Here is a 72,089-nt window from a genome sequence, read left to right as displayed (position 1 = left end):
CTTAATAAGTGAGGCCCAACACATGAAATATTTAATTGAAATAGGAGGTGAATTATGTAGACATGATTTGAACTCATGACTTCTATTCTGATACCATGTTAAACCACCACTTATTTCAAAAACTTAAATTAATAGAAACAGATGAATTTAATTATTTAATTCATATTTTTGCAGCAAGAGACATGCATGCATTCCTAACGACAATAGTCATTTATGAAACAGCTACTTGTTAATTAGGTCAACAAGATAATGAAGTTCAGGCCATATAATATAAGGAGCTAGCTAGCTAGAGTCATGAAAATAAAAACATGTTGAGGAAAATGGTATAGATTAATTCTAATGATATATGATCATCTAGTCTTGATCGATGCTAATTCTTGTCTTAGTACTAAATCATGCCAAAGAAGCTAGTGGGCATTAATTTATTCAGCAGAAGTGGTGGCAGGGTGGTGATCAGCAGGTACCGGATGAGTGCTTGTGAGCTCCTTAAGTTGTGAATGCATGTTATTGATGAACGCCATGGATTTTTGTTGAGGTTCCTCCATTGCTTCTTTCAGCTTGCGTAATGCTAAGCAATATGCTTCCTTCTCGATCATTTTAGTCCAAACCACAAGTTAATTATCAGTAAATTAACCCACGTATATATGTATATATGACAAAAAGAAAGTGAAAAGTACTGCATGCATGCAATTAATAGAGATCGAGAAGTCATCACTGGGGTAGAGTGTAAGTCCTAAACCTAAAATCATGTTTTTGTGGATTTATTACCACGCAACACAATATATTATACAATGATTATTCATTAAAATACACCAGATGATTCGATAGTTTCATGTTAGTGTAGAGAGAAAGCTTCATAAGAAATTCGGTAAAAGGTGTCGGTCTCTTCGTTTCCGGCCATCTCCCGACCCTCCTCTGCATCCTTGATAGTCATCGTCCAAACAAGTTAAAATTAATGACATAAATTTTTTACAAACTCAGTTGTAGGAAAATTTCTCAAATTCAGTCTCTTAAGTGCCATGTGTCTTTTAACATATAATAAGCATATTTTCTTTTAAAAAAAAATAACATGTACTTCTAATATGCTCAAGAGATTCATGCCATTTTTAGAGACTAGGTTGGATGAATTAATCCTACCACCCAATTTATAAGAAATTTATATATATATATATAAGCGGCTCAATGAAAATTGAGATCTAAATCAAAATGTAAAGATGGGGCATTTTATTTTTTCATTTTAAAATATTATTATAATAAATTCTTATACTAAATATTAAAAATATTAATTTTAAATTATTCTTCTAGATTTTTGAGATATAAAATTACTAATCAAATTTTCATTTCAAGTTTTGTTAATATATTATTTTCAATAGGTAATATGACCAGTCCATTTTATCTTTCTTGTAAGATAGTTAGATTGTAACTAGAATTTAATTAGTTGTGCACTAAAACCAACAACATGGTGATGATAAGCAATCGGAACACGTAACAACGACCAAAAAATCAATGGCGTATGATATGTAGTAAGTATAAAATATCAAATATCAAATATCAAAGAAATAAAAGAGATAACTAATAAGCAAGGGGACAAAGAAATACAAAAGCAAAGTGGGTCATGCTTTATTTTGGAATGTTTTAAGAAGTTAAACATGCTCCAACAACAACTACTACTACTTCTATATATATATATATATAATATAATATAATATAAAAAGCCTTTTATAAATTAGGGAGCCTTAGGTGCAGAAAGATTAGGAAAATATTTAATATCAAACATTTTTTATTTATTTATTTATTTTAACTTAGTTCCTTTGGTATTTCTTTTGTGGATCTTGTACTTTGTTATGAATAAGCAATAATGGTATTAGTCAATGACGTACCCAATTATTGAGGGCCCAACTACCAAAGTCAGTCGAACCCCAAGTAAAAAATACAATGCCTTGAATTAATGTTCCTAAGGCCAGCATATATTAGGGTTTATGTCCCAAAGTTCAATTATTTTGGTAGTGATTTAGTTTTATTAAATAAAATTGTTTATTTGCTGATTTATTTAGTGAACATTGGGCATATTACTGTTTACAAGCTTGCACTAATTTTTTTTTTTTTTTTTTTTTTTTTTTTTTTTTTTATTTTTTATCGATGCATGTAATTAAGTCCATAGTTATATTGAATTTGACTTAATTAGGTGTGAATAATGAGATTATGACATATAAAATCTAAGTCATAAACCTTATAACTTATAAACTGTTGTTCGTAGTCAGCAAAAGAATTACATATTCCATTTGATAAGACTATAACACATTAATCATGATGATCTATCTTGATTATGTGAAGTAAAGACTTCTGATTGATGTGTTGGTGCAGATATAATGCATTGAACGGTCCATGCGAGTTGTTATTATTTTATAACACTATCAAAAGAATAACTTGAACTCACAACTACTTATAACATTAGCTTTCAATCCTGAGAAGATTGTGAACTCAAATGTAAAGTGGATGTCACTTTGATACATTTAAGAGAGATCTTTAATTGTAAAAAACTCAGTGTGTTGCATGTATCATTGTGGGAATACCACTCTTTAAGATGGAATCCATAATCTTTTGATTTAATCAAAGCGACATGAAATATTCCTTTGAGATATATTTAATGGAAATGATTATTCTTAAGAAAGTGAAATGAGATTTCACAATTACGAAAATAATCATGAGATTAAATTGGGTACTCAAGAAGGATCACAAGGTAGTGAATTAAAATGACATTTAGTATGACTTGAATTCACCATAGATTTTTTCGTGGAGAGGTCAAATGTAAGATATGAAGTGTCATTGGGAGTATTTGAATAATCAAAAATAAAATACTAGAATGTAATTACAATTTTTTAATTGAATAAATTTTAATTAATAGTAACATAGGACAAATCATGAGATGACTAGTATTCTAAGCCTATTGGAGCTAGTTTTTATTTTCCCTCCAGGTCCCTTTCCAAACTGATTACCCATAATGGGTTTTGACCTAATGCACATGCATCCTTAACCTGGCCGTGTATTTGGTGTAGGTTTAGTAATTTCCTAACGATTTCTAATAGGTTGCAAGAGCCTATAAATAAGGAGCTTGTTTAGGCATTAGATGCACACAACTTGAGAGCCTATACTCTTGATCTCTAATTAGATATTGGAGAGAAAGTTTGGAGGTCTCAAAATTCCAACTCTAGTCGTGAATAATGAGAAAAAGAAGAAGAAATCAAATCAGCCTCCTAATCCTAGTTGTGGCTGAATTGCAATGTCAGCTTCTTCATGGCTTTATTTTTATTTATTTATTTTTCGTTTTACATGATCTTAGCCATGTTCTCTTGATGCTATCCTTGGGTTTCTTCCGCTATAAATTTATGTTATAACGCCTAAAATTGATATCAGAGTGAGACTTCATAGAAAACATGGCTTAGATCGAAGTTTGTTAAACTTCAGGCATGTTCTTCTTTTATCCGTTCTATGCGTAGTTGCTGAAGTTTCCAGTCTTGGATGCCTCTCAAGAGGAAAAGCAGAGATATGATCGATGGTAAAAGTCCAATAATATGATTAAGTGCTACATCTTGGCCTTTGTGTCAAATGTAATCCAACATCAAATGCAGGATCTTTCACTCACTTCAGACATAATGACTAGTCTAAAGATGTTTGGTAAGTAAAGTCATGCTGCTAGGTCAGACATGATGAGAGCTTTGCTTAAAGTAAAGATGGCTAAAGGAAGTGAATCTTAGGTGGGCAAAAAAGGACTATAGTTTGTCTGAACTAATGAATGAACTCATCACAGCGGAAGCCATCCTAAAAGCCAAGACTTCTGTGAATATGGCATAGGTTTCTTCTTCCAAGCTAAAAGGCTGGAAAAAGAAGTGCGCCAAGCAAACTGGCAACGGAGTTGCCGAGGGAGTGAATAAAGCTGGGAAGAGATCAAAGGTCAAGCCAAGCGGAAAGTGTTTCCATTGTAGTGAAGCAGGGCACTGGAAAAGAAAGTGCTCCAAGTTTCTAGCATTCAAACGTCCGGGTATAACATCTACCTTCTTAGTTGAATCATGTTTGGTAGTGAATCCCACGGGTTCCCGGTGTGTGCATGGATTCAAGGTCCACTAATCATGTCTTTTTGGGTATCAACTTGTTTTGCCCTTGAGAGGATGTTATGGAAGGGATTGATGGGGAATTTGAAGGATCAAGGCATGGACCATCAGAATTCGAGAACGAATTCTTTCCAACTTGGGGAGTATGATGCACTTATTCATCAGACCAGTCTTGGTAAAAATGTCATATCTCGTGATTTTGACATCTTATGGTGGTGTACGTTGGAAAGCTGACTCAAATGCCTACAAAGTTATGTTTCATGAAGGTTTGCTAATTTCAATGTTTACCAAGTGAATACAGGCTATAAAAAGAAGATAGAAAAGCTGAACATAATAGCTCATTTTAAGTTTAAGTTCAAACGAGATTTAGAATGACTTGGTAGAATATCTCGTTCCAAAGCTCTTCCTAACTCAGTTCAAACGCACCGCTTAGAAAAACTATGAAACACCTTAAAAAGATGTGAAACCCTAGTTAAGTTCGAATGAGAGTAAGTGACCCGTTCGAACGAGAAACTCATTGTTAAGTTTATTTCATTTCTTCACGATCCCGTTCGAACGAGTAGTATTCCCATTTGAACTAGCTAGTAGTATAATGTTTTGCGACCCCCTATGCCACACTGCATTGTGTTTTTTTGTGTGCCTCTTTTGGTAGTGGTTATTGGGTGTTGTGCTTTTACATGATTTTTTCTTCTCCTAACAGGAAATTGTTTTTAACTGAATGGCTTCTACCTAGCCGACTTAAAAGGCCTATATAGAAATATATAATATTCGGCCAAAATCCATATATGAGTATTTCAAGAGCAGCCGCCCAAAATACACATCAAGAGAGACTTTTTTGGCAGCTACCCCATATATAACTTAGGTTTGCAGCAATTTTGTAACAAAGTCATCGCACAAAAGAGTTGGACAAAAAAGATATTGCTACGCATATTATAATCCCTTGGTCTTGTTCTTTTCAAAAAGATATTGCTTTCATCAACCTTAGATCATGTGAACAAAGCAAATGGTGAAATGTAATCTTATTAACCATGAAAACTCTACTCCCGATCTTCGTATGTCAAGGTATCTAGTGTGTGTGTGCGAGAGAGAGAGAGAGAGAGAGAGAGAGAGAGAGAGAGAGAGAGAGAGAGAGAGAGAGAGAGAGAGAGAGAGAGAGAGAGATTGTGGCTAAGCAATTAATGGGAGTAATTGGGACATACCATGAACTGATCTAGCTCAGATCGACTAGCCATGCCTACGCTGGGACTGTTTTCTTGTTGCTTCTGATCTCTAGTGTGATAACTCTCCAATATTTCCCCATTCTCACCAACCTGAAGAAAAAAAGTACATAAATAATGACAAAGAAAAAAGGGTTATTTATGCATCACCATGCATGCTTCAAATGAATCCCTTCAAGGATAGCACGTTAATGCATAACATGAGCCAAGGAATTCATGCAAACCCTCAAAAGAGAATTGTTTGTGTCAACGAAAAAAAAAAAAACATTGATCTCATAGCCTGATGCTAATACCCCAATATTTCTTCAAAAAAGTAATTCAAAGAAAAAAGTAGTAAATATTGAGAGATCCCGAAGTTTAAGGAGTTTTCACATTCAGAGATTTTCATTTTAAAAGAAAGAGAGACAGAGAGAAGACCTTCAAACAGCCCAAGTGAGCCTCAACCAACAAGCCGTAGGAAGGATGGGTGGAGATTCTTCTCTTGAGGATCTCATCCTCGCCTACTTCTTCTTCTTCTTCTTCTTCTTCTGCTTCCTTCTCTTCTTCTTCTTCTTCTTCTTCTTCTTTCTCCTTACAGTTCCTCAATACCTCCATTATTAATTTCCGAATTAACCTCTGGTGTAACACGTCGCTCATACCAAATTTGCTCCCCAAAATAAAGTGCGGAAATTAAATTAATTTAGTACAGCAGTGGGAAAGACAGACGCTCCCATTTTTGGAAGTGACCATTGGATTGACCCATGCATGCAAGACATAGTTGAGTGAATGGTATCAGTCAAAACACTAATGGAGGTGGGATGGACTTTTTACTTGCACTCTTTTTTTCTGTCTTTTTACATGCCCGAAAGCAACGGTTCGAGGGGTTTCTCGATCGACGGGAAGCTTTGTTAGTACAACACCCTCCATTTATTCAGTCCCCTTCCTGTCTTTATCTTTCCCATTTTACTAGTCATTCTCTCACTTTTTTCAGGCACAAGATCCAAATTCGAAACTGTTCATAATGGGTAAATATTATTCTATACCTGGGTTTTTTCACATGGTGGGACAGAATGTTTCTATAACTGTTCATTCTTATTAATATGACACTTCTACGCAATATATGGGATTGTGTTTACGTGGTTACATCTGATCGATGCTCTGTTTGATGATCGAGTAGCAAAGCTAGCTAGCGTGGAACTTTGTGAAATGAGTAAGTACTGTACTCGTACTTCAACTCTTCAAAGAGTTAGCATTATTGGACTTGAAGAAGTTACTGCAAACCCAAACTAATAAAATCATTACAATTATCCGCATTTTGCCATTTTGAATAGAAAAAAAAGAAAAAAAAAAAAGGGGATAAGTTAACTTAAAAGTACTGAAATTTCACTATTTTTAAAAGATGGAAGATATCTGAATTTTAAAATGTCATAATTAGGGGTCAACTGTTAGGATTTTTAGTTAAATCCTATCAAAATTCTTAAAATGCTTATGTGTTTATTTATTTTTAAAAAAATTTATCAAAATTTTCAAATATTCAGGCATGGTTATTTTTGCAAATCCCGTTAAATTTTAACCAACACTTAAATCCTAACAATTTTTATTTTTATTTTTCTTAAAAAAAGGGAAGGGTATTTTGCGAATTTTGATAGGATTGATTTAACGGAAAACCCTAAGGAGCATCTCTAATTGAGACTTTCCAAAAAATAGATATCCTAAATTGAGACGTTTTGAAGTTCATGTATTTTTTTTCAAAAAGGGTGAAAATTCGGTATCCTTAAGAGAAGTTCTAAAAAAAAGAAAAAAAAAAAGCTTTTATTTGCTAAATTTCATGCTTTTATTTTACCCAAAAGAACATAAAAATAGAAAAGAAAAAGAAAAGAAGGTAGGTTTAATTTTGACATGGGTAATCGATCGGACCAATCCCAATGAGCTCTTTATATTTGGTTTTTCTTTAAATTTTTAACAAATCTACAAAAGCTACAATTTAACAAGCTCTTTATCAAATATTAATTTTAACATTTGTCAATAACACTCTTTATCTTTAAAGAGCAATAAAAGTGAATGTTATAATTTTTTAATATTATTTTTTGCATGAATTGAATGCTTGAAAACGTTTGGCTTGATTTGAATTCAACGCATTGAATGTTTTTGATGGTTAATTACTTTATCAATAAGAAAATAGTATTTATTTAAAATAGAGAAACATTAAGAGATCGAGTTTGTTATTTAATAGCTTTAAAAAGTGATTAGCTAATTAAATCAATATAATTTTATAGATAAATTCAGAGAAATTTTAAAGAGTTGCTCCATCTTGTGAATGCTTAAGGGGCTATCAATTAATTGCTTGTAAAAAAACTAGCTAGCTTAGCTAGGAAAATAAAAATTTATTTAGTATTCGATGGAAGAATCTAGCCCTTAAACAGTAGCATACAATCAAAACCCTTTTTATAAAAAAAAATGCGTTTAAAGCTTCAATTACGATAAAAATGTTAGTCAATATTATCTAATATATATCTCTAATTATCGAGCCGACCCTGATCTTCAATGATCCTAGCTTCATATTCACTGCACGTAACATTTTCTTTAATACGAAGAATGAACCAAAGTCGGTTGTAAGGTAAATTTAAGATAGATTTTTTTTTTTTTTTTTTAATAATTTCTTTAAAAAAGATTTTAAAGCATAGGCATGGATGTTCTAACAAGTGTAATTAATAATTTTCAAAAAATTCTCTCCAATATAAATAAAGAGTAATGTTACTCTTTATATTTATTTATTGTACTTAGTTATTTTTTATCAATTAACGTGATTTGTTCTAAGTAATTTTTTTTTTTAAAATAGTTGACATGAAAATTCACTTAAAACATACTACTTTAAAACATTATAAGTATGATTAAAAATAAATATAAAAAATAGCATCACTTACAAATAAAAAGTAATGGAATCGTCCTCAAGGGATAGCTCAATCGACTGGAGACTACGCTTCATGAAGTGGAGGTCACTAGTTTGAATTATCCTTCTCCTCTTTGTGTAAATATGATAAAATAATAAAAAAAAAACAGAAAAAAGAAAAAGAAAAAGAAAAAAGTAACGGAATCTAATAGTGTATAAGAGCTTTCAGTACGTACGTAGTTAATTATTAAATTTCGTGAATGACGACATATAATAAATAAATTTTACCTGCAGATCTTTGTGGGCCATGCATGACGTCAACTGAAGAACTTGTCGTTCTTATGTTATGAAAAAGCTACAACCCTTCCAAACTGAACCTACTACCTAGGAGCTAGACCAGCTAGGAGCCTAGGACGTAAATTGGGATGTTTTTCCCAAAATTTGTTGATTACGAGGAGTAGGATATATAAAGAGTCATTTGCAATTTTTTTTTTCCCTAATCGATAGAGGAAAAATGTTAAAAGGAAATTAAAAATAAGAGGAGTGAACTCTCTAACAAATAAAGTTTAAATAAAAAAAATATAGTACTAATATAAAATACAAACAAATAATTAGAAATGGACAAAATTTTGGCCTGGGCCATCAGTTCATGGATACAAATCAAAGAGAAAGGCGGTCGTGAGTATTAAATTATCACTTTTTTTAAAAGTTTAAGCTGATAAGAAAAGATAAATTTAATTACTTAATTAATATTTCAATACTCTCCCTAACGTGTGGGTTCAAAATACCTTTTAATAGGTGACGCTCAACATGTGAAATATAATTGAAATGAAGTACTGAATGACAGAGTCAATGTTCGAACTCAGGACCTTTGGCTCTGATATCATGTTAAACTACCATTTAATCCAAAAGCTTAAATTGATAGGAATAGGTAAATTTAATCAGTTAATCAATACTTTAACACTTCTCCTCACGTGTAGGCTCAAACTATTTTTTAATAGGTAACGTTTAACACATGGAATATTTAATTAAAATTGGAGATAAACGAATAAGACAAGGTTTGAACTCAGAACTTTTGGCTCTTATACTATGTTAAACCACCACTTATCCCAAAAGTTTAAGCTGATAGAAAGATGTAAATTTAATCAATGTTTTAACAATGAGAGGCGGTTGTTAAGACATACCAAGAGCAAGTTTGCTTGCTATTGCAATGAAAACAATGTGACTTGGAGACCGCAGCAGGATGAAGAGTACCGTATAAACTAGGTTTGGAGCCGTTGAAGAAGGCCTTCAACCTGATATTCCACTGAAGGGGTGCCTAGCAGATGAAGCTCAAGGGACATCATTTATTTTTGTTTCTACAGCAAAACAAAGGGCTTGAATAACAAGGGAGACCATCGTAAAAGATAGAAATAACCACAACTACTATAAATCTATAACTTAGATGATGAGGGGAGTTGGTAGGGAGGCGTGTGACACCCATGCTTGATGCTTGGGGGAGAAGGAGTGATAGAGGTGGAAGGGAGGCCAAGGAAGACATTTGGGGGGGCTCCCGCGTGGGGGGGGGGGGGGGGTCGGAGAAAGAGGTAAAGGGTGGGTAGTATATTTGGGTTGAGAAAACCAAATCTGACAACCCAAAAGAGCGTGTGAGTTTCAATATTTGTAGAAGAGAAAAAGAGGAATGAGGAGAAGGCCGATTGGGGGGGGGGGGGGGGGGGTATCGGAGATAGAGGTAGAGGGTGGGTAGCATATTTGGGTTGAGAAACCAGATTTGACAACCCAAAAGACTATGTGGGTTTCAATCTTTGTAGAAGAGAAACAAAGGAGTGAGAAGAAGGCCAATGGCGGAGGTGGTGATTGAGGAAGGTTGTGGTGGAGAGTGGAGAATCACAGATCCATCTTGATAACCAACAAGAAAACAAAGAGAAAGTAGAAAAAAGGAAAAGCAGATGAAGGAAAGGGGGATGGGAGGAGGAAGAAGGCAAGGTCCATTCCTCTTCCTTTGGCGCTCACTAAGGAGGCAAAGGAAGGTATCGTAGGGAGAATGAGTGATGAGCATTGAATTAATATTGCATATTCAAGCCCCTTAACTTGCTTATGTTAGGCCTTTAGTTTAGTTATGATATGATGTTTTACATTGTTTTTATGTTAAAGGAAAAACACAAGTACTTATTTGGTTTTTAAGTTTCAAAAGCAGCAAAAACAAAATTCAGCATTCTGCAAGGCAAAGGACTCGAGTGCAGCTTACCTAGGCTCGAGCACATCCCTCAGCTTATATAATGAGCTCGCGCCCTCAATTTACAATGAGCTTGAGTGCATTACTCAAAACATCATATGCTCGAGCGCACTTCAGGGGATTGGCTCGAGCACAACGTGAGCTCGAGTGCAGTTCTAAATGGGATTGAACGCAGTCACGCGTCAAACGCTGACAACAAGGCAAAATCAGAAAAGAAAAGAGTTTTTCCTTCTCCTACTTGGACTAGAAGTCATAGAAGACCACAAAGTAGACTAGGATTACTCTTGTACTCTATAAAAATAGACCTATAATTCATCATTTAAGGATATGCTACAATAAAGAATATGAATCAATAGAATTAGTGGCTAGTTTTAGGGAGAAGAGTGCTTTAAAGTTTCAGCAGCTTCGTGGAATGGATTTCTCTTTGACAAAGACGATTTCCAGCAACTCCATGAGCGGCTAATTCATCTGTAGGGTATTGATGTAGTCATTTCCAAGTAATTATGGTGTAATTGTGTTTTTCTTTAGAAATTCTATGAACATGAATGATGGTTGTTTAATCTTGACATTATGCTTTAATGTTTATATTAATTTTGATAAACATCTTATCTTGTCTTAGAAAATTGTTTAAATAAATTGAACTCAACCTTCGTATTTTCTGTGATTATATGAATGATGGTTTTACAACGGATTTAATAGACACAAAATTAAGAGAGTTTGATAGGTCATGCTTAGGAAGAATGAATTGCTTTACGCCTAAGTTAATTTAATTTAGGTACAACAATTCATGTGTTGCTGAAAGATGAGTTATGCTTATTCCTTGATTACATGTATGCTAATTAAGAGATGTGATAGTTCATTCATAGGGAAGACGGATCGTACCGTATCTTAGTGGTTAGGTTGACGATCCATGCCAACCGAAGATGTGTTATTATTATTTCTTAATAAAAGAAATTTCTTGACGACATTGTTGGGTGCTTGACAAATACACACGAGTCATATCATTCATGTAAGTGAAATTTCCGTGTTAAATGCAATTTATCATTATTATGAGGTTAGTGATGAAATCAATCTCCAATAACTTCTCCATACTATCTTACTTTTATGTTTTTATTTAGTTTCAATTAAAAAACCAAAACCAAATATCTTTTCTGAATTAGATTAAAGTTAATTTCAATAACTTAACAACCCACAGTTTTTGAGGTTCGACACTCTCACATAGACCATATCCTACAAAAATTTGTTCTATTGCGAGTGATTTATTTTATTATTGATACGCTAACAATCACATCAGTGAGAAAACTAATTTATGAGGAAAGCATTGAAAGCTACTCTCGATGTGGATTCAAATGAGTCATTTGCATCTAATTAGTAAGCACTTATGATAGTTACACAATAGGATTCAAATTAGTCATTTGGATCTAATTAGTAAGCACTTATGATAGTTATACAATAGGAATTTTGATTCTGGTTGGGGTGGGGGTGATCGGCCACCATGGTAATAGTATTTTTTTTTTTTTTTTTAAAGAAATAATAATAAAAACATAATCGGTTTTTTGGAAAAAAAATTCAGGTCTATTCCTCAAAACGTTGAATAGCCATTCCTGTAGAATGGTTATTCTCAGGAACAATAAGCATACCAAATGACGAAATAGTTATTAATTCCATTCATAGACCCATTTCTATGTATCAAATGTGACCTTAGTAGAGGTTTTTTTTTTTTTTTTTTTTTTTTTTTTTTTTTTTACAAAGACAAATGTTAATAGCTAAACTAGTTGACATTCACCCAATATCCACTTCTACCTTGGATTGTAGGAGTGTACAAGTGGCTGTGGGATAGTTATTAACCGCTAACTACATTACCGCAAATAACTACAACTGAATAATTAGATAACATCCTAGGCTGGTTACGGTTAGGTTACTGATTATAGGGATTGACAAAAGCGGTTAATAACCGGGTAATCGGTTTATAATATATATATATATATATATATATATATATATATATATATATATATATATATGTGTGTGTGTGTGTGTGCGCGCGCGGGCGCGCGTACAAAATAATAAGAAAAATGTTAAATTTACAACACCAACACAATAACCACACAACAACCCCTCACATGAGGGTAGACCCCACACACTGGGGCCCACCCTCATGTAAGGGGTTGTTGTGATGGTGTTGTGTATGAATCAAATCCCAAATAATAATACTTAAAACCTAAAGGCTAAAACCATGCGGTGTGCGTAGATTTCTTTTCTTCTTTTTTGAACTCCTTAAGTTCACGCCGCATTTGCCTCTCTTTCTATCTTCTCACTTATTTATTTATTTTTATTATTACTATTACCTTTTCCTTTGTTAAAGAAGATAAAATATGCACTATTACAATTATTTGCTCATTTTTTTACTCATTTGTTTTGTTGTTTCTCTTAGATGTTTCTTTTGGAAACTTGGCAAGACCTCAATTAATCATATTAATGATAGCTGCAGTAGCTTCTTAGGCATTGGGTAAAAAGATTTAGGCAAGCTTTGGTGGGGGGCATAACAGACTGGTATTTGGTTTTTGTATTGCGGTAGAATGTGTTGAGTCTTAGGAAGGGTCTTAGGCATTAGGTCCCAACGGTGAGGTTCAAGAACATTTAAAATGGGCATTAGGTCATAGCCTGCAATTCATTAAATTAAGTTAATTAAAAAAATAACTGAAATAGTGAAACAATTTATGGCTAAAAGAAAGGTGTTTTGAATTTTTATGAAAAACGGTTACTAGTTAATAATCGGCCTTCATTAACCGCAGGTTGCGGTTAACCGTTAACCAGCTCAGCGGTTGCAGTTATTTAAAAATGAATAATTGCATAAACCGATTGCGATTGTTGTTGAGGGAATAATTGTAACCGCAATCACTTGTACAATCCTATTGGATTGGTCTGAATCTAACATAATATTAATGTTTAGGTTAGATTTGAAGTAGTTAAATTTCCAAATTATATTTCTCATATACAAAGACATTTCTCTTTTTTCTTTTTTAGGGATGAACACAAATCACCTAACAAAACCAAACAATACAAAGGTAGAGCTGTTCGTGAAGGACCAACAAAGTGTTCTTGTATGGAAGGATTTTTCCTGTTATATACAGTGGAAGCCTGGAAGGATTTTGTATGGGAGGGTGTTAAGGTGATAAAGAAAAGACTCAGTCAATCCCATGATTCAAGCTGTTTATTTGCAGAGAACTCACGCTTAACTACGGACTAGCTATAATCCGAGTAATGTTATAAGTCCATTTAAATGGTGATTTTAAAAATCACATCATTTTTAGAAGAATACAAAAGTGATATGAAATTTTTTTTAGAATTACGCGCTACGACCCTTATCTCATTGTAACCCACCTTGATCTGTCCATGTTTTTTGTGACAACCGAATCTCCTTGTGACGAAAGCATAGATACAAGTATTTTCTCATTTCCATTTTTAGTTTCCTTGTTGTATATTACGTACGTATCTAAATCACCCTGGTTCTTCGGATATAAATAAGAACTACTTCACCTATATTTTGGTGATGCAACCAATTAAATCAGAGCTTCTTCAAACTTTAATTAGTAGAAACTTTACTAATCAATAACAGCTAGTCTATTAAATGAGTTTGAGCATTACATTGTTATAATCTAAAAGTAAAGAAAATTTCAGAAAACCAAGGAATAAGTGAAAATTTTAAAAGTTACTTTTATGTCCCTAAAAAATTGACGTGACTTTTAAAATATTATAATTTAATCAAAATTCAATAGTGATCAGTTACAAGCTCAATAGTGATTTTAAAAGTCACATCATTATTAGATAGACACAAAAATGATAGCATTTTTTTAATCTCTTTATTATTTTCATAGTTTACAATTATTTTACAACTTACTAATACTAATAAGTAATAACACTTATATCAGTATAGATAATAAGGGTAGCTCAGCCGGCCCTAGAGAAAAAAACTCTTAGAAAATAGATCTGAAAGGAAGAGGTAGCAGATCTGCTCCCTCTTCCTCTTCCTTTCCATTTCTACTCCCCGCTCTTACCATCTCCATTCCATTTTTGGTTTTTTTTGTTTGTTTGTTTGTAGGCGTTCTCCAACCAGATCAGCAATTTTGGCCTCTCCGCTATGCATTCGTCCATCAACCTCCGTATTGTGCTGTTCATATCCTCTATGTCAGCTGTTGCTGTTTGCTGATTGAGTTTTTACTTTGAATAAGAGTTTTTTTTTTCTATAGATCTACCCTTATGAATGATCTATAGGATGAAAGTTAGTCAGATGTGATGGGTTATCTCTCACATCCTGAATAGCTCGACATGAGAGATTATCTCTTCCAGCCGATTTAAATAATTTTTTTTAAAATATTTAGGCTATTATTATCTTAGATCTAATTTACTCAAAGTAAATGTACTCTTTAATTATTTGTAGATATCAATTAATAAAAGATAAATATCACTATACTTTTCTTATAAAAACCCGGCCACTATGAAAATGAAAACGTGGTGTCAAAGCATGTTCAGAGGGGCAGTGCTACGCAGTAGCAAAATTTCCGGAATTCTTCCGGAAATTTTGCTTGTGGATGGCATTTTTGTAATTATTCATAATTACAAGAAATGCCATCCACAAGCAAAATTTCCGGAAAAATTCCGGACATTTTGCTACTGCCAAACATTACCCTGTTCAGAGTTATCGTAACACCGCATCGATGCACTAAAACTGCTGCTACCCACCGAGACTGACAACTGCCATTGCTTTTAGGGGATTTGAGATCCTATTGCACAGGCGTACAAAATCCTTTATTTGGACAGTTTATTTTAAGTGAAAGGTTCAAATAATTAATGATAGCAACTTTTATTTTACCTTTTTTTTTTTTTTTTTTTTTTTAAAAAAAGGGTGACCTGCGGTGCAATGGATGATTAGCTGTTGGGGGTAGCCCAACAATTTCTGGGACTAAAAACCACTTTTAAATCGATTATATATTGGGTTGGATTGAACCATCTTTTCGGTCGCCCTCTTCGAAACTATTCCTTGGTCAAAAGGGGCGTCCAAGCCACCTTCAAAATGTTATTAGGTGTGCCAAACCATTCAAGTGGCTAAAGGGTTGATTTGGCCGCTCTTCAACTAATCCCTGGAGACCCCAATAGCTAATCACCCCAAAATTGATCATTCAATGTGGCCAAACCAATCCTGGGGCTAAGATGTTGGTTTGGCCACCCCTAAACCACCCATTGGAGACTCCAATAACCACCCTTGTAAGGCTACTCACCCATTTTTGTCATCTATGCCATTGATTTAAAATAAGAGGTATTCCACCCGATGCAATCTCATGAACCCGCTTTTAATTAAGCTATCTTGAACGGAGAGTGATTTTCTATAATTAGCTGTCCGAATTGCATTATGCACGGCTTTGTGCTCTTCTTTCTTCTGAAATCCAATTCCAATTGCTTGTACACATGACTTTAGTGATTGAGATTCCTCCTCGATCCTGTAAAACTTTATAACTAAAATTTTTAATAGACTTTCAGGATTCACTTCGTTTAAATGGTTTCTCGATCTTCCTCAAAATCTTGATTTACAATTCTAGTGGTCCATTTTATTATGCGCCTTTATCTTGCCCTTATTTTGTGGAACATGGATTCTGTGGAGCAAACTTCTCTTATCCAATTAGTATGGGCCAGTTATAGAGTTGCTTTTTGAACTTTCTGCCTACTTCCTAGGCATCCAAATCATGTCTCGGGCATGTACGCAGAAGGGCAACAAATACATGTGGGTTGGTACCATCGAAAGACCTCCTATGTTGGGATTTTTAGGAAGCATTGCCCCAGGAGGATTAATTCTCTTCTAAAGTAGGCTACCTTTTCCTTTCCTTGGATCAAACTCACTCACTAGTCACTACTCATCAAGAAAAAGGGAAAAAAAAGCGGAAACAATCACATCCATATGATAACACGTAAGAAAACAATTTTTGTCAGTGCCAGATGTATGCAATTGGCGTACTGCTGCTGCATGCGTCAATTGGATTCATATTGAAATATATTTTTCTTTCAAATGTTCTTTATTTTATGGTCGATTATCATATTTGTATTCCCTCACTTGTTATCGTAATTTTTTATTTATGTGCATATCTGAGATCCCTTGATGTGCACAGACCCTTCCCAGCAGCTGTTAATAATGTCTTACTATACACAGGGGCGGAGCCAGCTTTTAGGCTTTGAGGGGGCCAAATTGAAAAAAAATAATTTGGGGGGCTAAAACTACAAATTTTTTAAAGAATAGAGGTAAAAATTATATATTTTCTTTTTTTTTTTGGGGAGCCCTTTGGCTTGGGGGGCCCAAGCCCCCCTAAGCCATAGTGTGGTTCCGCCCCCGATTATACACCTTATACTAAAACAAATTTAGAAATTTTTTACTAATGAGCCTCTGAAAAATTAAAACCCTAATCGAAATCCACCATATTCACTCAATTATTTTTTTTTCTTATCCATATCTTATATTCACATAGAAGTGGAAGCGATATGCCTGCATGTCCTTCCACTTACTAATTAGTAAGTTACCATACAGTTGACATGATGGTCATGAGCTTCTTACTGGAAGCAGTAGGAAAAGGTTTGCATGGACGTGGAGTACCCTCGTACTGGGTACGGCCTCCCTTGTGATAGATGAATTAACGTGCCACACAAATTAATAGTTTAACCTTTTTTTAACATCCAGAAAAATCATATAATAGTTTAATTTATGTTCACAATATTTGAGATAGCACGCAGTTCTATAATCATTGATGAGGTTCTATTGCACCAACCATGCTGTCTATGTATAATGGGACAAAATTGAATATATATAAAAGGTGAGTAGCAAGTGATTTGATGGCTCACTGTAAACCCTCAACCTCCATTGGTCCCGAATGTTTGTACGAATTTGGAAGCACTTTGATTTGATGGCTCGTTATATATTATTTGCATCTTCCATTGATCCCAAATGTTTTGTATTCACACTTTTTATGGAGCTATATGCATGCAGATGCGACTGGCTACAACAAGCACGTATTTGTTACAGTACAAGCTAGTACGACCTATTTCCAAATTTTTGTAGAACCGAAAAGAAACAGGCTGATTATGGCCCCGTTTGGAAAACCAGGCCTATAATTCCCAACCCCTATTTTCCCTAGATATCTGCAGGACAGCTAGCTAGCTATAAGTTTGATGGAGCACCACGTGCCTTGAGATCACGTTTTATATATGCACGGAAAATATATATAAAAGTGAAAGAGAGTGAGTGGAAGGAGAGAGAAGAGAATGGTGATCAAGAGTGCTAGCTAGGGTTGAGATCACGTTTTATCCATGGAAAAATATATAAAAGGGAAAGAGAGTGAGTGGAAGGAGAGAGAACAGAATGGTGATCAAGAGTGCTAGGTTTACATCTTGATTATATTGAATTATATGAAATTTTTTTAAGAATGAGAGCCATTTTTAGAGGAATTAGAAATGGTGAATAAGAAAATCCTAGACTAAATAAAGAAAGAGAATAGACCTACAACAAAATAGAATAAATGCCTAATATAAACAAAGGGATTTGGTGTGGCAAGTAACAAAAACTGACTGTGAGCTTGCATGACCACTGTAAGTCTGTAACCATTGGATGAAGCTGATGAGATCCTGTGTAGCAGACGTTGAAAATATAATGTGAGCTAAGATGGACAATATTCATGTGCACCACGAAGAGAATATGATTGTGGGCTTGGGTGGAAGGCTACCGGCCAATGAACAGCGGCATAAGGCTGCTGGTAGAGGTGGTCGGAGGAAGTCTGCGGAGGTGGTGGCCGGATGACTGATCTCGGTGAGAGGCAGCAGCTGACATTGTTTACGATTTCATTTCTATCAAATTGTGTCTACTTTTTATTTATTAATTATATTGTGAATAACTACATTTGACAAATTAAAAAGAATCGCATTGGCAGCCTTGTCATCTATTTCTTCTCACTCATCATTATCCATCTTTTGAGGTTTCTTTGATTTTTTCAATAACACTTTTCTAGACTCCTTGCAAAATCAAAAGATCTTTAATTATTCTTTTTGAAAGAGAGAAATTGTTCTTGCTATTAAAAATTTTCCACTTCATATTTGGTGATTGTCATATTTACCTTATTCGTTAATCTGAATACCAAACCTTAGTTACGATACCACTTATTGTGCAAAAGAACACAATTACGCAAATAAAAAAACAACGATCACAAACAGGAACACCAAGATTTATGTGGTTTCTCCAATGTGAGGTGCGTTCACAAGAGGTGGAAATCTCGAAAAAATTTACGCTCTAATATGCCTAAATCTCACTTTTACACAAATAGATTCTTCCCCAAAAGAAAAAAGAAAAGAAAAGACAAGAATATAAACTTCTCTTTTGTTGGGACAAACGACATGTTTCTTTTTTCTCCATCACCATCGTACGAATGCTTCAACTCTTCCTCTTTTTTCTCTTCTTTTATTTTTTTAAAAAAATTAGTGAGTGGACAATGCTACTGGAGGACGATTTTAAGCTCTTTCAGCAAATAGCATCACCACTTGATTTTTGTTCTTTTCTACATGGAACTTCACAAAATGATCACTCGAGCTTTATTTCTTTCATCTTCTAAGTCTAAAATTAATCCAATTCAAAGTTATTTTGAATAATTTTTTATTTTTTGGACGAATGAAATTTTTTACTCTGTAATTTGATCAACTGGATCAAAAGTTGCAACAACAGCTTACAAACCCGACCACATCTACTCAAAAAAAGACCGTTCAAACACATCCTCTGTTCTCTCTTATACATCAACATCAAAAAACTACTCCTATGTACAAACCAAGAATACAAACCAGACAACATTTGCTGCATAATTCGATATTCTCCTTCGTGTTCTAACCTTCCACTTGATATGCTGAAGTTTTTTCTCTTATGATTTAATCTGTTTTCCATGTTTAATGCCATTCCTCTGTTTCCAAATATTATAAACTGCCGCACTCTAGCTCAATTTACACAATGCTGCTTTCAATTTCTTGCTTTTCAAAACTCTTAAACCCCAGCTCATAATGTCCTCCCAAGACGTATGCTGATCAACTACTAAACAATTACTCAAAAATCTCCTTCCATATCCTTTTGCTAAATTCACATTGGAAGTACAAGAGGTATCTCCTGGCTTCTATGCTACTTCTGCAAATGACACACATTACATCCCCTTTATTTCCACATTTTAACATCCTTTCCCCCCGTTGACAAGCTATCTCTATCTGCCAAGCATAGAACAAATGCTTGCCTAGGGATAGCCATAGAAAACCTGCAGATAATATTCCACCAATTGACTTGTGGGAGCAATTCATCCGAATAGTATTCCAAGTTTCTGAACAGGTTGATCCAAATCACCAATATTTACCATAGATAGTTTACTTTGAATACTGACAAGATCATCTGACCACTCTCGTTGCCAACACCAAGTTTTCTCTTTTAAAACACTCGAGACAGTTTAGCATCTACCTTGTTGCCAGCATCATATACTAGTTTGTGGCCATATTTTTCATACAAAACACCATTTGGATGCCACCAGTTAAGGCACACATGAAGACCATTTCCATTCCCTACTTTGAATTGAATAAAGTTCCTAGCTTAGCTATATCCCATAGCTTCAAAATTTTCCTCCAACTCCATGAACAAATCTGAGGAATTTTCACTTGCCAAAAGCTCCTTCATTTCAACAAATATTCCTTCACCCAAGCCACCCATAATGAACTAGCCTTTGTAAATAAATGTCAAATATGCCTCATAATAGCATCCTTATTCCATTCCTCCAATCTTTTAAGCCCTAATCAACCTTCCTTCTCAGGTACACAAATCAATTTTCAAGCTACTTTAGCTCTAGTGATCTTGACCGAATTTGTTCGAGACCATAAGTATTTTGACTCATTTTGAAATCACAAATGCCGGTGCTATTGTTTAATTATGAGGTAAAGCAGAGTTTGAGTTGAGAGATTGCTAAGTTATGGTATATATTTTCCTGTAGTTTTCGAGGAGCTTGACCCTTCTTCACTCCCTTTGCATGGGACGCAAGGGTCATGATAGTTGTGATTCCAACATATTCCACAATGCAAAAAATTTCTTGAGCATTTTCAAAAGTATTATAAAGGCTTCCTAGAAATATTACAAACATGTTTCTCCAATTTTTCATGGAGAAAACATTTTAGGGAGAGAAGCTCTCCTCTCTCCCCCTACATGTGTGAGAGCACCCTATCACCTTCGCCGGCCTCTCCTCCACCATGCGTGCACCTTACGCACCACCCTGACACTCGTGGGCTACACACACCACTGCTGATTTTGGTTTTACATAGCAGAGACCTGTTCTCCCACATGGCTAGGATCGAGTATCTCTACACTAGGACATGGATTGATTAGCCTTCAACAACCATATAGCAGTCACAAAATTTCCTGACCTTGGATATGTGCCTGCTATATAAGGGCCTTGTACGTACAACGTCTGTTACGTACCCCACATGTCCAAGCACCAATCCATCTAACTATCTATATAAGATAATAAGATGATGAGGCTGGAGACGTGGAGAAACACTTAACCAACAAAATTTCCCCTTGAGCTTTCTTTGAATAGACGTGATGGCTTTGGTTCCATACAACCACAAGCATGTTGCTCTGGTAGCATTTCTGCTGTTCTCCATTATCTTATTCACCATGGGGGGTAAACAATTATATATCTCTCCAATTTTTTTTGTCATACGTTTCTTGAGTTTGATGAATTTGTTCTTCATAAATCAAAAGAAAATATCCACCTGATTTCTTTTGTTCTCATCACAAGTACTTTTTGTTTCACTTCTTCTCATGGCAGCTCGGTTTACAAAGCCCAGCAACGAATTCGAACGAGCTGGTGTTCCTCCTAATGATCATATTGCCGGAAATTTGTTTAAAACAAATAAAGAGTATCTGATGGGAGCAGACTTACTTGTCATGGACTACACCCCAGCAAGAAAGAAGACACCGATTCATAACTAATACGGCTTAATTACATTAATATTTAAGAAGTATATCTATCTATCTATATATATATATATATATATATATATATCTTTGTTTCATGTGTATGGTCGAACCTATTCTATACAGTGGTAATTAGTATGTGAAAGTCGATCAGTTTGCTTCCAGTTTATGAATTCGATCGGCAAGTGGGAATAAACTTCAATACTTTTGGAATGGATTAGTAATAGAGGAATGTCTTGAACAAGGACATGTATGCATGTCAGAAGTGTTAGTGAAAAACTCCTTCAGACAGCAGGTCCACATCATCATCAGCTACTAAGGACTCCACCTCTGCATCCATGATCCAAGTCTTCATCGAGCACGACTCTCCAAGATAACCATCTCCTTAGCTGCATATACCGGCCAGAAGACTTGTGCCTATCAGATAATGCAGATGATTCAAATTCAAGATTAGAGAAAGGTAGTAGACGTCTCATAGGTGGGAATTTCGAATTTTTACAACCCTTTATCATATGTTTACATTACTACCTTACATGGCAAGTGCCGAATGGGTTTTAAGCGCATGGGCTTTTAACAGGGAGGTTATGAATTAATTATAATTACATTGGGCTGAATTGTCATTCAAGTGGGCTAACTGTTTGGACTAAATTATCATGCAAATGAACTATCGAATAAAAGGCCAACTTCTTTGTATTTTCATTCATTCAGAACTTGTGGTATAAAATGTTAGCTTGATAGTTTTGTTCATACTTCATATTTCTTGATTAGCTTAGAATCTTTAGTCTTGTGAGAAGGAGATTGATCGTCTCGAATTGACCCATCATCTGTAATTCATTTCATTTCAAGACAATAATTCATTCTATTCCATAACCATCATTTACATATATACACCAAATCCAACAAAATACATCTCAAAATAGTAACATCACTTCGAGTGTGTTTTGGATCCCATTAAATTGTTAAATCTTAGCCATGCTTTACATCTAACGGTTCACAATGTGCCAATTGTTCACATGAAATAAATGATATCAACAAAAAGTGATATCAATAAATGCTTTACCATTTATTTCATGTGCATTAATTTCATGTGGATAGTTGGTACATTGTGAACCGTTAAATGTAAAGCATATACTAGAATTTAACAATTTGAAAATCTCAAATATTTAAAAAATTTGAGGGGATCCTGATCCATTTTCAACTACTTGATGGGCACATAACTGTGTAGTAAATGTCTAATAAGTGGAAATTTCAATTTTTTACGACACTTTAATCGATTGGGCTCTTGGTATTTTATGCTATGTTTTCTTTGTCTGCCAAAAAGAAATAATATATTTTCTTAATTAATTTCAGCATCCATATCCATTGGTAAAACCGTAAGCACAAGAGAATGCTTTCCCTGGTCTTGAATGCATCAGATCGAGTTAGACCAGGAAATAAGACAACACATATTTGTCCGAGATGACATCAAACGTACTCGATTTCCATATATTCAAATTGTGGTGATCATTTTCGTAACTAAACAGACACAATGAAAATTTGTACCGATAACAATTCCTATCGGTTCATTTTTTCTTTCTTTTTTATTTTTATTTTTTTACATATAGATGACCAAGAAAAGAATACAAACAATCATCACAGATACAAAACAGAAAATTATAAAATCCAAAATTTAAAATTTAAAATACAAGGACCAAAAAGAAAATCTAATCTTGATAGCATAGTACCTCGATCATTGATTTTTTTGGAGAATCCGGTAAGTCCCATAAAAATGTTGGGTGAGCTTCATTGAATGGTACGACTTAAGACGAAGGAAAACAAAATCTCCTTCCTCAAACTCCCGTTCTGTTTGGTGTTGGTCTACTTGTTGCTTCATGCAGTGTTGCGCCTTGGTGAGGCGCGGTTTGAGATGGCTGAGGGTGAGATCTCATGCATCTAGGGCCACTTGTTCCACCGTGGTAGCCCAAGTGTTAAAGAATATATTCTCAATATATTAGGAGATTTGATTTTAGAGATTTATTGTAATTATTTGATGGTAGTCAAATCAATCAAATCACATTGATTGATTGATTGATTATCATTGATTGATATATTTGTAATAAGATTTGATGGTAATCAAATCAATTAAATCACATTGATTGATTACCATACTTATTTACCCAAACTCTCTTATAAATAGGAGTCTAATGCATTGAGAAAAGATCAAGCATTGAGAAAAGATCAAGCAATAAGAGTAAAATGTAGCCTTAGGGCTTTATCCTGTAGATGTAGGTCATAGACCGAACCATGTAAAATTTATTGTCTCCAGTTTATTATTTTTATTTTTCTATGTGTTTATCTTTTTTTTTTTTTTTCATGGTATCAAAGCAATAGGCTAACGCCAGTGTTCGATCGAATGGTCATGTGAATTTTTCGTTTTCTTTCTTTTATCTCTATGTTTTTGATCCAAGATTGTCCTGTGTAATTTTCTTTTTATTTTTGATATATTATTTTCCCCACCTTTTCATACTTTTGTCATCTCTATCCTAGACCCTTCGTTCTTTTGTTTTTCACCAACACTGTTTTCTTTATTTCCTTATGCTTCTCTTTTTCTCCCATGGTTTTGCCTATGATTTTCCCATTGTACCATACGTCAAGGGAATATGCTTTATTTTCTACCACTTTATCTTTTCCTTCATGGTTTTGTCTATGATTTTACCCATTATATCATACGGCAAGACAATAAGAAAGAGTCCATTATTTTCTTTGACAATATTGTAAGAGCCTATTGTTGTGGGAAAACATATTATTTTGATAGATTGTAGGCTTTATTGTATCTAGTTGCGATTTGCAATTGTAAATCGTTTGTCAAAGGTGCTTAACAAAAAAAATAAAAAATAAAAAAGAAAAGAAAAGAAGGAGATATATCTATAGTTCTTTGTGATGGGTATAATGGTTCAGAAACTTCTTTTTGTTTTGTTGTTTTGTTTACCGTGTATAATCAAATGATGCTTGACAAGAAAGAAAAAAAAATCAACAGAGGCCAAGTTGCCCACAAATCCGTCCATCTTCATCAAGCTACCGTCCCGGTCGTGTACAGGGTCTGACGCTCCATCGCAAATTCGTCCACAGCACAACTCCGAGTTCTGCCTTTCCTAGTCGCCTTCTGGCTGTTTTTAGGTCCTTCTTTGATCCTGCAACTCCTTGTTTTTTCTTTGTCGACTTCGTTATAGCACAAGAAGAAGAAGACTCTTCTTTGTCTTTGGGTTAGATCTGGCCTAGTCGTATTTGTTTATATTCTTGGATATGAGTTAGACCCAACCCAGCAGCAAAAAAATAAATAAATAAATTGAAGAAGAAGAAGGGAAGAGGAAGAAAAAGAACGAAAGAAAAAGATAAAAGAGGAAGAAGAAGAAGAAGAAGAATAAAATAAAATAAAATAAAATAAAATAAAAGAGGCCAAGTTGCCCACTTTTTGGCATTTGAGGTATTACGTAAAACCAATGCCTATTTCAGTTCATTGTTGGCTCTTTTTTTTCTTGGCCCATAGATGACCCATTATGTATTTGGCCTTTGAGGTATTACCTTAAACCTCGCTACCTAGGCTCATTTAGCCCACAGTTGAGTCTTCTTTTTTTCTTGGTCCATAAATGACCCATTATGTGTTTGACCTTTAAGGTACTATCTAAAATCTCGCTACCCAGGCCCATTTAGTTTACAATTGACTCTCTTTGTGGCCCATCATTAGCCATATTTTGAAGATTCTTGGCCTATTGTTGTTAAAGGCCTAACTCCAGTCATCACTACTGCCATCTACAGTAAGTTTCCATTCTTCACTGCTGCTCGCTATCTTCAAAGAAAGAAGAAAATTCAAACTCAAGATTTCATATTCTTCTACCTTGAGTTTGCGGGAGAATGTTAGAGAATATATTCTCCATATATTAGGGAATTTGATTTTAGAGATTTATTGTAATTATTTAATGGTAATCAAATCAATCAAATCACATTGATTAATTACCATTGATTGATTTGTTTGTAATCAGATTTGATGGTAATCAAATCAATCAAAATCATATTAATTGATTACCATACTTATCTACCCAAATTCTCCTATAAATAAGAGTCTAATGTATTGAGAAAAGATTAAGCAATAAGAATATAATGTAGCCTTAAGGTTTTATCCTGTGGATATAGGTCATAGTTTGAACCACGTAAAATCTCTTCTCTCCAATTTATTATTTTCGCTGTTATCTTTATTTTCTTGTGTGTTTATCTTTTCTTTCATGTTAGAGAATATATTCTCTAACACTAAGTTCATAGTGGATCAGCTGGGGGGGGGGACCATAAACTGCCTCAAATGGCATCATTTTGGTAGATGTGTGGTATGTAGTATTGTACCAATATTCTAGCCATCGTGTAGCCACTTGACCTAGTGTTCAAGGAGGCCATTGGTGAAGTAGCACAACCAGGTTTTCAAAAAGCAGTTAACCAATTCCGTTTGGTCGTATGTTTAGGGATGATCTGGAACTCAAACTTAGCTTCTTACTATGTAAGCGGAATAATTCCAGCAAAAAGTTTCTACTGAAGGCTCGATCGCAATCGAAAAGGATTGATTTTGGCATCTCATGTAGTTTCACCATATCAAGCATTAAGCATACACTACAAAAATCAGTTCAATTTGCCACGTGCAGTTTGACACGTGTACAGTGTCGTACACGTGTCAAACAGTTTGACACGTTTATTTGACATGCGTGAGACGCGTGTCAAATGTGCAAGTCATTAACTGCACATTTTGACACGTGTATTGGAATACACGTGTCAAATTTGACACGTGTATTGAAATACACGTGTCAAATCGATTTTTTTTTTTCAATTTAATTTTGTTATTGTTTTTTAAAATTTATTTGGGTTAATTAATTTTTGTTTTTTTTTTTTTTTCAAGTTTTATTATTTCCGACCACAAATAACGCAATATTTATTTTACCCAAAAACAGCACAAAATCATATTACACAAACCAATAGTTAATAACATATTCGTTAACTACGCAAATATTTACGAACAAAAAATAATTACACAAAATATCTACAAATTTGAAGGGCGTCCCTACGAATCACGAGGTACCGTCCCAGGCGTGTTCTCGTCAATCAGCGATTGCTGCGCAAGGAATGGTGTAGTGGGTGAAGGTGTAGCGACAGTGGAGTGCTGGCTCAGCTGTCGTCCAACAGGCGACAACATACCAACCGTTGTCGAATTACCTACAAATAATATAGACAATTAAAGTATATAATATTACTTGCAAAATTAAAGGGGTAATGAAAACAAATTGAAATTAATTTTGTCCTATACACAATATAAATCATACCTGCAGATGCACTATTAACAGACGACGTACTACCTACGTGTGTAGGTGAAGACTGAGTACCAAGACATGGTGCTGATATTCCCATGGAGGACATGAAGACCTCAAACTGTTGCATGCGCTGCTCCATGGCGTTGAAATGTTGCACGCGCTGCTCCATGGCGTCGAACTGTTGCACGCGCTGCTCCAATCGGTCATTCCTCACTCGCTTAGCCTGTAGCTCCGCTTGGATCTCTTCCATCTTCCGAGCGTGTTCGGCCCAATCCCAAGACGTGCCCTGAGATGGTCCCCCTGTGACCGAGGCTTATATGAGAAACATGTCCCCCGAACAGGTGTGACGTTGGGCCCAACCTGCCGAACCCTCCCTGCATACTCAGGCCTCCCAACCGCCTGTTCGTAAGCGTCGTTCGGTGCCCAACGCACCATGTCTGCGGAGACGCTTTGCGTGGAGGCTAGATCAATGGATAAACTCTGCGTCATCCTCTCCTGTACTTCGTCAACATGAAAAACTCATATATTGAATAATGACATATCACACATAATTTAAAAATATTAGTAAATTAAATCAGTAGCATACGCATAGGACACGTGTACGTTCGTTCACGTAAGTGCCGTCCTTCCTTGTGTGGGTCTTCACGAACGACGCGGCGCGAGTGGGGGGCGTGCCAGATGTATATGTCTGTCGTCATGCAGTTGACATATATAACAAACAGATAGCGATAAAAATAGTATAAAGAAAAAGAAAAACAATTAGCAACAAATATTAAAAACATAAACATATATTTTTTCATACCTCCTCGTGATTAAATCTGGCATAACTTTTAGATCCCGTACAATGGGGAAGGTCATTCTGCTCCCACAGCCTCTTCATCCGTTCAGAGGTTGCCTACGCATTGAACATGAAAATAAAAATGTAAGCATTGACACACTTAAATTAAAACTAAAATTAAATGAACTGTTATTAAAAAACCACAACATTTTTTTGGCCTACATACCCTTTTATGCTCAGTGCAACAATCTCTCAGCAGGAACTCTACATCTGTTGCGTCATACTGTGCAAAAATATTGTCCGGCATTCTCGCACGGATACTCTCGGGCGTGTCACCGTCTCCAATACATAGTTTGGTTTTGAACCTCGACTTCCACGAGCGGTGCTTACAGCCAATATCATTCCACGCCTCCTGTTGTGCCCTGCGCGCGTCTACTGATACAGGTAGATAGAACTCCTCCTACACATTCAATCAAAGCATTATAGGTTTAAAAATTTCAAGAAAAACATTAATCTCAAGTTTAATTCAAATAAATAATTAAATTATATTCATAAACATACCATCAACGCGTCCCACATTGCCTGCTTAATCTGCTTATTTACCCTCGCTCATTCGTCCCGCATGTGTATGTAGGACCCACTCCTGATCAGCTTGCCCTTAGCCCGCCGAAAACGATTGCAGGCTCGTCCTACAAGTTGTATAGCAGCATTGTACTGCAATACAACCTTCTTCCCCCTTGGGAGCACCTAGTTTCTCTCTGGGTCCTTAATCACCTCATAATATATGGTTCCGTCTGGGTTGTACCCTAATGAAAAAAATATTCAACATTTAATTGGTTAACACTAAAAAACATATATATATATAAACAAATTGTAATCAAATAGTTATTTTTTTTCCAAACAAAAAAAAAAAATTTTGGTAACATAATATGAGTTTTAAGGATGTCTAAATATGTACTTACCCATCAACCGAATCTGCTCAATCTCTATGTGCTGGGTCGCCTGCAACCTTCTCGCCAACCCCTCCGGCTGGTGGAGGCTGCTGATCATCATCTGAATCCATATCCTGGGGGCTATCGGGGGCCAACTGATTGGTACCCAACATCGCAATGTCCTCCTCATGGGTACTCTGGCTCCCCCCCACATCTGGCATCTGACTCTCACCAGAAAGTGGCACCTGGCTCTCACCAGATAAAGGCATCTGGCTCTCTACATGCCCCGGGCCCTGACTCGCCCCCGATGCTGGCATCTGTCTCGCCCCCAAAATCTGGCCTTGCATCGCCGCTTGTGCCGGTATCTGTCCCAACCCCACAGCCGGCATTTGCATCTCCCCGGTCTGTGACAGTGGAAATCTACCATCCTGCATCTCACTATCAGGGTTACACGTCGACGCTACACTATACGTATACGGAAAGTACGGCGCATAACCCTGTGGCCCCATCCCCTCTCGCACCCACCATCGATAGGCGTTACCCGGTTGGGTGAACCCTATCTGAGATAATGTCGGCAGCTCTGACAATGGAGAGCTGCAAGGTCCAGCTGTGCTGGTCTGCCCGTGATCTGACGTGGGCAAGGCCACTGTACCCGGCAACAATGGTCTATAAGCCCCGTCTGGGTGGTGTGGCCACGCCGCAGTATATAATGCCGTCGAATCAGTGTGCGTGGTCATGGGGGGCATGGGTGGGCGAGGTGCCCGATATGCATAAGGAGGGGGTCTCTGGTCCATCAATACCTGCGAATAAATGTAGACAAATTAATTAGAATTTGTATTTTATATATTTTTAATGAATATGCAAATTATACAACGAAATTTATGCAAATAATACAAATTTGTATTGAGTTCAAGCGAATTGTACAAACAATATATATATCAGTCAAGTGTATTGAGTTCAAGCTAATTATACTCACAACAAATACATCAATCATTGTATCACGAGAGCTTCAATCGGATCAATGTCGGGCCTGTCGTACTCGAATTCATCATTCGTATCGGGTAGGTCATCAGTGGCTAGTACGAGCGGTACACACTCATGGTAGGTTGTACCATCCTCATTACTCCCATCCCCCTAGCCAACGTCGTACACGTTGCGTGGTTTGGTCTTAACCGCACAAACCCAATTTGGGTTCCTTCCATCTTCGACGTAGGGTTTAGGGTTAGGGTTTGTTAGGGTTTAGGGTTAGGTTTTTTTTTTTTTTGAAAGTGTAGGATTTTTTTTTTTTTTTTTTTTTTCTTAAGGGTTTAGGGTTAGGGTTTATGGTTTTATTTTATTTTTTTTATAAGGGTTTATGGTTTAGGGTTTGTTAGGGTTTAGAGTTAGGGTTTTTTTTAAAGAGAGTGTATGACTTTTTTTTTTTTTTTTTGGTAAAGTGTTTAGGATTAGGGTTTAGGGTTTTAGTTTTTTTTTAGAAAGTGTAAGAATTTTTCATTTTTTTTTTAAAGGGTTTAGGGTTAGGGTTTGTGAGGGTTTAGGGTTTAGGGTTAGGTTTTTTTTTTTTTTTTGAAAGTGTAGGATTTTTTTTTTTTTTTTTTTCTTAAGGGTTTAGGGTTAGGGTTTATGGTTTTATTTTATTTTATTTTTGTAAGGGTTTATGGTTTAGGGTTTGTTAGGGTTTTTTTTTAAAGAGAGTGTAGGACTTTTTTTTTTTTTTTTTTTGGTAAAGTGTTTAGGGTTAGGGTTTAAGGTTTTAGTTTTTTTTTAGAAAGTGTAAGAATTTTTTTTTTTTTTTTTTTTTTTTTTTTTTTTTTTTTTTTTTTTTTTTTTTTTTTTTTTTTTAAAGGGTTTAGGGTTAGGGTTTGTTAGGGTTTAGGGTATTTTTTTTAGAAAGTGTAGGATTTTTTTTTTTTTTCTTAAGTGTTTAGGATTAGGGTTTAGGGTTTAAGGTTGGGGTTTAGGGTTTAGGGTTGGAGTTTTAGTTTTTAGTGTTAGGGTATTTTTTTTTTTAGAAAGTGTAGGATATTTTTTTTTTAAGGGTTTAGGGTTTAGGGTTTGTTAGGGTTTAGGGTTTAAGGTTTAGGGTTAGGGTTTTTATTTTTGAAAGTGTAGGATTTTTTTTTTAGGGTTTAGGGTTTAGGGTAAGGGTTTTTTTTTAGAACGTGTAGGATTCAGAGTTTATTTAAGGATTTATTATTGTGTTGGTTTTATGGTTATGATTTTAGGATATAAAGTTTAGGGTTGGAGTTTATGTATTTCTTAAAAAGGAGACGGTCAATTTTAATTTTTTTTTTTTTTATTCAAACCCATTTTTTTTTTTTTTTTATTATTTTCAAAAGTGTCATCGTTGGTTTATAACACAAAACTAATATCGGACATTGTTTGATTTTGTTTCACTAACAAAAAAACTCTGTAATCCATAATAAAACATTCAAATATATATATATATATAACTTCTCAAATAAAAAATTAGGACAGAAAAAATTAAAAACAATAAAAACACAACATGGTAAAAAAGAACATGGCTTCCAAAAAAAATAAAAATACATATAACCCTAAATGACACAAAAATACAAACGCCTACACAAAAAAATTATCAAATGTGTGCTAACACAAAAATACATGCAGCATTGTTAAAAGCAAAAACACAAACTATAGCAAAAATGAAATACCTAGTCCATAAAAACCCCAAAAAAAAGAGAAAAGAATTATAAGCATACAAATTACACTAATTCAGCAACATTGCAATAAAAAAATAGAACACAGTCCAAAAATTATTACAATTATCAATCAAGAACAAATAAAAATTATTACAATATATATATAGTTAGTACAAATTTACATGTGGAAGAAAAAATGAAATACAACAAATAAGGGGCAAAATACTCACTGCCAAGCTGCCGGTTTGTGGATTTAGGGTTCCTTATATATATACCTGCATATTCAGACCAATTTGTGAAGAAACAATATATAAGTTAGCAAATGTATATATATATATATATGTTATCAACCGGCCATTGAACAGAGAGAGAGAGAGATAAACACTGACCGGAGCAAATCAAGCTGACGGCCATGCCAAGCTGCCGGAGAGACGTCCCAGTAGAGAGAGAAAGAGAGAGAGAGAGAGAGAGGGAGCCGGTACCGGAATGGGCTGTGAGAGAGGGAGAGCGAGAGAGAGGGAGGGTCGGTGAGAGGGAGACAGTCGGTGAGAGGGAGAGGTCACCATGCTGGAGACACGGCAGAGAGGCACCGGAACGGGCTGTCGCCGGCCGGCTGAGCTCGACGGAGAGAGAGAGAGAGAGAGAGAGCGTACAAAAATGGGTAGCTTCCATTTCTTTTATATAAATATATATATATATATATATATAATTTAAACAATATATAATTTAATATCTTTGATTTAAAAATTATTATATTTTTTTAAAAAAATCGTCCTCCGTTTGGCCAGGTGGCGTGCGGGAGAACTCCCGCGCAGCACCTGGCCAAACAATTGGACACGTGTACGTAGTACACGTGCCCAATTGGAGACGTGTATGTAAATACTCGTCTCCAAATGTTATTTTTTTAATATTATAATTATATATAAAATATATTTTATATATATATATATATATATATATATATATATATATATATATATATATATATATATATATATATATATATATATATATATATATATATATATATCTGCATGTACACATTGCTAAACCCTAAGTCCTAAAACTAAAACATAAACTATAAATTAAAACTAAATATAAACCCTTTATATAAACCCATGCAACCCTAAGTGTATGCACTGCATGTACACATTGCTAAACCCTAAGCCCTAAGACTAAAACATAAACTATAAATTAAAACTAAATATAAACCCTAAATTTAAACCATGACACTAAGTATAAGTATATATACTATACTACCCCTAACCCTATGTGTATATACTATATATAGCCATAAACCCTAATCTTAAGTGTATGTTATATATATATATATATAGCTAAAAACCCTAATCCTAAATGTATATACTATATATATATATATATAAACCCTAATCCCCTTTATTATATATAGATATAAACCCTAATTCTACGTGTATATATTATATATTATGTATAGCCATAAACCATAACTCTACGTGTATATGGCTATATATAGTTATAAACCATAACTCTATGTGTATATATTATATACTATGTATAGCCATAAACCCTAACTCTACGTATATATACTATATATAGCTATAAACTCTAACTTAAACTCATGTTGCAATTTTTTTTTTTTTTGGGTCAACATATATATAGCAGAAATTTGGTTTAATTATGCATATAGTACAATATGTCAATTTAGTTAGGGTTTACGTACTTATGAGTATACCATATATATATATATATAACTCATCATATAAACCCTAATCATAAGTGTATGTATTTTATATAGCAAAAAACCATAACCCTAAGTGTATGTACTATATATAACAAAAAACCCTAACTCTAAGTGTATATACTATATATAGCAATAAACCCTAACCCTAACCCTAACCCTAAGTATATGTACTATATATTATTTTGAATTTTAAAATGGTGGCGCGCGGGAGACGTGTAATTAAAATACACGTCCCCCATTGCAGCAAATTGTATTTAATTAAAAATAATAATTATATATATATATATATATATATATATATTTATATAATTTAACAACGTAAAAAAAAAATACAAACCCATGCAGCCCTAAATGTATGTACCATACATATAACTAAACCCTAAGCGCTAAAACTAAACCGTAAACTATAAATTAAAACTAAACCCTAACCCTAAAATTAAACTCTAATACTGAGTATATATACTATATTAAACCCTAAATAAAAATTAAAACATAACCAAAAAATTAAACTCTAACCCTAAGTGCATATACTATATATAGCTATAAACTATAACCTTAAGGGTACGTACTATATATAGTCATAAACCCTAACCCTAACCCTAAAAGTATATATATATATATATATATATATATATATATATGTACATAAACCTTATACCTAAGTGTATGTACTATATATAGTTATAAACCCTAACCGTAAGTGTATGTATTATATATAACTATAAACTCTAACCGTAAGTGTATGTACTATATATGTACATAAACCTTAACCCTACATATATTTAATATATATGTACATAAACCCTAAGCCTAAGTGTATGTACTATATATAACTATAAACCCTAACCCTAAGTGTATGTACTAAATATAGTTATAAACCCTAACCCAAAGTGTATGTACTATATATATCCTAAGTATATGTACTATATATATCGGAACAATCTAATTTTGAACTGCTCATGATTTAATATATATATTTAAAAGTGTACAATAATGACACGTGAAAAATATATTGACAGTATTATGTAAAATCAATTAAATTATAACCCATAGCTTTAAGTGTATCTATTATATATACCTATAAACCCTAAAACCCTAATCCTAAGTGTATATACTATTTATAGCGATAAACCCTAACCCTAAGTATATATACTATATATAGCTATAAATCCTAAGTTTAAGTGTATATACTATATATATCGGAACAATCTAATTTTGAACTACTCATGATTTAATATATATATATATATATATTTAAAAGTATACAATAATGACACGTGAAAAATATATTGACATTATTATTCATGAAATGTAAAATCAATTAAATTAGAACCCATAGCCCTAAGTGTATATATTATATATACCTATAAACCCTAAAACCCTAACCCTAAGTATATATACTATATATATCGATAAACCATAATCCTAAGTATATATACTATATATAGGTATAAACCCTAGCCCTAAGTGTATATACTATATATAGCTATAAACCCTAACCCTAAGTATATGTACTATATATAGCCATAAACCCTAAATGTAAGTACTATATAAGGGACTAAACTATAAGTATTTAATTCCAATTATAGAATTTACATATAGCATATAGCTTTCAAACATAATTTTATGTGTGTAAGTTATGTGCACTGTATTTTCACAGATTTGTATGGTTAATAAGATAAGGAGTTTTTTTTTTTTTTTTTCAAAAAATTAACACAACACAATTTTTTTTTTTTAATATATAATTGGCAAAAAATAACAGTTTGACACGTGTAATAATACACGTGTCAAATTGGACACGCGTATTTAATACACGTGTCCAATTGGACGCGTATTAAATACTCGTGTCCAAATGGACACGTGTATTAATACACGTGTCCAATTGGACACGCGTATTAAATTGGACGAGTGTAAAAATACACGTGTCCATTTGGACACGAGTATGTAATACACGTGTCCAATTGGACACGTGTATTAAATACGCGTGTCCAATTTGACACGTGTATTAAATACACGTGTCAATTTGTGACTACGGTACAATTAGACACGTGTCTCATAAGACACGTGTCTACAGTAACCGGTATTGTAGACACGCGTCTAATTATAGAGATTTTTGTAGTGATACATGAAGAGCCAAAGGTGAAAAGCGATTGATCCTATCAAAGCATCAAATATCATGCAAGAGGAAAATATCCAGATCAACAAGATAAATGTGTGTGAAGTTACTGAACTAAGATTGAAGTTAGTTTGTTAGTTTTGTATAGTTGGCTATCAGTATGTATACTTCGAATAGATTGGAACATAATTAGTTTCAATTCTGTTAAAGTTCTCTCTAGTTATATATATACTTTGTAATTGTATTATTGAAGGCTAGTGGGTAGGCTTCTTTATCTTACAATCACACATCCTGACATATCTTTTTCAGTCCAAGTACTCAGTCAATTAATGAACAAGCCACGTACTAGTCACTTGGAAGCCCCTAGTCGAGTACTTCGTTACATAAAAGCATCTTTAGGTCAAGGATTGTTCTTCTCTGTAACTTCCTCCCTGCAGTTGAAAGCCTTTTATGACTTGGATTGGGTTGGTTGTGCTGACACGAGACGATCCGCCATAATTGGCTTTTGTATCTTCCTTGATAATTCCTTGATATCCTGGAAATCCAAGAAGCAAACGACAGTCTCTAGATCTTCTGTCGAGACCGAATATAGAGCTATGGCTTCTACATGTTGTGAGATAGTATGGCTACGGACTTTACTTAAGGATCTTCATGGTTCACCTCAGGTAGCTTTACTCTACTGTGATAGTCAAGTTGCTTTACATATAGCAGCAAACCCTGTATTCCATTAGTGTACAAAACACATTGACATTGACTGTCATGTAGTCCGAGAAAATCTCCAGTTGGGTATCATTCTCACTTTTCATGTCTCTTATGAACATCAATTAGCTGATCTGTTTACTAAGGCTCTTATGACTACTTTGTTGTTCATCCTTTGATGTCCAAGAGGAGTCTCCATAATATTTAGTCCTCATCTTGAGGGGGAGTATCAGGCATCAAGCATACATGAAGAGCCAAAAGTGAAAAGTGATCGATCCTATCAAAGCATTAGACATCACGGACGAGGAAAATATCCAGATCAGCAAGATAAACATGTGTGGAGTTACTGAACTAAGATTGAAGTTAGTTACTTTTGTATAGCTGGCAATTAGTTTGTATACTTCGAATAGATTAGAACAGAATTAGTTTCAATTTTGTTAAAGCTCTCTCTAGTTATATATACACTTTGCAATTGCATTATTCAGTAATAAAATGAGAATAACTCTTCTTTCCCAAACTTCAATTTCCAATATGGTATCAAAGCTTTTTCTCCAAATTTCTGCATCACTTTCTTCTTCCTTCATATCTTTTCAGGCTTTTCTTAAAGCATTTATCAATGGTGACTTCTAGCCAAACTGAAAAGCCTCCTATTGTATCATAAATGGATTATTCAAATCCATTTTTTCTTCATCACAGAGATAGTCCTGGGGCTATACTCGTATCACAATAATTCACCGGTGACAATTACAGTTCATGGAAGAGAGCAATGGTGATGGCCTTGACAACAAGGAACAAGATAGGTTTCGTCAATGGCACTCTTCCTAAGCGGTCATACGTATCTGATTTTGATCCTCTGAGTTTTTCATGGTGCCGCTGCAAAGTACTATCCTAGTTGCTAAACTCTGTCTTGAAAGAGATAGCAGCTAGCATCATTTACATAGACTCTGTAGCAGACATGTGGATGGATCTTCAAGATTGTTTCTCCCACCTCAATAGTCCAAGAGTCTTCCAATTTCAGCAAACTATGTCTTCTCTTTCTCAGGAGACTGCATCTTTTTTTCAAAATCGCATCAACAACAAGGCGTATCAAAATCGCAAGGATTGTCCTACTTGTTCCCATTGTGGAATTACTGGACATACCATGGAGAAGTGTTATAAACTCCATGGATTTCCACTTGGATACAAATTTACCAAGGGCAAGAATGACTCTCCTGTAGCAAATCAAGTTTCCTATGAAAATGATAATCCTTAATTGCCAATTACCTATGAGCACTAAAAAAAACATATCTTTTTGAGCCGTTTTTGTCGAAACGACTCCGAGTGGAGCCGGTTTATCGAAAACAACTCTAATTGGAGCCGTTTTTGTTAAAACGCCTCCAATTTAAGAGCTTAAGTCTGTCTTTTTTGACAGAAATAGACCCACATACGACGCACGTGGGTTTTTAAGAGATATTCTTCCAAAAATACCCTTAAAATAATCAAAAACAAAAAATTTTAAAAAAATAAAACAAATAAAAAAATAAAAATTGGGGGTGGCTTTTGTACCATTTGGGGGTGGCCAGCTACCCTCATTTTGGCCACATGAAGGTGGCCGAACCACCCCTATAGGCCATGGGGTTGGTTCACCACTCCCAGGTTAGCTGAATCGGGGTGGCTTTGGCCACCCCCTAAGGGTTTGGGGTGGCTAAGCCACTCCCATTTGGCCACATGGGGGTGGCCGAACCAATCCCATGGGCTATGGGGGTGGTTCGTTACCCTCAGGGCGGCCGAATGGGGGAGGCTGAGCCACCCCTAGGCCAAATGGGGGTGGCCAAAGTGATCCCCTAAGAGTTTGAGATGGACAAATTATTCGACTACCGCCTACTGACTTATTTCGCTTTAGTAGTGGGTATACATTTTTATTTCGAAAGTAGGTTCGGTCCGGTAGTCAGTATAGGTGATTTTTTTTTTTTTTTTTTTTTTTTGGTTAATCGAACCGAACTGACTTTTAACCGACTAAACCAAACTTACACTTTGGATAGAAACGACGTCATTTCATTTGATCGTTTTGTCTTTTTTTTTTTTAAGTCAAAACGTCGCCGTTTCATTAACCGATTTTAATTGATTTTAACCAACTTAAACGACTGTCTTTTAACTGACTTAACCGATCGCCTTTTAATCGACTTTACCACTTTAATAAAAAAATTTGAAATTATAAATTGGCAAAATAAAATCGATGAATTAACTAACTATGTCGATTAATCGAACCGAACTGAACTGATACCCACCACTACCAAAGCCACCCCATAAGAGTTTGGAGTGGTCAAAGCCACTCCCTTTAGCCACATGGGGGTGGCCGAACCACCCTCATGGGCCATGGGGGTGGTTCGCCACCAACATGCCAGCCGAATGAGGGGTGGTCAGAATGTTACCCAATTTTTATTTTTTATTTTTTATTTTTTATTTTTTATTTTTTTTTGTTTTTATTCTTTTGTTTGTTTGTGTTTTTTTTTTTAATTTTTTTTTTTTAATTTTTTTTTAAAAAAATGATTTTTTATGGGTATTTCAATAAGAATAGCTCTTAAAAATCCACATGAGTCGCCGGTGGGTCTATTTATGTAAAAAAAGGATGGACTTAAGTAACAGAATGGCTACATTGCAAAATTTGGAATCTTGGTAAACCCACGTGCATTGCAATTTTTTTCACTTTGAAAGCAGAATTAAAAAAGTGGTGAAACATTGGGCGTAAAGTGTAGTTTTCCCTATATATATATATATGGGATAATTGCACCGTTGGTCCCTGTGGTATGCCATAATTATTTTTCACTCCCTATGGTTTAAAAAGTGCATGGAAGGTCCCTGTGACATGCAATAGTTACAAATCGATCCCTACAGTCAAATTCTGTTAAAAATTTTAACAGATTCTGTTAAATGCCACGTCAGCGCCACGTGTCGCCATCTTATTGGCAACACGTGGCGTTGACATGTCCATTTTAATAAAATAATATAAATTTATTAAAAAATAAATAAAAATACTTATTTTTTTTAAAAAAAAATTTAAATTAAAATTCAAAAAAAAAAAAAAACAAAAACAAAAAAGGAAAAAGGTGGCAAGGGGGTGGCTGGGCCACCCCTTGTAGATCTAGGGGTGGCCCAGCCACCCCTTGCCTGCCAGTTTTCTTTTTGCTTTTTTTTTTTTTTTTTTTTTTTTTTTTTTTTTTTAATTTTTTTTTTTAAAAAATAGATTTATTTATTAATAAATTTATATTTTTTTTTTATGAAGATGAACACGTGTCGCCATCTTATTAGCGATACGTGGCGCTGACGTGTAGGGCTAACAAATTCCGTCAAAATGGTGGACGAAAAATCGACCAAGGGAGTAAAACGTAATTATTGCATATCACAGGGACCTCCCATGCACTTTTAAACCATAGGGGGTAAAAAATAATTATGGTATACCACAGGGATCAACGGTGCAATTATCCTATATATATATATATATATATATATATATAAGAGAAAAAAATTGTAATAAAAAGATTTTAGTTGGCAGTGCCACAATGCGGATGCGGTTGCCAAACCATTAAAAAAAAAAAAAAAAAAAAAAAAAAAAAAAAAAAACCTTATTTGCAACGACGTGTTGTCACTTGTTGTTGCCCGCCAATAAATATATATATATTTTTAATTGTTTTGCAACAATGGAAGGTTGTTGCTAATAGTTCATTGGCATGTAATTTTTATTGACAAAAGCTAATATATATATATATATATATATATATATATATATATGGCATTGTCGTACGTTAAAAGACATTTAATTAATTAATTTTGTTGTAGTTCTACGGTACTATGAAAAGTTTGTTAACCTTTGAAGGAGACAACTATATATCAATGGGAAATTTAGATAAGTTCTCTAACTGTAGACAATTTTATTTAAAAATAACATCTACATTAGAATAAAAAAAAAAAATAATATTACACACATATTTTAAAATGTAATCACATATCTAATTGAAACATTCACAGATATTAGAAAGTCAAGGAACATCAATGCCTCCACATGTTGCACTGTCATCACCTTAGCATCTCTTCCTTAAATCTTAACATTGGTTGAGAAAAATTTATTTGTAAAAATAAATCAATTATGAACCTACCCAATAGGCATTTTATCTTACCAAAACTCATATATATATATATATACGTCTATTAAAGAATTATAACTTTATCTATAAGCCACTACAAAGGCCATCATAGTTCACCAAATTCCTAGTTAAGCAACTCTTCAATTAACAAAAAAAAAGGCATTCATTTCAGTAAAATATTATTTGTATCAATAAATAATCTATTTTCAAATCAAAGTATTCTTAATTCACGATCCATATATATATAGGTCTTAGTTAATGGATTTGTACTCAAAATTTCAACTCCCAATTAATATACAAGAAAGCTTTCTAGAGATCAAGGGGATCACTATGGAGAAAATTGGTTCAAGAAAATTTATGTCGATGACAACATTGGAGATGATGCTGATAATGCTTGTGTTAGGTGTAGCGTGTGCTGGTGACTCTCTGGCGCCTTTCCACCGTCAACATTTCCTTCTATCTGTCCCAAGCTCTCCGCTTCCACTTTCCCTTCTTCCTCTTGCTCCTTCTCCTCCGCGCCGCCTTTTCTCAATCCCTGCACGTAACGATATGGTCATGACAGCCGATACGGTTCGTAAAAAGCCTAAACATGTCAAAATCTCTAAAGTTAATCCTGAAACCTTTGGAATTCGAAAAAGGGTAGCACGTAACGATATCATACCAGCCGGTGTGATTCGTAAGCTGCCTAAATTTTTTAAAATCCCTCGAGTTAATCATGGATTCTATAGAATTCGAAAACGGGTAACTAACCTCCCTGTATTTCCTAAACTCGCTAGAACTACGGGAAAATTGTTTAATGGGATGATGATGTGTGAAATGGTTTGTCCGGATCCAAGTGACCAAGTAGCTCTAGATGATGGATTGTGTTCTGTTATTTGTCACCCATTTGCGACGCTTGAAGGAAAAAAACCCGGGGCTGAGAATTACCTTGATCCGACGGATCCAGCTGAGAAAAATATTCCGAGAGGAGAAGGAAAACCCGGGTCTGGGAAAAGTGGACCATGAGCACCAAATTTGAATCTAGTAAGCTCTCTTTCTCTCTTCATACCATACGTTTACATATGCATGCATGCTTAATTGGTAAAATATAAATGTACTTGCTCACAAGTCTCTTTTTAATTTTCTTAATTTTCTTTTTCCTCTTCTTTTTTTTTTTTTTTTTTTTTTTTTAAAAAAAAAAAAAATTATAATGGGGTAGTCATAAAAGCCTCTTATTTAGGTTTGCTAGAATTGATTACTAATTCCTGATTAAGAGTTATATTAATTTCCTGCCATGGCACCAGAAATGCTGCTCTTATTAGTCTTATATATAATTTTCCATAGGGTGATTTAATTTATTTGATAATTAAGAGAGGTGTGCGAGTCCTATCACTTTTCTTTTTTTCAATTTTGAAAATAAATGCATTTCTCTTCACTATTTATGTTCATAGTGCATGACTGCGTGAGGTAGTGATAGAATTAGGTTTGCTCTCATTTTGTTGCGATTTGGGTCTGTTAAAATTTAATACTAATTCCTCAAGAGTCTTCATTTTTTGTATTATTTATTTATTTAACTATTAAAAGGTTAAAGGATACATACTCTAGATTTGAGGGCCGGAACGCTATACTGTAAATTTATTTAAATCTGACTTATTTATCACATGTGATGTGTTGAGGTTTAGATGTTGAAATATTCTTCTTCTTCTTCTTCTTTTTCATTTTTTTTTTTAATTCATTGCATATAAAATAAAAAAATCCTAAGGTCACATAGTCTGAATTGTTTAATCAAAAAAATAATAGTTAAAATTTAAGACACTATCAGATTATGATCCTAAATGTTGAGTTGTAACTAAAACTAGTGATCTAAGATGAATTACATAATTTCATAAAATTTACTTAATTTCCACATTTTCCTCATCAAATAATCATGATTCCTACCATTTTCATATTGCAAATTTTGCATGCTAAATATTTACATTGAATAAACAAAACCAATAATGATAAATATAGTTATATATAAATAGTATATATATAAAAGGCTGAGTTCAAACTACGTACCCACCACGTAGCTTTGTTTTAATGTTAAAACAACCAGTAACTTTAAAATCTGTTATATAAATCACATTTATATCTTTTGTACAAATTTTGAATAGCATACAAATTTTGTATGGGGAATATGAGCAGTGGGGGAGCCAAAAAAATCATTATTGTGGCGGATGAACTAAAAATATGACCAAAACAATTTAAAACATAAATGAAATAATTTATCATACAATATGTATATCACAAAAAATATGTCTATAAAAGTTCATAAATATGTGCAAAAAGTCGTATCATGTCGGCACTAATATTAAAAGAGAGAAATATAAAAAGGTGTCTAAAACTGCAGCCTATGCTCTTTTATGGGGAAAGAATGAATATGAACTTCTAACTGAAAACAAAACATGCCTAGGGGCCAATTTCATGACGGTGAGTCCAAAATCTTTCTTATACATTAATTTTTTTTAAAGAATTGTAGGGACCAGGGCACATATATACAGGCCTCTCCATGTGGCCACGCCACTGATCGAATATGAGAAAAGAAAATAATTATATTCTTAGAATTGCACTTATTTAAATTTCTCCAAAAACTCTTGATTCACCCTATGGGCTTTGGTGATCTTCAATTTAAGCATGCAGATGAGGGCATTTATTTTTCAATTTACTTTTCTCTAATATATATATATAATAATGTTATACCAACCAATAACTTTAAAATATAGCTAGGTATGCAAGCAATCATGTCAGGTCCAAATCTGTTTATGATAATATTATATGAATTATTATTCTAACTTTGTCTTTTGATTGTTATTAATATGATAGGTGTGGATTAAGCGGAATGCTATGCACCAGCTACGTACGACCGCTCAACAAAAATTATTGTGGACTTATTATTATTTTCTTTAATTCTATGGGTACAGGATATCCTGGATATGTGTATATCAGCACTTAAGTACTTAAATTTTGTACTAGTAATTTCTATAAATAAAATGGCTAATGGCATTTGCTAGCTTGTTTAGCATTAAAATGCCTAAATTGAATGCCTTGAACTACTGTTTGTAAGACACTTTCAAGCTACCGTTTGTACAATTTGAATATATGGAATATATATGTTACTTACACGTGCGTATTTTAAACTTAAAATGTTCAAATTACCCTAATTCAGGAGAAGAAAAAGAATCCAATGAAACATGAGGGTCTAAGAGATAAGAGATGGTTTATGAACTTCTAAAAGCTTTTTTGGGGGAATAATTGTCCATCCCAGGCCGAGGTGGTCGTTGACCATCCCTTTTATTTTTGAGGTTGTTGTCCCCTTTATCCTTGAGATGGTCGACCATTTCTTAAAGGCGTTTGGAGGTTTTTGGATAGCCAAACACGCTCTCAAGCTTTGGAGTGGCCTAATCACCTATATACTCGGCCTTTGAGGAGGTGTTTGTCCAATCCGCAACCACCTTAAAATCATTTTGGAGTGTTCAACCATCCATAAAAACAAGAGCGGTCACTCCATAAGGTTCTCGGATTGGCAGGACCATCCCTCAGCCTTGTGGGTGCATGTGCTTTGGTCACTCCTAAAAGTCTTTAGGGGTGTTCGTCTATTCTGAAAAACGTACCTTCTATGGATAGTTCACAACCCCTCAACCCATGCTTCTTTCTTTTCTTTTCTTTTTCTTTTTTATTTTTTTTATTTTTGATGCAGAAGTGAGAAATTTTTTTACTAACAACCCTTCAACCCATGCTTCTTTCTTTTCTTTTCTTTTTCTTTTTTATTTTTTATTTTTTATTTTTGATGCAGAAGTGAGAAATTTTTTTACTAACAACCAACCATTACAAACAAAACTGTCCTAGCAAAGCAGAGGACAACACCAGAGCAAAACATAGCTCACACCTATCAAACAAAACAAAACAACAAGAAAATTAAACCAGAACAGAAAACGATATATTCCAGTTTAAACAAAGTTTTACACTCTCACTAGTTTTTGCGAATCTGCCCTTTCCAGAAATTCGAGACCGAACATCCCAGTATATCAAACGCAGCACCTGCTCTTCGGTTTTAGGATGACCATTGTGCTTGATTTCATTTCTTGCTCTCCACAAGTGATAAACAGCAGAGTGTAAGACTAATCTGCAAAGAACACCCCACATTCTCTTTGTTTTCCACTGCCTACAGCCTGTATCCATCACATTCAACCGGTCAATATCAGGATTTTCATTGATACATCTTTGCATACAATTTTTCCAGATTCTGGAACTAAAACTGCATCGAAAGAACAAATGGTCGTGACTTTCCATCCCATTCCTGCAGAAACCACACTGTGTGTCTCTTGTTTATCCCCAAACCGTGAGCCTATCTCCAGTAGCAAGATGGTTCCTCACAGCCAACCACATCAAGAAAGCTTGCTTGGGAATTGCATAAGGAAACCAAATGAGAGGCCACCAACTAACCTCCGATTTCTTCTTCCTCAAAGCATTCCAGGTATTTGAACTCACATAAGTTTCTTTACGAGCTACAGTCCAAACCGGATTATCAGAAGCTCCTATAACAATTTTCGGCAACCTACTCTGGATAGTGACTAACTCTTCAGACCGAGCAGGTTTCCAATACCAATCTCCATTCCTTAAAACATAAGCTACATTAGCATCAATGCTAATCTGAGAGTCATACATAATTTTGAAACCATATTTCTCAAAAAGAGGGCCACAAGAGTGCCAGTCATCATGCCATAAATGAATGCCATTTCCATCTCTCACTTCAAACTTAAGAAAGCCTCGAGCAAGATTTCTGATTCTGAGTAATTTCCTCCCAGCAGTGGCAGAGCCAGGATTTTAGTTCAGGGGGTCAAGATTTTTTTTTTTTTCATGAATGAAAAAAAAAAGTTGAACAAAATTGACTAAAAATATTAAAAAATATAACTAACGGAATAAATAAATAATTTAACAAAATTTAATTATTGTTTAAAAAAATATAAATGTAAATTACAATTTATATTCTCATTCCTAGTGCGCTAGCCTCTTAATTCAAACGATTTCAGCCTCTCAACAAACGGTATTGTGGACGTGCATTAAAGTTTTTTTTTTTAATCAACAAACGGCGTTAAGCTTACCTACAAAAGAAAAACAAACGGCGTTAAGCTTGAACGAAAGTTTTGCAACATTAATGAAACGACACGTTTTGCATTGTTTAAGTTATCAAAACGGTGCATTTTTTTTTAAAAAAAAAATTAAAAGAGTTGTATCGTCTTCTACCTTTCTTCAGCTTCATCTTCACTCTAACCTAATTACAGTGACAGAAAAAATGGTGCGAGTCGTGACAATCGGTCTTCATGAAAAATATTTGCCCCATGATGAGTGGCTGAAGGGGGGCAACCATAAAATCTGGATGAATTCTACCATGGGTATGGGTAATTTTTGAGAGTTGAGGGGGGGCATTTGACCCCTCTCGACCCCTCCTCCCTCCGCCCCTGCCTCCAAGTCCATGAGCAGTCTTGGGGGAGTTTTACATTCCAAAAACTCCTCCTCTTCAAAAGATACATTTAAATCCATGCAACTTAAATAGATCTAGACTTAGCAAATAAGGACCAAATATGCCTCATCATGGAAGAAATATTCCAAGTTTCTACACATTCAACTGTTACACGTGTGGTTGAGAGTTAAGCTGAAGGAAGATTCAAGAAGGGGCAGCTGGCAATGTACATGGCAAATGCAGAGGAGTGGCATGAATTATGTATTCTAGTTAGAATCCAATAATTCAGTTTCACACGTGCTCTACAGTTACTGTTTCAAGGTATAGTTTTGCTTTAAGTCTTCTGCGTTTCAATTGTGTATAAATATAGTTGATTGCAGTTGTGTAGTTAGTTTTTGACATTTTGTTGAGTTGAATTGAACTAAGGAGATTTGCCATCTCGAACCGGCTTATTCAATACAATTCATCATTCTTCTTTTCATCCCTTTCCTTCTTCTTTTCTTCTACAATTCTATTCCCTATTCCTGTTACAATCAATTTCTCTCATAGAAGAAACAAATCTGTGACAAGTGGTATCAAAGCCCACTGTCGACACGCTTATGAAAACTCGGTCAGCAAATATGGCAGAAGAGTCACAGTTGCCAAAGGACGTGAAAGAATTAGGCAGTCAGGTCACCCAATTGTAGGAGATTTGCAAGGCTGACAAGGTTGATAGGAAGTCAAAAATGGATTCTTTGACAGTTCGAATGCAAGACATGATTCAAGAAAATAATAGACAACTGGCGCAATTGTTTGGAATTCAAAGTCAGCAAGGAAATTCGAGCCCCACCTTCAACAAGGTTTTGGCGCTGTTCATGGTGTTAATGGGCGTGCTAATGGTGAAGTGGGCAAAGGTATTCTTGGCGGTAATAATGGTGCAACTAATGGTGGAATGGATCAAGGCGTTATGGGAGGTAGGATGGGCCAAAATTCTTATACTGGAGCTCATTCTTTTCACGAAGGGGCTACTTCTAGTGATGGCATTCACACAAGTTCTATGAAATTTGATTTTCCCAAGTTTAAAGGCGAGGAACCGGAAACTTGGTGCATTAGAGCTACACAGTTCTTTGACCATCATGGAACTCCAGATCAACAAAGGCTGTCCATTTCGGCTTTTCATATGGAAGGGCGTGCATTAATCTGGTTTGAGGAATTGAAAGCTAGTGGAGCTCTCAAGTCTTGGGGAGATTTTTTACAATCTCTAAGAATTCGATTCGGGAAGGGTTCTTATGATGACCGAATGGAGGAGTTGACGAAGTTGAAACAAGTGGGAGTCTTGGAGGATTATAAAACTCAGTTTGATTTCTTGGCTAACAAGGTTTTTGGTTTGCCAGATTCTCACAAGCTCAGCATGTTTCTTGGGGGTTTGAAAGATCAAATTAGGATTTCGATTAGGATGTTTCATCCTAAGACTCTCATTGATGCATTTGCCTTGGCTAAGATGCAAGAGGAAACATTTCTGGTGCATAAGAAAGCTATCAGGGCTGCTTGAACTCCAAGCTCTTTTCAGCCGACCTATCAAACTTCTGGACATTTTTCTAAGTCCAGTAAAGTTGTTACTGCTCGTCTCATCATGCCGAGTTCTTTAAAGCAGGTTCCTTCTTCGGGGGTTCCAGCAAGCCAGAGTGGTAAAGGGGTTGTTGGTAGAAACCCAAATCAGGCTGTGGTGCAGGTGCAGCAACTTACGCAAGCCCTTAGTTGTTTATGTTAGAAGCTTTGGAGGGAGGTCAGGAAGAAATTTCCCAAGAAATAGCTCAGTTGGAAGAGGATCCAGGAGAGTTTTTCCTAGAAGAATTCCCAAAAATATCATTGAATGCAATTGTGGGATCTCCTAGTCTTAAGACTATGCGGATCATTGGATTTCTGAGGTACCAGAGAGTTACTGTGCTGATTGATTCAGGCAGTACTCATAATTTTGTGGATGTTGAACTAGTGAGTTTGCTTGGGTTACAACTAGTACAGCATAAAGGCGTTGAAGTTAGAGTGGCCAATGGACAATTAGTGCCTAGTCCAAGGAAATGTCAGGCGGTGACTTTGAAGCTGCAAGATTTTTCATTCTTTGCAGAATTTTTTGTCCTTCCTTTAGCAGGTTGTCAGGTAGTGTTGGGGGTCTAATGGCTAAGGACTTTAGGTCCCATCCTATGGGATTTTGGGAAGTTGACCATGTAGTTTTCTTACCTGGACAAGCCCATTCAACTTCAGGGAATGCACCAAGGGCCTTCTTTATGTTTGGAGGAAGCTACTTCATTTAAAATGTCTAGAGTTGACAGTACAGGAGTGTGGCTGCAATTGATCTCCACAGTGATGAAAGATGATGTTGCAGATTCTTTTCAGCAGGGTCCTCTCCAAGAGTTGCTGTAACAGTTTGAAGATGTGTTTCAGGAACCTAAAGGGTTGCCTCGACCTCGGTCTCATGACCATGCCATTACTCTACAAGAAGGAATTTCACCTGTTTCAGTTCGGTTGTATAGGTATCCCTTCTATCAAAAAGAAGAGATTGAGAAGATAGTGAGGGATCTTCTGCAAACATCAGTGATAAGGCTGAGTCATAGTCCTTTTTCTTCTCCAATTTTGTTGGTGAGAAAGGCTGATGGCACATGGCGTATGTGCATGGATTACAAAGCACTGAATAAGGTAACAATTAAAGATAAATTTCCAATTCCTGTTATAGATGAATTGCTTGATGAGCTATGGGGGGCTAGAGTATTTTCTAAGTTGGATTTGAGATCTGGCTACCATCAAATCCAGGTTGTGGATTCAGATATTCCTAAGACTGCATTTATAACTCATGAAGGTCATTATGAGTTCTTGGTTATGCCATTTGGTCTCACAAATGCTCCCTCCACTTTTCAAGGTTTAATGAACCATATCTTTAATCCTTATCTTCGAAAGTTCATACTAGTATTTTTTGATGACATACTAGTTTATAGTAAGGATTTTGAAGCTCATCTAGGACATTTAAAGCCGACTTTAGAACTGCTTAGGCAGCACCAGCTTTATGCCAAAAAGTCTAAGTGCCGGTTTGGGGTTAAGGAGGTGGATTACTTGGGCCATATTGTGTCTAACCATGGGGTGTGTGCTGATCCCAACAAGATTAAGGCAGTCCTTGATTGGCCATTACCTAAAAGCATCAAGTCCTTAAGAGGCTTTTTAGGTCTTACCGAGTACTATATGAAATTTATTAGACAGTATGGTTCCATTGTTGCTCCGCTGACAGCAATGTTGAAGTAAAATGCATTTGTCTGGACATGTGAGGCTAAGGAAGCATTTCAAGCTCTCAGGATGGCAATTACACAAGCCCCAGTCTTGGCTTTGCCAAATTTCTCTCAGACTTTTATCATAGAATGTGATGCCAACGGGTTTGGTATATGGGCAGTTTTGATGCGGAATAAGAGGCCAATTGCTTACATTAGCAAGGCCCTTAAAGGCAAAGCATTGCACATGTCAACGTATGAAAAAGAATTGTTTGCACTTGTAATAGCTATTCAGAAGTGGCGCCCCTACCTTCTTGGTCAATCCTTTGTGGTCAAAACTGACCAACAAAGTTTGAAGGTCCTCTTGGAACAAAAGGTTGGCACACCTTTTTAGCAGAAATGGTTAACAAAATTATTGGGGTATGATTTCAGTGTCGAATATAAGAAAGGGGTAGATAATAAAGTTGTTGATGCCCTTTCCAGGAAAGAGGAGAGTGATGATAGTGATGTGCAAGTCTCTCTCTTCCTGTTATCTATTCCTAGAGCAGTGTGGGTTGAGGAGTTGAAGGCTCAATATGACTCTGACCAGGAGCTACAAGCCTTATTGAATCAGTGGCAGCATCATAAGTTGGATACAACAAAGTATTCTTGCAGGGATCGTCTGTTGTTGTATAAAAACATAATTTTGTTGGGGCAATCACCTTAGTTGAAACATAAAGTCCTTTCTTTTGTTCATTTTGATCCTACCTCAGGACATTCAAGGTATGATAAAAACATTGCAGAGGGCAAAGAATGATTTTTTTTGGAAAGGAATGAGAAAAGATCTGAAATCTTTTATTCGAGGCTGTGATGTATGTTAGAGGAGTAAACATGAGAATAGTTTTCCTGCTGGGCTATTACAACTGCTTCCCATTCCATCTAGAGTTTGGTCTCAGATAACCATGGAATTTATTGAAGGGTTGCCACTTTCTCAAGGCCAATCTGTTATTATGGTGGCTGTAGACCGCCTTTCAAAGTATGTTCATTTCTTGGCTTTATCACATCCCTATACAGCAATCTCTGTGGCTAGAATGTTTGTCTCTCAAGTGTTCAAGCTACATGGGATGCCTATCTCAATTGTTTCTGATAGAGACCCGGCTTTTACTAGTGCTTTCTGGAGAGAATTCTTCAAACTTCAGGGGACTTCTTTGGACATGAGCTCTAGTTACCACCCACAAACGGATGACCAGTCAGAAATTGTTAATAAATGCTTGGAGAACTACTTGAGATGTTTTACTCAAGATAATCCAAAGCAATGGGTGTCTTGGTTACCTTGGGCTGAATACTAGTATAACACCAGTTGGCATACCTCCATAAGGATTATGAAGTTGTGTATGGAGTTCCACCTCCAAGGTTACTCTCCTATGTTCCTGGAACTACAAGGGTGGAGGCAGTAGATGAAGTCCTCAAGCCCAGACAGCAGATCCTTGTTTTATTGCAGCACAACTTACATCAAGCTCAACAGCGTATGAATCGATATGCTGATTTGAAGAGAACAGAAAGGAGCTTTGAAATTGGTCAGTTAGTTTATCTGTGGCTGCAGCCTTACAGGCAGTCAACCATTGTAGTCAGACGATCTCTCAAACTATCCCCTCGGTTTTATGGACCTTTTCCTGTTTTGAGGAAGGTTGGACAGGTGGCCTATGAGCTTGAGCTTCCTCCTGAGGCCAGGATACATCCGGTATTCCATGTTTCCCAGCTTAAACTCAAATTGGGTTCTTCTACAGAGGTTGTTCCTAAGTTGCCCCCAGTTAATTCGAAGGGAATTTTGCAGCCCGAACCGGTTGAGATGCTTGACGTATGAGACCTCGGAATAACAAGGCTTATGTGGAGTTGTTGATTCGTTGGGAGGGACAACATGCAGATGATGCTACCTGGGAAGATTTCTAGTCCCTTAAGGAGGCCTACCCACACCTTATGGGCAAGGTGTTCTAAAAATGGGAGAGGTAATGTTACACGTGTGGTTGAGAGTTAAGCTGAAGGAAGATTCAAGAAGGGGCAGCTGGCAGTGTACGTGGCAGATGCAGAGGAGTGGCATGAATTATGGATTCTAGTTGGAATCCAGTAATTCAGTTTCACATTTGCTCTACAGTTACTGTTTCAAGATATAGTTTTGCTTTAAGTCTTTTGTGTTTCAATTGTGTATAAATATAGTTTATCGCAGTTGTGTAGTTAGTTTTTGACATTTTGTTGAGTTCAATTGAACTAAGGAGATTCGCCATCTCGAATCGGCTTATTCAATACAATTCATCATTCTTCTCTTCATCCATTTCCTTCTTCTTTTTTCTTCTACAATTCTATTCCCTATTCTTGTTACAGTCAGTTTCTCTCATAGAAGCAACAAATCTGTGACATCAACCCTAACCCACCTTCAGATTTAGGGAAACAATTATCCCCCGATGCAACCTTAGCTTTGGCAGAATCACAACCCCTCAACCCATGCTCTCTTTGTTTTGTTATATTAGAATTATTATTTTGTCCAAATGGGGCAGTTTCACATTTTCAGTCTAAAATGTGTCATACGTTTTTGTTTTGTTTTTGTTTTTTTGCTTTTCTTGTTTTTTTTTGGGGGGGGGGGGGGGGGGGGGGGGGGGGGCTCGCGCGCGCGGGGGGTCTATTTTAACCTCAATAGCTAACAAAGGATTCCGTTTGTAATGAAATGGTAGTTAATTTGGGGAATCAATTTCACAAATGATTGTTTAGTAATGTCTTTGGAAAAAAAAAAAAAAAATTGTGTCGATTTGAAGGGAGTAAATATATTTTTCTCAAAAAACTAAGACAAATACCCCATTTTAGCTTAAAAAATATCAAAGCCCCGAAAATAAAACTCGGAATGGAAGGAAAACTCGGCTGGAAAGAGATACTGGGGTTACGTTTGGTACGTGAAATAACCAATCTTATGACTCATGCGGAAATGACTATTACAAGTGTTAGATACTTATCATATATTATAACATTAAGGCTCTATTTTATTCCATGTTTTTCCTTCATAATAAAATATATTCATTTATTCTAATGGAATAGTCATTTTGCATATCAAATGTAACTTAAATTGTATACTAAACTCAAGACACGCATGAAACACACGAAACAAAAATAGAGGAGATGAACGGCCCAAATGGTACATTGAATAGCACCACACTAGCTACATAGAGTTATTTCTTGTGGAAAACTTATGTAACCCCTAACAAGGCACTAGCTCATTTATCCCGCTATGTGGATGGGTCAATTCCTCCTCCTCCATGATCCATCCCCACCACAACCAATGGGGTTACTACGGTGGCTCTCAATTCTAAATTTATATTTTGGCATTTGTAACACCCAAAAAAATTAAAAAATTAAAAATACAAAATCTTTTAAAATATACATGATTAAAAAAAAAGTGTATTTTCAACGGTAATCTTTTCTTTTCTTTTTTTCTCTAAAAAAGTAAATATAGAGAAGTTTGAACGACATAATGAGAAGATCGAACCATGGAGAGGTTTGAAACCCGCACTTAGAGGATTGAACCCGAATCGTCATAAACTCGATTTTGAGCGGCTAGAATCCTAGTAAAAAAACTCGACCTTTAACCCTATGTAACCCTAAAGGACCCTAATGAAACCTATTTGCTCGAAAATTCAGCTTCTAGAGTGTGAGGGAGAAGGGGAGAAGAGAGAAAAGACTAAAACTTTGGATTTTTATCAGTTCCAAGAAATAATTATGTTCTTTCAATCCATTTTCTCAAGGTAAAACCTATAACCTCACGGTTTTCTTATATATTTCTTTCCTAAACCTAATCCTTGATTGTACAAATTGTGTTTTAGATTGGGATGAATGGTTTTAAAAAAAAAGCATGTTCATACGATGGTTTTCAAAGAAAATCTTTATTATTTTATATACGTATCTTCTTGTTATTTCTAAGAAAAAAATATGTATGATTTCATCACATGATTCACACGTGTTCAAGCATTTTTATAAACTCACACACAAACCGTTATTTGTTTAAACTGTGTTAATATGCTTATGGTAACTGATGAGAAAACTCTTAATGATTTTGTATCAAGAGTATAACCTTGACATCTAAAAACTCTTTTAATGGTTTACAGGTATTTTAGGGCCCCTATGATTGTTTGGTTGCATTTGGATGCATGCTAGGGGCTTGGAAAGCGAAAACAGTATTTAGACAGAGCCATGTTTGAACCCTACCAGGCACGGTTGATCCCAGCCAGCCAAAACAATTCCTAGAGCCCCTAGGATTGATACTTACTCTCTCGAATGCCTGAATTAGGGTTTTAAAAAGCGTGTTTTAGATCTATAAATGTATTTTTAGGTTATGATTAATGTTTGGCTAATTATGGGTCTATATATTTGCAGCGTGGGAAGATAGGATTTTTGAGAAATCATCATAGTGGTCAAGGTAAGTAAATACTTAAGAAATTGGAAAAGAAAACCATTTTGAGCATGTTGTACGTGTTGATCAAAGCTTTTATTGCATACTTTCCAGTAGTTATGTTGTGAGCCTATAGATTTCAAATCATTGTTATTACTCTTATTTAGAGCTACTACTATGATTTTTGTTACAAATGCATTGAGGTTATTGTTAATTGTAGAAGAATGTCAAATTATGTTAAATTGTCAATATTTATTTGCCTCTTATGACATGACCACAAGTCATTGGCTACCATTATACAGACTTGACCCTATGGTCCAGATAGCAATTGTTGTTTTGCCATTGGATCCAAGGGGCCAACTGAGTGATCGGTGCAGCCATATACGTAAGGTGGTTACAATCGCACGGTATTATTAGTAGTATGGGTCACCCGGGGTTGGACCAATCGTGCTATTAGTGATGGTAGCTATTGTACGCATCGGGGCACCAGTGTTGTACTAGATGTCCTTAGGAACTCGTAAACCCTGTCAAGAGGGGGTTAAGGGCTCAAATAGACCATGCAAAAGAAATTTAAGACTACTGCCTATATATCATGATAGCAAGGTCTCAATTGCTTGTTTTCGTATTTTAAATAATGAAATCTATTGTAGCTATGATTACGCTTTGTTGTAACTACAAACTCATTGTTTTTCCCATTAATGTAATTGTATAGACAACATATTTTCTAAAATTGAATTTGTAAGGTTCATGTCATTTAGAAAGGTCATATTTATTTATTTATTTTAGTGAATATTTATTTAGTTTCACTAAATTTTAAGCTCACACTACAAAAATTGAAGTGGTTTGCGACTGGCTTTTAGTGGCCTTTCAGTCACCCTAAAACGCCACTAAACATTAGTGGCGTGTGATTAGTGGCCTTTTTAGAAGGCCACTAATCATTTAGTCAGTATTTCTGACTTTGTGGCGTGTCAGTTAGACACGCCACTATATATTATAATGGCGTGTCAGACAGCGTGTCTGTCTATAGTGGCGTGTCAGACAGACACGCCACTAATTAAAGTATTTTTTTAAAAAAAAAGAAAATTGTAAATTCAGTAATCCAAATCTAAAAACCCTGCTTAAACATACACTACAATCCAAATTCTGCAATCCAAATTCGAAATTCTGTATCGAAATTTTGTATCGATCTACTACAATTCTATCAATGCATGATCAACACAATTGCAACAATTTAAACTTTTATCAATAATTACAAGTACAAATAAATCATTCCAAAAGTTTCACTAATATATATATGTCATAGATTGATAACAATCAAACTAAAACTTACAACAAACAAAATATATAATCAATCTTTGTCCTAGATTGATACCAAAAAGTAATACAAAAGTTCTCCAGCAACAGGTGTTAAGCTGTATGACAGATAGCGCCTGCAAGAACAAAACAATGCCAACAAATAAGTCGATTCAGATACAATAAATTTAAATTCCCAAAAAATACAATAAATTTAAGCATCGCCAAAAAATAATTCAGCACATGACCTCGATATCCAGTTACATCTACTCCTTCCAGTAGAAAAGAACCTGCAACACAATATCCTATTAATATTTCGTTTAATAAAATAGAGAAGAAAATGTGGATCATTTTCGTTTAATAAAAATAAAATTTAAGTTTTCCCTTTAAATTTTCTCTGCACCAAGTGTAGCATAAAGTGAATACTAGCAATACACACAGCGGATTAGTGATAGCCTTTCTTTGGTGAAGCTATTCTTTCAATAGATATTAGCAGCAACAAATGATGCCTTTACTACTCTAATATATAGGTGGGAGTGGGCACGACGTTATTCAGTAAGACAACTAGAATCACAGCACTAGAGTTGGTTTGAAAATGACTCAACACTCTATTGTTTATGCAGCTCAATACATATCATTAATTGGTTTGAAAATGATACAACACTCGATCTATTGTTTAGACAGTTACGTACATGACATCTTTTCTTAACTCTTTGTAATCAAATACCAACCCAGTTCTCTTTAGATTATTCCCTTTCATTTCAGGTCTTTTGATTCTTTTTTGAAGTTAGCTTCTTAATTTTTTTGATTCTTTATGTGGAAGCCAGATGGGAATCAAATGCTTAAACATACAAAAGAGTATGTCTTTCGTCAAAGAAAGCTGCATGGTTCTACAATTATGCAGCAACTAGCAAACAACTGTGTAAGTATCTGATTCCTTGTGTAATTAAATTTATATTAATAAATGGGGTTAATTAGAATAGCTTCATTTGTTTTGGATGTTATTACTTTAACTACATAAGCATGGTATTACTTTCATCTTTGAAGTGATCTTATTTTCTAAGGAAGCTTAGCACACCATAGAGTTATCATCGATCTAGCCATGAACAATTAGATATATGAAATCTATGAAAAAAGTCATAAAAATCCAGAATTTTGTTGTCACAAACATGGGCTTCTTGTTGACTTGTCAGAAAGCTCTTAAATTGATTCGAAAATTGCAATTCAAACAATTGTAGCAATGAAGTTGACAGCTATAACCTGGTGATTTAAACAATTGTATGTTTTACTAATGGAGGTAAAACATACAGAGACGAAACCTTGCTAGGAGGGTGAAGGAAACGAAGCGGAGTTAAAAAATGAGCATGGCAAGTCATCAAATGTGTCACAGTTGGTGATGGAGCTTTTGGAAAGACTTGCATGCTTTTGATCATCAACTTATGGTCCTTAAACTAAGATAACCAAACATATAGAAACTTGCCCTTAATCATCATAATGTAGTCAATGCAATAAGGAAGGGTTTTCAGGTCAAGACCATAACAGAAATGAAGCTCAGAGAGATAAAAACCTATTTCTTAAGGAAACAAACTAACATTAAGTACAAACAAACTGACATTAACCTACAATATAAGTATGTTAGAGGATCATTACCACAAAGAGAGAATATGAGGGTCTAAGACTATCATATTTTTAATAGGTTAAATAGAATAATATAAGATTAATTGCAGTCATCCACCCTAAACTATGAAGACATTTGTAATGTTCACCCTAAACTACAAAAAAATCATTCCAAAAAAAGCAAGTACATATTTGCTAACTAAAATAAACTTAAATGTTACCCAATATCAATCGTCAGCAAGGTTTTCATGATCGGGTAAATGCACAGCATTTTCCGTAGGATCTGCGAATGATAAAACAAATATAGTTAACAAAAAATATGATCAAATCATATCAAGTCCTAAGCATTCAACAAAGTAAATTTAAACAAACGTAATCATACCACGAAAAAGAAATCCATTAATTATTACCTGATTTGCTATCAATAGATGATACATTCATACGATGTGCAGAATTTTTGTCTGGCACTGCATTATCATGAGAGACTCCGGGCATGGATGCTGACTGGTGCCACAATGACTCCATTTGGCTAAAACGGGACATAATCTGAGATTGTGCTGCCAACACCTCATCCATTTGTAACTTGTGTCGTGCCCGCTCAGCCTCAAGTACTCTCTCGATCTCAGAAGCTTGTCGTGCCCGCTCAGCCTCGAGTACTCTCTCCATCTCAGAAGCAAACATTTCTTGCGAAAAGACGGCTTGCCCTTGATTTTGTGAACGTGGCTGTGATGGTGTATGGTATGAGCGTATGGACCCCTGCACAGGCCAAACATTTGGCCCAACCTGCCGAACTCTGCCGGCGTACTCCGGCTTATTGCCGAGTGCCTGGGCGTATGCATCGTCATGTCTCCATCTGAGGTTAGACCAAGCCTAACGTTCCTATTGTCGGCCGAAAATTCTGGATGTAAGAGATCGAATGATTTTCATGCTTCACCGTCAGCTGGATGCCTCAGCACCCCGTCTTTAGTGCGGCCTTCTACATGCCATCTCATGTGGGGCGCTGTATGTTCCGACATAAAAAGCCTCTGTAGCCGAGGGATGAGTGGAAACCACCACAATACTTTCACCGGACGTTTCTTTCTCGACGATATGGGTTGACCATCCTCATCCAAATGAATTTCATCCTTCCACTTAGATTCTCCACAGATGATGCATGATTCTAATTCTTGATTGTCCTTCCAGAATAACATACAATTATTACGACATGCAGGAATCTTCTCATAACCAAGCCCCATGTCACTAAGAAACTTTTTCGCCTCATATGTATTAGCTGGCAAAGTGTCATCACATGCAGGCAGCAACTGGATGATGAAATCAAGCAAATCCGAGAAAATCTTGTTGCTAATTCCGTCAACACACTTTAAGTTGTACAAATGTACAATAGCACTCAGCTTGCTATGTTTAGTACCCCCATGAAGTGGCTTCTCCGACTTTTTAAGCTTGTCGTAATACTTCTGAGTGTTCCCTTCAGCTGATTCTTCATTCCCCCCAATTTCTTCACCTCCCTGAACCACGACCTCAGGCTCACAATTGTCTTCTTTAACTTGGTGCATGCCGAATGCATCACGCAACATTGAGTGCATGTCACCGCTATGTTCTGTGCTTCCACTAGCCGCATCTACGGCCGGGCGATTCGAGTAAGAACCTGCAACAGGACCCTGAACATGCTTCTCACCGTGCCAAAACCATGTAGTGTATGTAGTCAGCATTCCCTTACCCCTTGTCAAGTGGGCAAGTACGACGCCGGGCGGATGACGCTGGTTATTTCGACACGACTTACAAGGGCAATGTATATTTCCATTGGGGATTCTACAGTTACTAACTACGAAGTCAACAAACGATCTACACCCATCTCTATATTCCCTCGTACCCCTAGACTTTGTCATCCAAGTCTTGTCCATTTTCTTCTCTACGTACAATACAAAATAGTAACAAAATAAAGCAAGTAACATATTAGGAAGGTCATTATTTTTTTCATCATTAATATTAAACATGATCAACTACAGACAGCTTTTAGATTTTAAATTATGATGGAAGATAAAAAAAAGGATAGGGAACAGTTTGTTTGTGATAATATAAAGATAGACTTGAGAATGTTGTAAGGTTTTAAGAACACTAAGATGTTTTCTTCTAATAATTTAGAGCAGGGATTATTCTACTGGATATATTATTTTATTTTAAGGCTAAAGCTTCATACAATGGAAAAATAAAGATGAAGACAATGTCTTACAAGTTTTATTGGCATGATCGGGGGGAAATAATTGAAGGGACGACCATCATTTTGAGTGTAGTTTCACCTAACGCGGTGTGAAAGCACATATACTTTCCAACAACAATTTTTTTTTTTTTTTTTAATTTATTTTCTCATTAAAAAGAAGGGGCACTTTAGAAAAAATATGCAAAAGAAGTCGCGTGTGGAGCACATGACATTTTTTCCATCTATATTGATGACAAATACTGATGAAGTTTCTAATTTCACACGTGGTGGTACTATCAACTATGGGAGCTAAGATGTTAATTTTTAAAGTTAGAGTAATATTCTATTCTCTATTAATTAACTAGGTTTCTTTAAATGTTAAAATTTTAGCATATTATAACTGCTGAGTTGTTAAAACAGATAGTTGGTTATAACCTAATATCACAAAATTTCAACCAACGAATTCCAAGTCAAGATTTGAAAAACTTGAGTACAATAAGTTGTAGAAAATCTTAATCCTTGAAAAAATGGAGGAATAACGGCTGTTATTCTTGATCAAACACTATTTTTTAAAAATCATATCATTTTTTAAGGGACACAAAAATTACACATAAAAGACTTCTAAAATTACTAAACCATATATATATATTTCAACCATTTCTTCAAATTTGGTGTCCGGAAAGGACATAAATGGTTGGCATGGTCAGAGTTTGGGCTTCATAAACGACAATATCTCTTATGGAATGGTGAACTCTAATGTTTTATTGTTTCTCAAGAAAAGTCTTGTTCTGTTTTAAAATGTTTCATTGGTCTGTAGTCTATACCACTCTTTCTCTACTCTTTCCTTAGCTACAATGTCATAGCTGTTTTATAGCATCATGCACTTGCAACAACATTTTAGCTGTTTTATAGTCCCAAGCCACCATATAAAACATTATGGAAGTGAGCCTTTTTTTTTTTTTTTTTTTTTTTTTTTTTTTTTTTACATACAATGTGAAGATTATAAGTCCACCCTTGAAATATGTTTTTGATGTTTATAATTTGGCTTAGAGTATTTATATATACTTTGAAACTTATGAAGATCGAGTCATTTAATTTTGAAGTAAATAATTTAAAGTGTTTATAATATGTTTTTGTATATGTGAACATATGATTAATCTTATCTATGTATAATTTGTAACAAAATTTATATGTCTTTAGAAATAACAGTGAATATGAACTCCGATGCTAATAATTCAATATTCTTTAGTTTATGAAAAATAACAAAACGACTAAATAATAATTGAAGGGAAAACAAAACATTCAAAAAAAAATCAATTACGCAACATTAAACACATAATCACCAACACGAAAATACTAACCTTGGGCAGGGGTGATCTTGGGCGGCCGGGAATGGGCGGCGTCGGTGGTGGCCGGCGTCTGGCTGGGCGGAGAGCTAGAAATGAGAGAGAGAGAGAGAGAGAGAGAGAGAGAGAGAGAGAGAGAGCTAAAGAGAGAGAGAGCTAAAGAGAGATATTGAGAGGGAGAGAGAGATAGAGGAGATGCATACCTGATCGGCGGTGGGATGCGGCGGCCGGGAATGGGTGGCGTCGGTGGTGGCCGGCGTCTGGCTGGGCGGAGAGCTAGAAATGAGAGAGAGAGAGAGAGAGAGAGCTAGAGAGAGAGAGAGAGAGAGAGAGAGAGAGAGAGAGAGCTAAAGAGATATATTGAGAGGGAGAGAGAGAGAGAGACAGAGGAGATGCATACCTAATCGGCGGTGGGATGCGGCGGCCGGCGATAGCTCAGACGAGAGGGAGACAGAGAGAGAGGGAGAGAGAGAGAGAGAGTAGAGTGAGAGGAAGGGAGGTTTCGTGCAGAAACAGGGAGAACCACGCGTTTTTGCGCAGTTCTATGAAAATTAGTGGCGTGTCAATTTCTGACACGCCACAATATTGTGGCGTGTCTGACTGGCAAGCCACAATATTGTGGCGTGTCTGACTGGCACGCCACAATTTTGTGGCGCGTCCTGTGGACACGCCACAATTTTTGTGGCGTGTCAGTCAGACGCGCCACAATATTGTGGCGTGCTAAAGCCAACACGCCACTAATTTAGTGGCGTTTATTTTTAACACGCCACTAATTATTTTAGTGAGGTGTTAAAATTTAACACGCCACTAATTAGTGAAGTGCCAAACAGTAGCTTACTATAGACACGCCACTAAATGCACTGTTTTTTGTAGTGTTACATAATGAGTTTGGTTCCAAGGTATCTTACTTGCTAAGTCGTGGGCTTACCCTTTTATTTTCCTTCCACCTGTGGAACATTTATTTATTTTGCAATTTTTATTATTTAATTTATCCTATAACATGATCCGACATTTGCTATAAAATAAAAGAACATGATATGATCTGTTGTTAAAAAACAGACGATCAAGATTGATTGCCATATATTTAAAATAGAAATCGTCGTCTTTTAAAGGAACTAAAAGTTTCATTTAAATAGTACTAACATCTGCTTTCTGCTTCGAAAAAAAATAAAAAATTCCCTCCATCTCCTTCCACCGCTTAACCCCTCTCTATTATACCTCATTGAAATTTTATGTTTACAACGTTATCAAAATATATTCCATATCATCTATAAAATATATATATATATATACACACACACACTATAGTCATTATTGTGAATTATAAAGAAAAACTTGTAATAAAAAGATTTTAATTAGAAATGTCACGATATTTTTGCCAATTATTAAAGAAAGAAAAATGAAGTTATTGGAAAGTGGCAACGACATACCGTCATATACGTGTTGTCATTCCCAATAAACTTCTTTTTTAAAAAAAATAAAAAATAAAAATTGCAAGGACGACAACAAGTTGTTGCTAATATTTCATTAGCTTTTTCATAAAAAAAAAAAAAAAAAAAATTGAAAAAAAAAAAATAGTGACAATTGACATTTGTTGCTAAAAGATATATAGAATCGTTTCTAAAAGGAAAAATTATATTATTAGTCCTTATAATTAACCTAAATTATAAATCACTCACAGTCGTATCAAAATTAATTCAGAAATTCATGTGGTTTGCCTAATTTACAAATCGCTCACAGTAGTCAAATTCAGTTAAAAATTTTGACAGATTTTATTAGGCGTCATGCAGCACCAATAAGATGGTGACAAGTGGCAGTCCTAATAAAAAATATAAATAAACAAAACTTAAAAAAATTATTTTTTTTTTTAAAAAAAAAAAAACAAAAAATGGGAAAATAAAAAGGGTGGCTGCTGGTTGGGCAGCCACCCCCAGGGGTCGGGGTTGGTGCGCAGCCACACCAGGCTACCCAGAACTCCTAGGGGTGGTTACGCGCCACCCTTGGCCACCCTAGGTTCCTTTAGGGGTGGCCTACAGCCACCGCCTGGCCCAGGGGAGTTGCCACGCGCCGCCCCGGGCCACCTTTAGGGTGGCGCGCGGCCACCCTCAGTAGCCGGGGGTGGCCAGTCGGCAGTCCATCCCAAAGGCAGCCACCCCTTTCCTTTCCCAATTTTTTTTTTAAAAATAATTTTTTAAGTTTTATTTATTTATATTTTTTATATATTTATATTTTATTAATAATAGTGACACGTGTCACCATATTATTGTACTAGAGGTCCTTAGAAACTCGTAAACCCTATCAAGAAGTGGTTAATGACTCAAATAGACCATGTGAAAGAAAGTTAAGACTATTGCCTATATATCATAGTAGTAAGGTCTCAATTGCATGTTTTGTATTTTAAATAATGAAATCTATTGTCGTTATGATTACGCTTTGTTCTAACTACAAACTCATTGTTTTTCCCATTAAGGGATAAATATATTTTAGCCCCCCGAACTACCACCATTTTTTCGGATGGCCCCCCAAACTACCAATGCTTAGATTCTGGCCCCCCAAACTACCACTTTTTAATTTTTTGGTCTCATCCGTCCATTTATGATGTCAATTTTAAACAGAAATTCGAAAATACCCTTCCTACACTTTGAAATTCCCACGGTTAAGGGAGGGGTATTTTTGGGTTTTTGGCCAATTTATGTTAGAATTGACAGCATAAATAGACGGATGGGGCCAAAAAATCAGAAAATGGTAGTTTGGGGGCCAGAATCTAAGCATTGGTAGTTTGGGGGGCCATCCGGAGAAAGGGTAGTAGTTTGGGGGGATAAAATATATTTAACCCTCCCATTAATGTAATTGTAGAGACAACATATTTTCTAAAATTGAATTTGTAAAATTCATGTCATTTAGAAATTAAAGGTCTTATTTATTTATTTTGTTTCACTAAATTTTAAGCTCACATAATGAGTTCAATTCCAAGGTATCTTATTTGCTATGGCGTGGGCTTACCTTTTATTTTTCTTCTACTGTGGAACATTTATTTATTTTTGCAGTCTTTAGCAGGTATTAATAGAGTTGAAGGATTAGAGTCTTTTGCTGCTAATATAAATATGAGGTCGAAACCTTTTAATTTGTCAGAGTTTTCCACTACAAATTTTATTTTTATTAATTATTTAATTTGTCCTATAACAGGATCCGACATTTGCTATAAAATAAAAGAACATGATATCTGTTGTTAAAAAACGGATGGTGAAGATTTATGGCCATATATTTAAAACAGGCCTCATTGTCTTTTAAAGGAACTAAAAGTTTCATTTAAATAGTACTAACGTCTACTTTCTGCTTTGAAAAAAAAGAAAAGAAAAGAGAAATGCTAAGGGTACTTACAAACTCTTACAAACAGAAGTTTACAAACTGACATGGCATCTAGTGGCATTTTATTAATTAAAAAACTTAGCCACGTAGGGTTGGTGTTTTATTTATCAAATTAGAAAACTGGCAACGTCACAACAGGGATCCCAACCCAGACTCCGACCACCGTCGACATCGCCGCAGGAATCCCAACCCAGACCCTGACATTTCCCAACCCAGATCCTGAGTTCCCGACGGTTTCCCGACCCAGATCCTAACAGCCCATGTTCATCGCCAAGAAAATCAAGAAAAAGGAGCCATAACAGAAAAGCACACTGGCCAGATTTGAGATCCAACAAACCCGCGCCGGTGTGTATGGGTTTTTGGCCAGAGATCCAGCCGGAAACCCACACACACTGGCGTGGGTTTCGTTGGTCCGGCCGAAAACCCAAATCCGTCCAAAGATCCAGCCTTCACAAACCCAGATCCGGCTGATAATCGATCGTCCATTCCCGTACCCAGTTCCGGCCGAGCATTGAGCGTCAATTCCAGTACCCAGTTCCGGCCAAGCATTGAGCGTCCATTCCCGAACCCAGATCCGGCCGGAAACCCACCCCTGTCGCTATTCTCTTGCTTCGTCCTCGCTGACCGTTCTCCGTTCTTGCCGGTGAATCTGGGTTCAACCGTATCTACGGGTTGGCCGGTGTGTTGGATTTCCGACGGTGTATGGGTTCAACGGGCCGGCGACTGGAGGGGAGAACGGGTCTGGAACGGGGACTGCATGGGAGAAGGACATTTTTGTATTTTAACATTTATTCTATGTAGGACGCCACATCAGTTTGTAAACTTCTCTTTGTAAAGGATTGTAAGTACCTCTAGCATTTTTCAAAAAAATAAATCCCCTCCATCTCCTTCCACCGCTTATTCCTTGTCTATTATACCTCATTGAAATTTTATGTTTACAATGTTATCAAAATATATTCCGTATCTATAAAAATAAAAATAACATATATATCTATATATTCCATTAGACCCACCGCTTGGCCGGGGTCACACATCTCATTGGGGTACAGTAAAGTATTTTACGTCACATGCATATCACGTGATGCATTTGACTTCTAAATTAACCAACAAAAAAAAAAAAAAAACTTAACGGTGGTACTTAGGTGAAAATGCTAGATAGTTTGGAGGGGCCGAGGGGGTGAGAAGGAGGTATTACAACTTTTTAAACTTTAAAGCGGACACGCAAATAAGGTGATAGGTTGAAGAGAATAAGTGTAGTTTTCAATATATATAGTCATTATTGTGAATTATAAAGAAAAACTTGTAATAAAAAGATTTAAATTAGAAATGTCACGATATTTTTGCCAACTATTAAAAGAAGAAAAAGGAAGTTATTGGAAAGTGGCAACGACATACGTGTTGCCTTCCCAACAGACTTTTTAAAATTAAAAAAAAAAAAAAAAAAAAAAAACAATTGCAGGGACGATAACAAGTTGTTGCTAATATTTCATCGGCAACTACATGTCATTTTTCGTTGCCAAAAGAAAAACAATTTTTTTTTTTAAAAAAAAAATAGCGACAATTGACATTTGTTGCTAAAAGATATATAAAATCGTTTCTAAAAGGAAAACTTATATTATTGGTCATTATAATTGACCTAAATTATAAATCACTTATTGTCGTATCAAAATTAATTCATAAATTTTTGTGGTTGGCATAATTTACAAATCGTTCACTGTAATAAAATTCAGTTAAAAATTTTGACAAATTTTGTTAGGTGCCACGTAGCACCAATAAAATAGTGACACGTGTCACTCTCAATAAAAAATATAAACATATTAAAAATATAAATAAATAAAACTTAAATTTTTTTTTTTTTTTTTTTTAAAAAAAAAAAATGAGAAAAGGAAAGGAGTGGTTGCTGGTTGGGCAGCCACCCCTTTGGGGGTGGCTTGGCCACCCGCAAAGGCTGGGCAATGGCAACGGGCCACCTCTAGGAGTTGGGGTTGGTGCGCGGCCACACTAGGCCACCCTGAACTTCTAGGGGTGTTTGCGCCCCACCCCTGACCACCCCTAGGTTCCTCTAGGGGTGGCCTGCAGCCATCGCCTGGTTGAGGGGGGTTGCCACGTGCCACCCCGGGCAACCTCTAGGGTGGCGCACGGCCACCTCCATTGGCCGAAGGTGGCCAGTCCATCCCCAAAGGGGTGGCTGTCCGTTTCATTTCCCAATTTTTTTTAAAAAAATAATTTTTTAAGTATTAAGTTATTTATATTTTTATATTTTATTAATAATAGTGATACGTATCGCCATGTTATTGATTCTGACGTGGCGCCTAACAAAATCTGTCAAAAAAATTTAACGGAATTTGACTCCAGAGAGCGATTTGTAAATTAGGTCAGCCATAGAGATCTCTGAATTAATTTTGATATGACAATGAGTGATTTATAATTTAAGTCAACCACATGAACCAATGGTGTAATTTTCATTTTCTAAAAAATTCCTACATTTTTGGTTGTGGCATAAATGTTTCCTGCCATTTTTTTTCGTCGTTGCAAAAAGTACAACTTCTTCTTCTTTTCTTTTTTTAATTCGAAATATCTTTCATTAACAAAAATGGTGTTGTTGCTAAAAGTCATTTTGGTTGTAATCATACGTTACTCTCAAGATCGGTTGTTCACCTTTCAAGAAGACAACTATCTGATGGTAATTTTGAAAAGTTATATAACATTTTACATGTTAATTATTTAGATAATGAACATCTACATTAATTAGAATATACAAATAGTGTTTTGAGCAAAACTTATTTATAAGAATAAATCAATTATCAACCTTATTAAAAGGCATTTTATATTACTAAAACTCATCATATATACGTCTATTAAATAATTATAACTTTAGCTACAAGTCACTACAAAGGCCAACATACTTCACCAAAAGTCAGCATTCATAACTAAGCAGCTCTTCAATTAACAAGAAAAGCCATTTCATTTCAATAAAATATTAAATGTAACAATAAATCTATTTTCAAATCAAAGTCTTCTTATCTTAATTCCCTATCCATGCATATATAGGTCTTAGGCCCTTTGTTAATGGATTTGCATTCAACATTTCAACTCCCAATTAATATATATACAAGAAAAATTTCTAGAGATCAAGAGGATCAGTATGGGGAAAATTTGTTCAAGAAAATTTATGGTGATGGTGTTGATAATGCTTGTGTTAAGTTTAACGCATGCTGATAACTCTCTTGACGTTCCTGGCTCCCCGCTTCCACTTCCGCTTCCTCTTCTTTCTCCTCCGCGCCGCCTTCTCTCTTTCCGGCCTGCACGTAACGATTTCCTGCCGGTCCGTGTGATTCGTGGATTCTCTAAAATTCCTGGAATTTCTAAAGTTCCAAAGCTGGTAGCTAAGATCCCTATATTTTCTAAAATCACTAAAAGTAAATTATTTACTAAAGCCGGCGCCGGAAATCTGGCAACATGTGCTGTTACTTGTCAGATGTTTTGTCCAAATAATCATGGAACAATAACCGCAGCTTGTTATGCTGTTTGCGGCAAAATAGCATGTGGGCATTAGCCACTCTCTAGTAAGCTCTCTCTCTCTCTCTCTCTCTCTCTCTCTCTCAAGCAAACCAATTTCATGTCAATTTTTCAACGCATTTATTTATCTTTATTTTTCACATATAAGAGTACAATAAAAGATATTTTCATACTTGAATTAATTTCTAAGTAGCTAGCTACAAAAGTTTTTTTTTCTCATAAAGTTTTGGCAATCTGAACATCAGTTTATGGTCCTAAATGTTGAGTTGTCACTAAAACTAGTTATCTAAGATGAATTTCTACATTTTGCTCATCACATATGTTAGAGAATATTATGAGATTTGATTCCAAAGATTCGTTGTAATTGATTGTAGTCTCCTATAATCAAATTTGATGCTAGTGATTTGATTTGATTACTACACTTATCTACTCCAATTCTTCTATAAAGAAGTCTCATGTATTGTAATAAATATTAAAGGAATAAGAGTAAAATGTAGCCCTTATCTACCCCAATTCTTCTATAAACTGAACCACATAAATTCTTGTATTTATTTTCTTTATGTATATATATTCAACAGATACATGTTTCCTACTATTTTCACATATCCTTGATAATGTATAGGCCGGGTTTAGGGTTTGGTATAGCATGCAAATTTTTGTATGGGGAATATAAGAAAATTATTCTTAGTTACGTTATTGCACTTATTTCAATTTCTCCTAGCTAGCTACTTACTGAAAAACATTTGCCTAATTGCTTTTCACCCTATGGGCACTGGTTCTTCAATTTAAAATATAGGTATGCAAGCAATCATGTAATTAAGGTCGAAATCTGTAATGAAAATCACATGTTTATGATAATATTATATGAATTATTGTAATTAACTGTCTTTTTATTGTTGTTAATTAATATGATAGGTGTGGATTAAGCGGAATGCTTATACATATGCACCAGCTACGTACGTACGATCGCCCAACAAAAATTATTGTGGACTTAATTAGTAGCATTTTCTTTACTTTATTGGTGAAAAAAGTGTGCTACACTACACATGTACTAAGAATATGGATACATGCAGGGCAGGGTATGTATATATTGATGCATTAAGTACTTTGTATTAATTTCCATAAATAAATAAAATGGCTGGCTATATAATATTATAATGGCATTTGGTTATTTAGCTGACCTACATTCACAGCATAATCTTTTTCAATGGCTCCTCTTCCATCCAAAGGAGAAGTATGTTATTATAAATCGTATATAAGCAAATATTTGTTTGAAATAGTTATAAGAGTCATGTCCTTTCAAAATCCAAATAATATGTTCGAGGTATATTCTCTACTTTTTCTAACCCTGAAAAAGCAGACATGTCAAATTCTTCCACAAAATACGCTGAAGCATCAATCTCAACACAAATTCTGGCAAAAGTCATTCCTATGTTTGTTGGGTGGGAAATCTAGAAAGAATTAAATTCCAAAGGAGAGGAGAACAAAGACTCTTAGTTATTGAATGTGAGTCACTGCATAGGTGGAATTTTATAAGCTCATTTAGGCCTAGCTAGCACGTAGAGCATTACGGAGGCTCAGGGACACGAATCTCTATTACCTGAATACCACCTTCGAGAGCATCAAAGATAAATCGGATAAAGAAACATGCATGTTATAAAAACCAGTAGGCTCAAGACTATTCTTTTGAAAAGGAAAGCATGTTGATTAGTTCATTATCGTATCTCAATGTCACATGTTGAGAAAATACAGTTTCGTAAGTATTTACTTACCTCAAACGATTCTCCTCACTCTCAAACATCTTAATCACCAGGTCACTGCAATTCATACTCTAATATCAAACGCAACCCAAACTTAAACCTTAATATAGCATGTAAAACCCTAACTACGTAATAAAACTCTAGTCATGCAGATTATTGCTTTCATTGAGCATTCGGTGTCGAAGTCGATCGTTCGGCCAACAAGGGTTGAACCAGTGGAGGAGCCAAGAATTCAAACTTGAGGGGGCTGAATTAAAGTGGGGTCAAACTGAAGCATAACTTCCTAGCTCTACCATTGAAGGCACTTGCTTAGAAATTTGTATATACAAAATTCTCTACTAACATGGCAATACCATTGTGACTTACTTAATTATTCTACCTGTTTCAAGGTACAAAATAAAATTCATGTTTTACTATATATAGTATCTACTCATAGGAACAAAACAGCCAAACAAAAAGAAATTTACTACAACTTTAAAAGTCAAGATCAGCTAGTTATTAATAATAATATTTAAAAAAAATAAATGAATGAAACACCCAACATGAGATAATTAGGAATGCAGAAGCTTACATTTGTTTCTAACACATTAATCACATCTTCCACAATGTTTTGTTTAGGCAACCTACTATTATGAATTACTACCTGAAAACAATTTAAACAAGATTATAAAAGATGTCAAATTACCTTTAAAGTTATTAAAAAAAAAAAAAAGACATTGATGAAGTTCATACCTTTAGTCTATATAGGATGCACAAGCAAGATTGCAAGAAAGAAGAATTGATTAATAAGATCCGAAAGTAAAAGGAGTTTTCAATTTTGACTTTTGACTTTTTTTTTTTCTAAAGAAATAAAAAATAAAGATGAAAAACTTGTTGCCAAACATGCCCCAAATTTTGTGGAGAGGCTTGAATTGCTTTTACAATTTGAACCGATATCTTGAGAAGTTAAGATGAACTTCTTTATCTCACAAGAAGGAGAAATGATAAGACAGGGGACGTTCAAATGTCCCCTGTTTGTCATTTTATAATAAAAAAAGTATCCGTTATGCATAAAGTCTTATTCTTTATGCATTTTTTCATTTTCTTTTTAACAAAATGAAATTTTTTATTATAAAATGATGGACGTCCTCTGTCTATCATTTTTCCACGAGAAGTAAGCTTTCTAGTTTCTACGATTCTGCCATCAGTCCATCAATCGTCGCAATTCTTTTGTTTCACATGTTTCCACGAAAACCACTGACCCCGGGCCCTATTGGTTTTTGTGCGAGTGTGTTTTAATTTTCTACTCTATATTGACACCAAGTCTATAATGTCCTAGCCTTCTAGACCAAAAAAAAAAAAATGTTCCTCAAAAAAATTTCTACTCGATATTGACACTAATTTTCTCCAAACAAATTTTTCAAAAAAAAAAAAAAAAAGAATTTGTGTGAAAATAAATTTTAACCATATATCTCGCATTTAGATGATGAGACAATTCCTAATATCATGATGTCCTTAGAGTTATTAGTGTGCCAGTAGAAATAGATTAATCCAAAAAGATGCTAATTAATTCGAAAGAACTTTCTTCTTTTGCTAAATAAAGGAGAGAGTTCTCGTAAGCAAAAGAACATTTGATTTCTCCGGCTTCCTTACCCATCATCCTATGCCCCATCACATAATTAGCATATCATTTCTCCAAACGAGAAATAATATTATAAATTCAATCTATGACCATCCAATCTCTAAACCTCTTGAAATTCTCACTAACACCGTTACTGTCAACAAGCCTTGAACTAACTTAGATACCGACTTCATTAATATCGCTATACTCAAAGTGCTTAGAAAATGTACTTAACATTGTAACAGTGTGCAACATATGCACTCCTTTTGTTACTTTTTTAGGTGTTGTCTAATAAACAAAGATATTTCACTATTTCATGCTCATCTGATTATTTTCCTATTCTATAATCTACTATAGGAGAAATAAGGAAAAAAATCTAGGTGAGAAATTATATAAATCCTTTTTGCATTAGTGCAACCACGAGCAATAAGATTCAACTAATTAATTTATGCGTAGTTTTCCTTGACTTTGCCACAACTACCATGCTTGCCTCCAAGGTGCTTGGCATTACATTACTCTCAACTCAAATCTCATGGAGTGCTTATGCCATATGTTACTATCTGATCATTGGCTATGATGTAGAGTCACATCAATTTCTAACCGTTTCTAGCATGGACCAATTTGGATGATTTAAAAATTCCAAGGATCCTCAAAGTACTTTTGGTACAAAGTCAAACCACAGGAACCAAAAATAATATATTTCCGAATTAACCAAAATAATCTTCAATAATCACTGAGCAGTTTTTTCTGTTTACTAATTAAGTTATTGTTGAAAATGGAAAAGGTTAGGAGACTATTAACTATATATAGCTTAATATTGGTAAATATAAGTTAAGATAGATAGATATATGACATCAAGTAGTTATGAAGAAGGCATTAGATGTCATTATACATGCTCAAATCTCATGGAGTGCTCTCTCTTTTCTTTCCATAGTTGGGATAATCAACAAATATATGCATATATAGATAAAAGCTTCTACCAAAAGCACTCAATAGATTTGTTTTGTGGCTTGGATACCATAAATGCAATCAATCAACTTTATTTTTCTTTTTTCTTCTAGAGTACTGTAAAACTACAAATTATAGCAGTGATTTTCCTTGCTTTTTTGTTTCTCTTTCTCTTTGACTATCAATACAACGATGTACTAGTCATATGGTACATAGCATACCAACCTCTACAAGAGCAGCATGAGGAATGTTGAGGGCCACTGGAGGCTCTCTACTGTTTTTATCACAAAAAATGTAGGTCTTGATCAGGAACCTTTTTACAAAGCTTGAGCCATCACGCACTGCTAAATGTGACTGCCCTAGAAAATATGCAGTGCCACTCTCCCTGGCATCAATGATTTCTTGTAGCTCCTCCCTCACAGATATTCTCATTTTTGGACTATCTGGAGGCAACATGAATCTAACCTTTTTTCTCTTCACAGCAACACAACTGCTCTCAACTGCATCACCCACAGGACTTATCTGAGATTCATGGTTTGAGCTGGTTTCATTTAGTGGAACCAAAGCATTTCCATCTGGCAATGGCCTCCCAACAACAATCATTCTTTCTTCTGGGGATGTCAGGGATTCCAAGTCATTTTCTTCCATGGAAACAAATTCTCCGATCGAACGAATAATCTCTTCCTCAAAGTCATCTGTGTCTCTAATGTGATCACAGTAACCATGTCTCACAATGCAACGATATATTCTGTAGTCTTTAGGCCCTACCCTTCCTATAAGATACCTTCTACTTGAGGGGACATAAGGCATCGGTTGAGACTTGAAGGAAACAAAAATAAGCACCTGATGAAATGCAGGAAGATTCGTAATGAAATGCGAGAAGAAAGCCGGGATTCCGGTCACCATATCGGTGTAAATTAAGCCAATTCCAGGTATCCTGGAAACTCCAAGGTCTGAGCTATGTTCTGTCAGCCATTCCGTGGGCACCTTGTTCTGTAAATCAAACTCATACTTCTTCATGGTTCCATAATGCCATGCAAACATGACTGTCAAGGACAATGCCAAAAGGACAACAAGGTACCAAGCTCCCTTGTGAAAATTCAACATAGAAGCTGACAGATATGTGGTCTCAACGAAGCCAAAGAATATCAAAAAGCCTGCAGATAAAAACCAACTCTTCTCCCAATACAGAGCAATTACAAGAGACATCAGAAAAGTTGTTACAAGCATTCCAGAAATTACAGCCATACCTGCAAGAGATTTAATCAGTATATTTTTGATATAACTGTGACACAATTATTTATGAAATGAAGCCAGCATAAATTCTCCTTAAGAATAGGGGAAAGGAAAAGATGAAAATTTCTCTGCTACTGATTCAAAACTTTGCACAGCATTTGCAATTTTCCCTTGTATGATAAGAAGATTAAGCAATAGTTATATTCTGCTCCCACTTTTGTAATCTATGATTTTTCTTAACTTCTCTTTTTCCATGTCATGATTTCCA

The 72,089-nt window shown here is 35.3% G+C and overlaps 5 protein-coding genes and 2 long non-coding RNA genes across 7 annotated transcripts in view; 3 read left to right on the top strand and 4 right to left on the bottom strand.

Moving 5' to 3' along the window:
• Positions 1-283: 283 nt before the first annotated feature.
• Positions 284-6,153, bottom strand: LOC133865467 (homeobox protein knotted-1-like 1). Its single transcript, XM_062301879.1, has 3 exons — positions 5,744-6,153; positions 5,309-5,419; positions 284-584 (listed from the first exon to the last, which is right to left on the bottom strand). The coding sequence occupies exons 1-3, from the start codon at positions 5,960-5,962 to the stop codon at positions 423-425; spliced, it is 492 nt and encodes a 163-aa protein (XP_062157863.1). The 5' UTR covers positions 5,963-6,153; the 3' UTR covers positions 284-422.
• A 33,918-nt stretch (positions 6,154-40,071) lies between these two features.
• LOC133866550 (uncharacterized) lies at positions 40,072-42,953 on the top strand. Its single transcript, XM_062303109.1, has 2 exons — positions 40,072-40,836; positions 42,655-42,953. The coding sequence occupies exon 1, from the start codon at positions 40,072-40,074 to the stop codon at positions 40,816-40,818; it is 747 nt and encodes a 248-aa protein (XP_062159093.1). The 3' UTR covers positions 40,819-40,836; positions 42,655-42,953.
• Positions 42,954-43,949: 996 nt separating this feature from the next.
• Positions 43,950-44,496, bottom strand: LOC133866268 (uncharacterized). Its single transcript, XM_062302798.1, has 2 exons — positions 44,170-44,496; positions 43,950-44,000 (listed from the first exon to the last, which is right to left on the bottom strand). The coding sequence occupies exons 1-2, from the start codon at positions 44,494-44,496 to the stop codon at positions 43,950-43,952; spliced, it is 378 nt and encodes a 125-aa protein (XP_062158782.1).
• A 10,162-nt stretch (positions 44,497-54,658) lies between these two features.
• On the top strand, positions 54,659-55,653 carry LOC133867497 (uncharacterized). The gene is made up of 3 exons (XR_009900067.1): positions 54,659-54,912; positions 55,057-55,151; positions 55,540-55,653. It is a non-coding gene; the product is annotated as an uncharacterized LOC133867497 (long non-coding RNA).
• Positions 55,654-56,769: 1,116 nt separating this feature from the next.
• Positions 56,770-57,747, bottom strand: LOC133866267 (uncharacterized). Its single transcript, XM_062302797.1, has one exon. The coding sequence runs from the start codon at positions 57,745-57,747 to the stop codon at positions 56,770-56,772; it is 978 nt and encodes a 325-aa protein (XP_062158781.1).
• An 8,041-nt stretch (positions 57,748-65,788) lies between these two features.
• On the top strand, positions 65,789-67,440 carry LOC133866654 (uncharacterized). Its single transcript, XR_009899903.1, has 2 exons — positions 65,789-66,324; positions 67,193-67,440. It is a non-coding gene; the product is annotated as an uncharacterized LOC133866654 (long non-coding RNA).
• A 3,210-nt stretch (positions 67,441-70,650) lies between these two features.
• Positions 70,651-72,089, bottom strand: part of LOC133866266 (NF-X1-type zinc finger protein NFXL1) — a 12,879-nt gene continuing 11,440 nt past the window's right edge. Inside the window, exon 12 of the mRNA XM_062302796.1 lies at positions 70,651-71,835. Coding sequence (XP_062158780.1) covers positions 70,787-71,835 — 1,049 coding nt within the window. The 3' untranslated portion in view covers positions 70,651-70,786. The remainder of the gene's footprint in view (positions 71,836-72,089) is intronic.

This window comes from Alnus glutinosa, chromosome 4, assembly GCF_958979055.1.
Source record: "Alnus glutinosa chromosome 4, dhAlnGlut1.1, whole genome shotgun sequence".
Classification (NCBI taxonomy): Eukaryota; Viridiplantae; Streptophyta; class Magnoliopsida; order Fagales; family Betulaceae; genus Alnus; species Alnus glutinosa.
This window is presented reverse-complemented; position numbering and strand designations above follow the sequence as displayed.

Coding starts and splice junctions, on each gene's coding strand:
- LOC133865467 (XM_062301879.1), bottom strand. CDS start 5,962: ATGAGCGACGTGTTACACCAGAGGTTAATTCGGAAATTAATAATGGAG. Junction 5,420..5,743: donor CTCACTTGGGCTGTTTGAAG/GTCTTCTCTCTG, acceptor TTTTTTCTTCAG/GTTGGTGAGAATGGGGAAAT. Junction 585..5,308: donor CTGAGCTAGATCAGTTCATG/GTATGTCCCAAT, acceptor ATGATCGAGAAG/GAAGCATATTGCTTAGCATT.
- LOC133866550 (XM_062303109.1), top strand. CDS start 40,072: ATGGATTTGTACTCAAAATTTCAACTCCCAATTAATATACAAGAAAGC.
- LOC133866268 (XM_062302798.1), bottom strand. CDS start 44,496: ATGTATGACTCTCAGATTAGCATTGATGCTAATGTAGCTTATGTTTTA. Junction 44,001..44,169: donor CTACTGGAGATAGGCTCACG/GTTTGGGGATAA, acceptor TGATGGATACAG/GCTGTAGGCAGTGGAAAACA.
- LOC133866267 (XM_062302797.1), bottom strand. CDS start 57,747: ATGGACAAGACTTGGATGACAAAGTCTAGGGGTACGAGGGAATATAGA.